Source organism: Antedon bifida, chromosome 3, assembly GCF_963402885.1.
Source record: "Antedon bifida chromosome 3, ecAntBifi1.1, whole genome shotgun sequence".
Taxonomy (NCBI): domain Eukaryota; kingdom Metazoa; phylum Echinodermata; class Crinoidea; order Comatulida; family Antedonidae; genus Antedon; species Antedon bifida.
Genome location: NC_136228.1, coordinates 6929421 through 6980890, shown reverse-complemented (window position 1 = coordinate 6980890; position 51470 = coordinate 6929421). Strand labels below are relative to the sequence as shown.

Below are 51470 nucleotides of genomic sequence, written 5' to 3'. Positions count from 1 at the left end.
GTGCTGTATTGAAATACTATAATTAAACTTAATTTCCACTCTAGGACGCAACGCGCGCAAGAAAGCAGACGCAACGTATCGACGCAGTGCCATGAGAACATTACCTTTGCGAGTCAGAGTTGGAATCCAATCCGGCGATTCAACTTGTCGTAAGAGGGGCATGTGAAATTGATAGAAGAGCATTTTTCTAACGTTGCGTTCGTCGGGTTATTGCGTTAGTACGTTATAATCCATCGCGTCGTGATTGGTCAAATCACTTGCGTTGCTCAAGATTACGTCATAAATACCTAGCGTCCTAGTGGGAACCAATAAAAACGTGAAAACCCACAATCATGTTTCACTTGATACATACACTAATGCACTTTTGAACTGTGTTGCACTCATACCTAGCCGATAAATAAGCAGAATGTTTAATTACAGGTATACATGATTTCCCATACCAATTACTGTTTTAACGCGATCCTCACAAATGTACAGTATAATGAAAGCATCGCCATGACTAAAAGAAATCAAGGGATAAAGAAAATGATACCACTGTTTAATTCCCCCGATTTACATTTTGCTGTATGTAATGTTTAGGCCTATACAATAATTGTAAACACTTCCCTCTCATCGTCCCGTTTCTCTTGTTTTTTGTCCCCTTTTCGGTAATTGAGGGGTTAGATGGGTAGAAAGCTGGAATAAAAATTAATTGTTTAGGTTATGGTAGAAATAGAATGACTAAGCAATGAATGTAATGTGTTGATACGTGGTGTTTTTAACTGTCAAAACGAATTAGTTTTAATTCTGACACGGATGTTGTATTACACCCATCACTAATGTATCGTATAAGTATCGTTTATCAGTGTAAAAAATAAGAGCAACCACTAAGGGGTTAAGCTAGGCCTCTGTTATCAAAGAAGGGAACTTGGCTGATTGATGTTGACACAGGCTATCGAGAACTTTATGTGGGCGCTTGCTTTTAGGCGTTCGTTCTTCGTTTAACTGTACTATTTAGAGGCCTAACCCAAATAGATTATTAGCAAAATTAACCTATTGGACAGAAACTCTGGATTTTATTTACACAAATTTAATAATTTAAATACGTCAACCTTGGATAGTGAGGTACGGTACGTTACTTTTAAATAGATTTAATATGTATTTTCTTCAGTAGGCATTTTTGATTATTATAGATATAGCTAGCTAAAACATAATAATTAATCATGTATGATAATTAACTATTAGTAGAAATCAAATACTGTATTAATATTACTCTGTTGTATTGGTAATTTCTACACCTTTTATATCGTACGTCCCAAAGGCAAAGTCACAAATTAGTAACATAAGTCGGCAACTAAACGGAATTGCGCTGCTGTAAAAGTGTTGTTGTAGATTGTAGTAGGCCTACATCAGGCCTAATCTTGGAGGGGGAAACCGATTAGGGGGGAAAACATCGCTTCCGGGGAAACAATACTCCTGGGACACAAAAAAGATCAAAGCGTATTTTGCCCCGATAACACATTACGTCTGTTTTATTTAAATCCAGTAACGGTTAATAGCTTGAATATTTCCGCCAATATGCTAATAGTGATTACATTATTTTGATTGATTTTTAATCGACGATTCCATTTTTGCGGTAGTGTATTTCCTTGTAAGCTTATATTAATCACCCCTATTTTGTAAATAGACTACACCGTGCGTGACACACAAACCTCTGAAATGGTTAGAACATTTTGATGACACGCCTTCGTTTTGTCATCCCTAATTTGTTAATCGACGATTCCGTTGTAAAAAGTTCTTTCAGCTCAGCTGATAGCTTCATTAGACTTTCGGCGAAGAGAGAGACAGACAGACAGACATTACAGTGGTAGGCTGCATATCAATAAAATAAACGTGCATGTCCAATTCTTTATTGCTGTTTGTTGAACAATTCATCTGCAGTTTTTACTTGCTTTAATGCGGTATAATTCAAAGGAACTTGCGTCGAGGATATTCTGCCGGTTGGAAATGATGTACATTTAGCCGCCAATCAAGTTTACCGTCTGTTTTTCATAAGGAACCGGTAAAGCCACTGATAAGGTCACGATGGTGAATTACGCTAGAGATACAGTTTACCTTGTTGGACTATTGAGTCTTTTCGTCGTCGGCTCAGAATGCTACCTTCATCATGCTGGGTAAGTGCAACTATTTTTTTCTTTGATAATTTAAGGTTATTGCTTATATAAATGCTGACGTTTTAATGTCTTTCCTTTCTTTGAGAATAGGTAGTAGGCCTATTAGTAACTATTAGGAAATCGTTCGCGTGCAGTGGACCTTGTCGCGTGTAGTCTATCGAAACAAGATGTAACGTAATGACGTCATCACAACATGATTAAACTCGTATAATGTAACCATGGACCTATAAATAGGTCCATGATGTAACTTCCATGAAGTGAATACAAATTAACCGAGATACGCACAATAATTTTTTTATTGACTTTTAAATAGCAAACATTTTAGTAAATGTGTTTTTAATCAATATTTTTGTTTAGATTAGTTTGTTTGATTTTTCGCAAATCTGTACCGAAATTCAAAGAATTCCATGGGAATGTTATCCCCTTATGCAAACAAGTCTGTGTGAATATCTAGACACTTCACATGTTTGTCATACAGAGAATCGAAGAAGGCCCTTGTCATTGTCACTTAAATGTCATTTTAAATTGTCGCCGTGTCAGAGATCAAGCTGTGGTGATCTTCGCCAACTAGGCGGGTTGTTAAATCGACAAGAAACTCATTCCAATCACATTCAGTCTGTGACATTGCGAAGAGACACAGAATATGACAATGACATGTCCATTATTGTCACATATAGTGTTCGCGCGAGCCAAATGCGTATATTCTGGTGTCATTGGCAATTAATTTTTGTAAACTTTCAAGGTTTTTTTGTTCAGAAAAAAAACATATTACTGGTGATTGCGAAATGAATAAAGTTAAATTATCATCCGTTTTAAATAGACGTTTGAACAATGTAGGCCTATATAAATGTGGGTTGTCACCAACCACCCTTGACATGACAGTATATTCGGAGGTTTTAGACCCCGGAAGCTTACAGTGGTTATAAGACTTATTTTACTTGTTCAATGAACTATCAACAGTGCTGGTTATGTTGGTTAACAGTGCTGTTTATATTGTTTAACAGTGTTGGTTATGTTGGTTAACAGTGTTGGTTATGTTGGTTAACAGTGTTGGTTAACAGTGTTGATTATGTGGGTTAACAGTGTTGGTTATGGGGGTTAACAGTATTAGTTTATATTGGTTAACAGTATTGGTTGTTGGTTAACAGTGTTGGTTATGCTGGCTAACAGTGTTGGTTATGTTGGTAATAACAATGTTGATTATGTGGGTTAACAGTGTTGGTTATCAGTGTTGGTTATGAGGGTTAACAGTATTGGTTATATTGGTTAACAGTATTGGTTATGTTGGTTAACAGTGTTGGTTATGTTGGTTAACAGTGTTGGTTATGTTAGTTATCAATGTTGGTTAACAGTGTTGGTTATGTTCGGACTGTAATGTTCGGGAGGTTAAAAAGTTTCTGAAATTGTGGTCAACTCGCCAATATTATGTTCTTATACTATACTATTTTTATTTACTATTCTGCACTTTTGTTTTAGATAAGTTATTATCTAATTAAATTTCAACGACTCTTAAGTAATTTAATGTTTTATGAGTCCTAATTCAGGTGGGAATAGAAAGAGAAAGTTACGTCGTGTCAAAAACTTTTTTTGTTTACGATATTTTGACAGCGTGGCATTAACACGGTGGTTGAGGCAACCTGATATCGACGTACAAGTTGAACATTTGAAGAACATTATGTTTGACACATCAGCAGGTGTTTTTATTTACTCTCTTCATGAGTGAAAATACACTTCAGAGTGAATTGTCACTCTTTTGAGGATTGTGTTTAAGGACCACTCTTAATAGAGTGGAAGTCACTCTAGTTAACGATTTTCACTCCTCAGAGAGTGAACTACTGTACTTCAATATATTACACCCACCCATGCTTTTTGGCATATATCTTGCCTTTCTTAATACAACGACGTCGTGCCCTTTACCAATTATAGTTATCGTGCCCTTTCATGGAGGAAAATTAATACGGAAAATATAGAGGTGAAAAGATAGGAGGAAACCCATCATACGTTGATTGTATAGCACTTCTAATGATGTTAGAATAAGATAACCATTGCCTTTGCGGCTGTTATTACATTTATCATTATTAATTATAGTCTCTTTAATGAAAATATACCTATGACATTTCTATGTACTTTGGTATGTGGGAGTTATTTATATAGGCCTATGGTATACAGAGGTGACGTATGTAGGTTTTCATATACCGTACGTCATTTCGTATTGTAATTTGTACGTCGTTCGTTTTATTATCTGTTTATACATTTGTATATGTTGGACAAGGGAGCTATTACCATTCATATAAATGCATGTAAAATAGTTTGTGCATATCCGATTGTAGTCCCGAGAGGCGGATGATACGTTACACATACTGCGCCGTCATCGTATAGGCCAATCAACATACACGTTTCCCTTCGGATATCAATAGATTCTGCCTCCCTCAGATATCATGACGAGTTGTTTGATCATATTTCATTGTGCAGTACCATACATGTTATAATGTTATGACAGTACTTCGAAGTTTATTCCGAATAAAGGGTATCTTAGTATAGCTATCAGGCCTACGTTTTTTCTTCGACTAGTACCTTTAATTGTTCCACCTGTATCACACTCCCAATCACTCTATCACTAGGGGGACAATATGCCTACCTTATGTCACAACATTACGTGGTAATATCCACAAAAAAAATAAAAATCGGACAAGATAAGAACAGGTTGTTACTCGCGTGATCATAAAAAAAAGAAACTTCATTGGCGGATCCAAGATCTTCGCCCATTTACGGACATGATGATGTCATATTACTACCATATTTGGGCATATCACTACCATATTCGGGCACATCACACATGTTTTTGTCAAACTAGTTTGATAGTGTAGACAGAGCGTAACACAATACACATCCTGGTCCCAAGTCTCTGCACGTTGCCCAAAGTACACATAAGATTAAAGGAATTGCACATAGACATGTAGAATAATCAGGACATCAAGTAGTTTTCTTCTTATAATTATAAATAAATGGTGTATTTATTGTCTTCATTAAATGTCAGTAGTATGTATTACATATGTATGTATGCACGAATTGAATTAGGTCAAACTATATAATTATAGGCCTTCAGAACGTACAGTTGTTGAAGTGATCGTAAATGAGTACACAAACCGCATTTAGTTTGTATCCCGAAACAGCTATTTATATTTTAACCGTAATTGACTAATTGGATCGATTATCATATCACAGAGGAATTAAATATTGGTTTAAATCCTAATATTAGATACGATGATATACTGATAGGCCTCCTATATACAAAAATGAACGACTAAAACAACCTGCGATGTATCGTCAGTTTTGTGTTGGGTTTTCCAGTGCCAGGTTGTTACTTCGGATTAAAAAGCAATATTTATATTTTATTGTGGAGCTGTAGCTTGGTGGTTAACGTGCTTGCCTTCCAATCCAAAAGTCCAGGGTTTAATCCTCATCTGATGCCAGGGTGTAACTCACGACTCTTTCAACTCCACTCCCTAATGAGCACGATAAATTATAAAATAGTTTATCCACAAAAATATTATGACAAGTACACTGTTAATACCATATTAAAAACCATTTTACAACCCAGTTCCCCAGTCAGATATTAAACCAACAAAAGATTTGTTATAACGCTCGTCTACCCGCTTTTCCGTTCAGGGGAAAATGTGTACATTTTATTTCGGATGGTTGCCGAAACAATGATAATAATGTTTTGATTTGTAACCACATTTTTATTTTTATTGCACGTTATGTTTCAGTTTCTTCATACGGGCTATCATCTTGATTTGGATTTCAACTTTGATTGGCGTTCGATTGATACGGGGCGCCGCTTCCTACATAAATGTTTCCTCAATTTGGAATTCCACTTTGATTGGTGTTCGATTGATATGGGGCGCCGCTGAATGCATGAGGGTTTCCTTAATTCAGCATTCTAAAACATACTCTTCTCTCATTGGAAATTGATTTACGAGACGCCGTTTCATTATTTACATTGTTAAAATTAGTAGAACAAGATAAACGAATATTTTATGGTTATTGGCACGTGTGAGAATTCCGTGTAAATAAGCATTCGATTTTGAACTCTGTCTGACCGGATTTTGCAAGTTTCGGACACTCCGTTATAATGTAATGTTATGTTTTAGTAGCAGTGTATACTGTTTATCCAACAGCTACATTTATCAGCATTCCTTGGTAAAATTCATAAGACATCCGATCAATTGAATTATTCCACTGATAATTCAATTCTGTCTGTAGTTATTGTATTTCAATGTTAGTCGATTTTTGTCTGAAAATACTAGTAGTTTACACTCCGTCTAGAACACTACAACTTACCCAACGCGGCCCAGCAACCCATGGCTGTTCTTCCCAAGGGCCTTATCCAAGCTAACCAGAGACAGTACCCAGCATAATAGTACCGTCACAGTATAATGTTGCAGGAGCCTAAGTCTGTAATACTATCTTTACAATTGTCAATTTGAATAAATAATGTTCGTCATAGCATTGTTATTGTTTTCAAATGTTTGCCCAGAAATTTTTTCTAAAACTATTTATTGCATGGATGATTTCCCCCCATGTTTATAGTAAGTTAGTGTACAATCGGAACTGATCGAAAGTAGTAAATTAAGACTTTATACAACTTGTTTAAGAAAACAGGAATCAACAAGTGAAATAAAAGCCAATGAGGCGTCTCTATGCCTGTCGAAAAGTTTCGTTTTTACTATAAAACATAACTTATTTTGCGATTGTAGATTAATGTCCTGGGCGTTGGTTCATATTATGTTTCAAGATTTATGTGAAATCGGATTTCATTCACCGTATCACTCTTGAACTTTAAGCTAATTATTTCTGTTCTCCTTAATCGTGTAGCCATGATCTATTATAAAACGTGTTAATTAAACAAAATTGAAACTCTTTTTCGAGACTTTCAATGACAATTTTTTGAGCATTCTAAATCGTTGATGGCTCGCTATTTACCCAAACCCTAGATATCCATTTACTAGACCCTAGATGGCTATTTACTAGACCTTGGATGGCCATTTACTAGACTTTGGTATCAATTACTAGACCCTGGATATCCGTTTACTAGACCCTGGATATCCATTTACTAGACCCTGGATGGTCATTTGCTTGACCCTGGATATCAATTTACTAGACCCTGGATAGTCATTTACTTGACCCTGGATCTGGATGGCCATTTACTAGACTATAGATACATTGTATGCCCTGCTGCCATCCCTGGATATTGGATAAACATTTCCTTTACTCGTTAGCATTCTCAAACATTACTAAAACCCCTTCCTTTTCCTTATATGCAGTACCGTATAATATATCTAGGGCTGAGCATTACACATGCTTCTTAACAGGTGAAGCCGCTTCTCTGGCTTACAGGTGTCAGGGATCATTCCCTCGGGGTAAACTTTTGTCAGCTGCTTCGTATATTCGGCCTAGCTTAACAAATGATATCCGATGAGTGGGAATTCCGATTTTATTGTTGTTCATCTAGGTAATTTGAAATTGGATTTTAATAAATTTACAATCAAGAGGAATCTTCTTAAAGTGCCGACATAACGTTTAGACCAAAATTAATTGAACCAAATGACCCTCTCCATGGGTACTCCTCGCAGATGGGATACAGTAACAAGTTATGATTTAATGTAATTAAGACGAAATGCTTTCCTATCGTTGTACATGCTGGGGTTTAAGAAGTGATTTTCCGGGCGGTTAATGGTAGGCTCAGGTCTAATTGAATCTTTACTAATTGATATTAATGTATAATGATGGTTTGGAAATAAGGGACAATAAACTACGCCTCAGGACGTATACTATATGAATACCATTATCAGTGGTATGCATTTCATCCTCTTGTGGCCTACATCGATTTTTTGTTTTGCAAACAGTGAAGACAGTGGTTAAATCTTCCGAATAAAAAGTGGTTTTTATTTATATAGTTTGTTTTTAGTTTCTTCCACCTCCCAGGATTGCATGGTCCACTTCCACCAGAACGATAGTCATAGGAAAGAAGGAAAGGACCATAAACTAGGAAGGTGTATATAAACAGTAGTTTTGATGCCAATTAATTGCTTTAAATGTACTTATTATTTGCAATATTATTTTAGAGATTTTCTCGTTGTGTCTCCGTACCCCGTCACCATCACTATTATTATGATTCTTAGCCTGCTTTTCTTGTAACATGCCGCAATTTTCTCTTTTCTAATGATTTTGCGGTAAAAGACCATGTTTAGCTTTTGTTTTACCAGACCACGTCTAATCTCCTGATTGTCATGTCTTATTAGGCATACGTCAATGAGCGGTGGTCAAGCTGCGATATAAGTTCATACCAAATTGACCGCTTGGTGTTTAAAAAGCTGCATATACCAACTCCATGCAGTTTTGTTAGATAAGCTAGCACATAAAACAATTTAATCAAAAAAATTGGAGCCAGAGAATAAGGTTATGATAATAATAAATTTAGCCTGGAATAACAATACTTAGTCGATTACAATAATATTAGAATAACAGCGATTAAAGAAAACAATACTGGACCAGTATCAATATTATGATGGGTTAAATAGGGACGTTAATCGGTTATGGTGTAACAATCATGAATAGAATAATGATAAATGTGGATAATTAGGTCATGTTTAGACCAACAATATTTGGTATGTTAAGTAACAATCAGAATATTTAGTCGGTAATACCCATAGGCCTCGTTATCACTGGGATAATACTAAAGCTCTGTCTACACTATCAAACTAGTGTGATATGCCCAAATATGGTAGCGATATGCCTAAATATGGTAGTGATATGACATCATCATGTCTACATATGGGATGACATCACATACTTTTGTCACATAAAGTTTGATAATGTAGACAGAGCATTACTTTTCTGACTCACCGCGCGTACACACCCCCGCCCCCGCCCCTCCAAGGTTTCCATTTGTTAATTCATTTTATATTGTCTTTCTTGTATGTCGATTGTGGAAAACAAAACAGATTAATATAGTTTACCGCGTGTGTTTGTCCAAGTTTTCTATGACTCAATTTTAAACTAATAAAGTTTGAGTATCTCCTAGTCCTTGAAAATCGAACGTTTTAAAAATATGTGATGTTTTATTGCTTTCAAGTGCGTTATCGGACTGTTTATTCTAATAGCAAGTTAATCAGTTTCTGGCAATTGTAACTTTTTCTAGTATAGCTCTATCTGCACTATCAAACTTTATGTGACAAAAAAATGTGATGTGCCCATATATGGGCTGGCGTCATATCACTACCATATTTGGGCATATCACTACCATATTTGGTCATATCGACAGAGTGTTCGGTACAATTCCCAATACAGTGGCCCTACTTGTGACTCAAGTCTCCGAGTGATTCTTGCGTTCTCTGGTTCCACTTTAGTAAATTCAATGTCATTTTGTTTCTTGGAATTCCATAATTGTTCTGGAACCAAGAGATATTGTTATGATAACTGTATATGATTAGAGTAATCATCTAGGAATGTAAAAGGTATAATGTCCACCACGTTTTATAAAGTACAATAGACCTAATTCTCTCGAAAAGGCCTAGGCCTAATAGTAATACCAAGTGTCGCATAGAGCTGTAACCCCGCGCGCTCTGAGCTTAATGTACCATGCTATCCAGTATTAGTCGACTTCAAAATGTTCATATCATGGCATTAGATAGAATACCCACTGTTTGATAAACTATTTATAATTTTCAACATCTGTTGAGACCCGAGATGATTTGTATCCGAAATTCCTACCTCACTATCAGTCCATGGTCTCCTCATTTTTCTAATTTCATTGCATTGCATTTTTATCCATTACATAAACACAACATGATAACCTTTTATCATAACTGTTTACCCGTATATATCCCACCTTCTAAATGTTAATAACTATTACTGGCCTTGTCAACACAGCTTCATCCTCTGCAGGAATATGCTTCCATCTGTGACCAGGTGTTGCCATGGATGCCATCTTTCCCAGATAAGCATGTTGCACTGAATGACTGAAAGTTGTATCTTTTTAAACTAACCTCCTAAAGCTCGGTTCCCACTTGCACGCAGCACAACAACGCAGGCGCGCCCCGCAAGAAATTTGACCTATCATGAACTGTCGCTTGTGATTGACCAACTTGTCGTTGCGTTACGTCCGAGTGAGAACCAAACTTTAGACAGGGATGGTACAAACTGGGGTCCAAAATAAAACTTGCATGGTAGGCCTATAGTCATATGTTCCTATTCTCGAAGGAGATGGAACGTGTTTTGGAAACGTTGTTCTGACCATGGGAAACTTCTCCTTGTACTGACTAATAATATTAATATGCATAATCCACTTGTACAATCATAACACGAGCATCTAATTTTCAGAATATCCTAAACTTGGCTAGTCCCAACTTTTTTTTCACGTGTGTGGAGTTTTTCCAAACCACCTTGGAAACTTGCCAGTCCAATTCATGGACACTAGTTTATATTTCTTCCGATACGTGTTCATATTATTAAAAGTATTGGTGATCAACAACCAATAGCCATCCCGACAGATATTTAACCAGCTCTCTGAATTCATTTCCTCTGTTTTTTTAACGCGATTTAACGATTGTACAAGACAGTTGATTGTGAAATGTGTCATTTATCTTGTATAATAATTGATAGGTCTATTCTAATATCCGTAGTCGGTATAGGAGCTCATAATTTGATTTTGGTAGGGAAATAGTATAATTGGAATAGAACAAAAGAATGTATTACACTTTTTAACCAGTAAATGTACCCAGGCTCAGTTAATTTGAGTTTTGTCTGGTCACCAACAACGTATTTTTTTGCCCTCTTATTTTATTGCAATAGACGTTAGTCTAGATTTCTTCTGAGATAACTTGTCACAGTAGCTAGGACAATACATTAAGGAACCATTTACTACTCAACGTATACATAACTATTCGTAACAATAAAGTATTTTCTTGTGTCTCGTTTAATCGGTTTTTATAAACATTCTAAATAAATGTATTCCAAATCTCAATGTTATTCAGAAGGTATGCCTATAACATAAATGTACGAAAAGAAAGTTATGTCCAGGTGTGGGAGTTATTTTATATTTATCTGAGTTTTTTTTTTATCGTATTAGGCCTATTTTTAGTATTTGCCATCTTTAAGAATTTATTTCTATTATTATTTTATTATGATAATGGACAAATAAAGCATTTCAACATTCAGTATTTTCAATTCAATTCATCTATTTCCCAGAAAGGCATAATACAAAATATACAATTAAGGATGTTACTAACACCAGTCCAGTTTGTCTTCTTCTCCAGCATCAATCATCCATCAAATGTCATCCATCATCCATCATTCTCATCATCATGTTGTCATGTTTGTTTTTCCTGTTACATTCTTCATTTATAAAGTGTCTATTTCCATGTAGGAATCACTCACCCCACATAATCATACCGATAAGATCTAACGAATCATATCATAATCCGCACACATCCCAGAGGATACATCATGCGGTAACATGACAGGTGCTAAACAAGTCATCAAGAACCCAAGTGACTTACTTCCATGTTTAATAGTATAGGCGATGGGGTCATATATGACTTTTTGGCTACCCGTTGTTGAGCAACTAGAACTGTCCCAGAGTGTATCAACTCCTGACGGGTACCCTAGTGACAGGTATCACCGGCCTAGCAGGATTTTGTAAACACTGCATGTCAAGTGTGTGTCTAAATTCACGAAACTCTGATCATTTCCAGATCAGATGACATAACATGGTGTTTTTTATTGGTATTGTTTTCATATCCCTTGACGAGTATTTACAAATGGATCGAAAAGTTGTGACATTACATCTAAGGTTTAGCCGCAGTATCAGTGTATTTGAGAGAAACTCTATCCATCTCAACGTGCCTTTTACGTTTGTCGATGTTTATATACGGCGGTTTCGAATTTATACCCCTTTGAACAATATTGGAAATGATATATATTGTGTTTCAATTTTAATTTTCTAGTTTTAAATTACTATGCGCTACAGTAGATGCGCAGAGGAACCAGTGTTCCATTTTGTGTCCAGTTTGAGCCTCAAAAAGTTTGAGCCTCTAAAAGTTTGAGCCTCAACAAGTTTGAGCCTCTAAAAGTATGAGCCTCATTCAACATATCGTTTCTGCTGTTATTTTCGTATAATGTTGGATAAGCTGCAGTATGGTTACACAAACTTTTCAAGGCTAAACTATCTATAGTTAACCAATACAAATTTGTATTTTAATGTTTGCTTTTTACTATAATACTATACTGTGGTTGTTCGTTTATGAAATGTCTATAAAAATGTTCTCTTTCTCAATTTCTCAAGTTTCAAGACTGTAGATAATTGGGCATTGTGTTGTGTTTGGTTACAGTAGTCTCATAATACTAGTGTAGGCCTATTAAGATGAATGTTTGACAGCGTATAGGAAGCGGTGTCCTTTGATGTATAATTGAACATGAAATGGTTTAGTCAAAGTCAAGGTCGTATATGAGAAAGCAATTCATAGAACAGGGAGTTGTTATTTCTTTGCGGAGTTCTAAACATGGAGACTTTTGGCCGCCCATGTTTCTAATAAAACCTTGCTTCATGTTTCCAAAGAAACGTGATTGCACAATATATTACAAGTAAAATAAAAATTGAAGAATATAATAGGTAAGAGACAGACAACAATGCCCTTCCTTAATGCATAGAACCAAGTGTTATACGAGGTAGGCTTTCTAGCGGTACTGAACAAAAATTATAAAGTGGCTCTTTCACTTTAGTCGGTCATAGGAAACCATTAAAGTGCTTTTGAAGTATTGGGGTGTAACATCACACCCCTTTGTTGCTTATAAGAAGTGTTCTTTTTGGAGCCACTGCTTGATTTGATCGTTGCTTTTGCCGAGTGAATTCCAAGGAGGGAGATTCAATCATTGATACGAGATTAATACAACATGATCGAGTTACGAAGCGCCCCCAGTGGTTGGGTGATTGATGCTACTGTTCACCAGAATACTCCGAAATTGTCAAAGTTCTTTCTTTCGAAATGGTTTAAATTCCACATGGAGCTTTTTGTACAGCCATAGCATCTTCTTTTCATTATCCTGTTAACAATGTTTCACTTTTTTACCTTGAAATCCCAAAAGAATTACTCAACAACGAGAATAGAAAAGAAGAAAAAAACATTATTACAGCAATCATGATTCATGTGCCAGGCCATGTTTCCCAGTTGGTTTACTTAACTAGGCGGAACGGTTACGATTATCGCCCAGAAATATCGATTTGTCAGTGGGGCAAACCTTAGAGGATCGTAGCCTGTTATGAGACTCCCGTTTTAACTACTGTTGATCCAATCAATTTGATAAAACTTAAAAATGGCCCATTTGTTGTTTTCTCTGATGTAGGCTACAGTAGTATATATAAACGTATACTTAGCGCTACGATTGATATTTTTGTGGGTGATTGATTTGTTTAAGGGTGAAATTTGTTTAATTTAGGACTTAATGAGAAATAAACATTATGGAAATTTCTAATTTTAATAATTTCCTTTCAGATCACGTTTGAAACCTTTAACTTTTTTAAGGCATCTTATTAATCAACCGCCACCAAGGTCAACAATGCAACATTTCTCAAAAAAAGAGCATATTTATTTTGCTTCTCACTTTAATTAGAAAAAAAATATAAGGGCCTATTCAGACTTAATTATTTACCTGGGTAAGTTGATGACCTATACCCACCAACTTACCCGTGTAAATGAACTAATCCGTTTATATCTGGCACTGTCGGGGTTAACGTTCGTAAGAACGCAACCCCATACCACCTCAAACGTTACTGATACTATTTCGATACTATTTTGAGGTTGAACTAATTGATGTTATCAGGATTATCATCTCTGAGAGTAGGCCTAAGCGCCTCTGGGCACTATTTACAAAAGCGTCACTTTGTTCGTAATATTGAAAATAATTCTCTGTTCTCAAACACCAATAATAATAATTAATTGCACCCTGTGGTATATATAGAAATATAATATTTAGCAACTATTTTTGTAGTGTTAAATTGTATCATAGTGTCAATTTTTATAATCAAACATACCGACCATACCGCGGCTCATAATATACAAACCAGGGGTATTAATATTTATCATAACTGTAACCTCTATTCTCCAATTATTAATTACACCCTGTGGTATACATGATACACTATTCATAAATAATCAGCCGACATTAGGGACTCATAACATACCATACAAATCGTTGGTATATTAACACTGTAGTGCCACCCATGTATTTGTTTTAAAGTAGACATAATATACTAGCTTGGTTCCCGTGCACTGGTGGACACAACGTAATGACAGCGTAAAGCTTGGTTCCCACTAGCGACGCAACCTACGCAAGGTACGGAAATACCCTTAATTGTGTTTTCCCCGCCTGCGTGAAATCAAACCTGCGATGTTTGCAGCACTGTTGCGTCGTCGGTTCCCACTTGTGATTACGCAATAAAGCACTTTGCGTCAATACGTCGCTGGGTTGCGTTCTAGTGGGAACCACGCTTTAGCCTGGTAGGACGCAACGCAAAGACCTACGCGGACAACGCAATTGACTTGACCAATCACATGCGTATTCGAATTACTGTCGCTTGTCATTTTGCCTCTCTCTGCGTTGCGTCATAGAGCGTGGGAACAAAACTTTAATAATTCAACGCAACGTAATTGTTTAATTTTACGTTGCGCCCAAAAGAGTTCTCCGTGAACAATGAAACCGTTTCATCTGTGGTCCTGCAGTTTCAATCCAGTCCTAGACCTACTGGTTTGCCTCTTTTTGGCGGCGTGTTAAATGTTAGCTTTGCTTTGATCCTGGTTAATCCTTTACAAGATAGTGGCCCAAGTTGGATTAATTTTGCGACACCAGGGCGCGTTGATTTATTGCGCATAACTAGGCCTATTCATTAAAACAATACAAACATAGACCGAATTATTGACCATGTCTGTGGGCTAGGCCATAGGAATTGAATCTTGTTTACTTCAAAGTGTTGTATCCATAATTTAGATGGTCAGATAAGCCACTCTGTCGGAAACTACTAAGAAATGATGTCGCTGGTCAAATGAAGATAAAAATACATGTAATAAGTTAAGCTGTTTTCACACCTAACTTGCTATAAGAATTCCCCCGCGGACACATTGTTGTTTTAAGCAATGAGGACAGTGGATTGGTGTACATATCGGTGGATTCTGCCAGAATATAGTCGCATAAATACAAACGGACTGGCTGTACGCAGCTGTGAGGACGTATGTTACGTCGCACTTTGCGTAAAAAACGTATATAGCGACAGAAACAAAATTACGGATTTTGATTGCCTATAATAGGACCCCTATTTAGGGGACACCATCAGACCCAACAGATTTCCCCATTAATACACTGATAGTAGTGTCACATGAATAGGGGTTGGTCGTAGCGTTAAATGTTCCCTGAATAGGAGGGTTTCTTAAAGACTATTTCTTAAAGACGGTTTCTTATACTGAAATACCGTCCGTGTAAAGATATGGCATAACATTCATAGCAATAAAAGGGAACAGTTTCTACATGCAGTACACATCAATTCATATCATGGATACGTATTTTATCCATGTTCATATTAATTCAGTTTCGATCATATCTCTTTAACAGAAAGTTCTACTGAAATTGTTCACAATGGAATATCTGTGCATCTATAAATACAAATACTTCTGTTAGTGTCGCTTTATTGGTTTAACCGCCTTTAGTAGGCCTAAGTATTTGTGTCTTGCGCGTTAGTGGATAAATTACGATGCTCTTTGTCGGCATATCATGCGTAGGCCATACATTGTATAGAATAGCATATAGCATTTCATATAGGCCTGTAAAATGAAATCAATTTTTAAATTTCTTTAATATTTCACAAATTTCAAACGTGACGCAGTGACGGATCGAGAAGGGGGTTTGACGAAGTCGTCTGAAAACTGAATGACTCATCATTTTAGTCTCTCCTAATATTCGACATAATATTCGTTCGCGGCTACTACAGTATATACTAAATTTAGTATTGCACCGTTTTTATTGACACTTATTTTGAGAACTACATTGACTTGTGTACAGACTTGCACCTTTGCTCATCTGTTTAATCTTCTTAACTGTTTGTTATGGTTAAAGCAGACGAGAATTTTAATGTATAAACAAAGAAATTTGTGTCTAGTTTAAGGTTTAGTTTAAGTTGACAATATTTCTAGGGAATAAACATCATGTATATATTTATACGCCTACCGATAGTTAAATTGGGTTTCGAGCGATAACATGCTACTGCTTTCGGCACATTGGAGGTTGACATCACTGGGGATGGCCTAGGAGGCCTACACCAACCCTACTCTAATCATAAAGTTTCCAACATTTATGAAAGTGACGCCTTTAAATACGTTATAATAAAAAAAAAATGAGTAGGCCTAAATAATATTCGTTAGTGGTTGGAAATATTTTATAATAAACAGTAAAAATGTTAAGATCAGACTGGAAGAAACCAGTAAAAGAGATTTACGGAGCAGCCCAAGCGGAAATGTCGGCAGACTTTTCAGCGGAAAGGCAGTAATATATATATATAATGTTAAGCCCGGACGTCTCATTTAAGAGTATGTTTTATCAAAATACAGTGACTGCTTTATTGGGGTAGGTGGCCTATTGGAAAATGACTGATGTAAATTTCGTTTGATCTTGTTTGTAGGCGACATGTATGTAGTAACGCAGATGAACACCAAAAACCTAGAATGATCATCGAATCGTATTACCAACCAGTATTCAAGCCGTATCTCTCAATATGCAGTGACGGATATTCAAGGTGTACACGTTACAGGTAAAAGGGTAGTTCCTTCTTATTCAGAAAAATATATTGTTCTATTCAACATTAATGATTAATGTGCCGTGCCTCCCAATGACGCGCTCGTGTATGTATCCCAGTATAAAACTTATTGGAAAAGTAAGTACAGCGGCAGAGTTAAAGTTCTGCAATCATCGTTAGGGTTTAGCGTAGGTGGGTAACACGTTAAATCTAGGATTAAAATGTATAGCGTTTCTAAGAACATTGTAGGATGTGAAAAATAATGATTGGCCGTAAAGTTCAAGTGACTCAATAGCATCATTCATAATAGTTTTATTGCAAGTTTGACATACGTCGGTACGCCGCGTCGCGTTTAATGTCACGAACGCGATGCTTGTCAATTTCATGCTCATTTGATTGTTATTTACTATATAGCAGCAGTCTCTGTCTGCTTCGGATCATCGTTGACTTGTGCCAAATATTTTAATGTCGATTGTATTCTTCTAAAGCGAGATAGCCACTGCGTACACACAGATGAATTAGCCGATTGTCGGTACTCAATTTGGATGTGACCAGGGTCAGGCACATTCCGTGATGTTCATCAAGAAGTGACGCCTGTAGGCCTATATCGGAGACCCCAAATTAACGGGCTATGTTTCTCCTTTCACACTGGACAAATTGTCAAATGTGAAGATACTAGGCCTACAGAGCACTCCTAATCGATCGGATGCCACAAATCACAGATTTTGCAGAAACTAACATACACCACCTCCCAAGGACATTCTATATCCACCCTAAAAATTCTTCTGTAGAGCTCAATTCAGAGAGGTCAATAAATAATAATAATTTCTGTATGAAATTTCTCTTAGAACTTAGTCATTGCCCTCGGGTTGAAACAAAGACTAATTACCGGAATCTAAATTGGATGATCACATAATGTTCTGATTCACTCATGATGATGACAATTGTTTGAGGTCAATAACGATGATGTGCTGACCTTATTCAGGTTCAAAATTATATTCTAATCTTCAACATGCATTCCTGCAAAACCAAACATTTTCAAAAATCCGGAGAGGTTGGTTTAACCGCGGAGGACGAATTTCCAACGTAGGCCTAATATTTGTGAGGGCGCAATTTCTTAATTTACTATCTGGCATATAATTTTTCAAAATTTTGAATAGACCTATGAGGATGTAGTCCGGTTCCAGACAGCGAATCGACTTAATTATTGGTATAAAGATCAATATTTTGACAAACTTTGCGTTTCATACGTAATACTTCAGCTTGGATCTAGTTTACAGACGAGACGAAATCAAAACGGCGGACTGGTGAACAACAGCATAAACAAGACATAGAGATTTGAGCAAGTCTAAATAGGATAAAATCATGAATATATCTATAGGTTCATGATGGAACTGGTTCTTCATAATGCCATTTTATAAAACAATATGTATTATTTACTATATTCTAGGAATATTAAATCATTTTCTACCGTTTATTTTTGTTTTGTAAATAACATAGACACTATCCCAATAAATCAGTACATTATTTGTAACCCATTATAATATATCTAATTGGATGACAGTTGGTTTGTATGTATTATACTGTCAGTACAGGTCAATCGACACGTGTTACAAATTTACTTATTGAGAAACGTGAATCAAAACAAATGCTCTCGTAAATGTTTCAAGAGCGCTGAATTGAAATATAGATGTGATAACAAAAGCTAGCGATGTGTGGTATTTTCACAACCCTGGGTCTGAGGTTCACACAAAAAAGTGCATATCAAGTAGTAGGCTAGGTAGACCCTATAATAAATAAAAGTGTAATCACAGAACAATATCTTTATCTGTACCGTTTAATCTGATTTAGGCCTAAGAGTATTTATTTATTAAACATTTGGCAAATAGCCCAAGAGAAGACATGGGCCAATGGCCCATCACAGAGGTGGGTGCCTCTTGAAACAATATGTTATAAATATTTTATTTAAATATTAAAATATATACAAAAACAAAATAAACTGGACATTAAAATTAACAAGAAACAAGGCCATATAAATGGCTGCAGTCGCGTGCTCAAATTTGACCGACCGACCGCCGACCATTAAGGTGTTAATGTTTGTCTTCCAGGTATCTATTGGCCCGATATATTACCATTATGGGTTTTCCTAGCTATTGGACCCAGTTGGAATTTTTTTTTCTCCAAAACTTGTATGTGTTTCCATGCTATTTAACCCAGTTGGAAAAGTTTTTTTTTCTAAAACTTTTAATGGTTTTCATTTGCTGTTTGTTGTCTTTTGTACTCTTTGCAAAATAAAAGAAGGAAATATCATTTGTGAAAGAATTTGACAGTCGTACGTATTAAAAATCAGTCAGTCTGTCAGTATTAAACTGATAGATATATGTAGGTCACAGTGAGTATTTGTAATTGGAAAGCGCTAATTAAAATTTCTGCAGGCCTAAATAATCTGAATAAAATAAACAGCACGATCATTATCCCAGCGTAAATACTTGAAAGTATTAAATCCTGCCTTGTTGATCTTTTTGACCCGTATCAATACAAGAAGATGTTAAGATTGATAAGGCGTCTACCGCCAAGTAGTTAGAATCACCTCAGGCGTAGTGACTATTGTGTTCAATTATCAATTAAGTTAAACCACGTGCTGGGTTCAAGTTCGGGACCAAAGTACTGTGATACCGCAGATTAAATAAGAATCAAATTCTATATATTTTTTAATCATGAATCATTGAATTGTATATAGGCGCTAATTATAGCACGTATTAGAAAATAAAGTTGGTTGACTTTTAAAACGTAAATTCCAAATGACCTCAGATGACACAGAGTCTATTCTGACGGTAACGTCACCACAACTACGCGCCATTGTTAACGTCTGTCGTCACCAGTTGTATTCGTTAATTACGCTGTTATTGGTCATCGGTTGATGACAAGTTGCTGAGTGATATGATTTGTTAAAAACACTGTTTACATCAATTACGATGTCAATTTTAATCCATTTCAGTGTTTAACAAACGTCGTGTTTCCATCAATCGTTATAGCAGCGGCCTCTAGAGCATAAAGCTTTGTTCCCACTAGAAAATAACGTAATGACGTAGTATTAGCGCAACGCAAGTCAAATCGCTTACGTTGCGCATACGTAATTGCGTTTGCGTCCTATTGAGAAACAAGTTTAATGCTTGGTTCCCACTACAGACGCAACACAAGGACGTAACGCAGCGTAAGTGCTTTGACCAATCACAAACGATGGGTTATCCGAAAACTCACTTTCCATTGGCAATCGCTTTACGTTTCACTTGCGTCATTGCGTTTGCGTCCTAGTGGAAAACAAGTTTAAGCCTACAAAAAAATATACTGTAAAATCCTGCCACGGGTTATTATTGACCTGATTATTTCCACGAATGTTGAATAAAATATAATTGTAGGTCTACTAATAAAATTGTTTGGTTTTATTCTTCTGTACCGATGTCTAGGGCTGTATATCATGTAGCCTATCGAACACGTTACTCAAAACCTACACAAACAAAGAAAATAATGTGCTGCCCTGGATGGAAATTAGCACACAAATATGCTACGTCATGCACAGATCGTAAGTTTTGATGACGTTTATGTCAATCTATTTGTCAGAATCTTAATGATATAATTATAGACAAACGATGAACTAAAGCTCTGTCTACACTATCAAATTTGTTTGATGATAACAACAAGTTTGATGTGCCCATATTTGGTAGTGATATGCCCAAACATGACATTATCATGTTTATATATGGGCACATCACATTTTTGTCACATGAAGTATGATAGTGTAGACAGAGCTTTACACTCTTCAAATTCACGTGTCATCCATCACCAAATTTTTTAGTTGCATGATTTTTTTAAAAGAAATTGTCATATTGTCATATTCTGTAAAAACAAAATATTGAATCTTATTAAATCCCAATCGTTAAAATTATCGTCATTTTTTAGTTTGTCAATACTAAACCAAACGTACCAAAACATGATCATTATTTTCAGTTCATGGATAAAATAAACTAATATTCAATACTATTATTAAGCCACAATAAGCTAAATATAAAATTCCGGACGTTTAGATGACGTTTGTTTCAAATCCACTGTCAGAAATTATAAGTACATGTAATGATATAATGACAGACAAAATTAAAGATGACTTTTGAAAAGTGTGTTCTTATGCAGTACAAAGCACTTTGAATAGGCCGATGTGTCACAGGAAATATAAGGTAAACGACTTTAACGTGTCCCCCTAAGGTGTCCCCCTAAGGTGTAGGCCTAAGGTGTAGGCCTACCCGTGTGCTGTACCGTATTCAGATGTTTTAATTTGTTGAACAAGCGATCCACTAAACGACTCTCAAATGCTTTCTGTCAAATTTAGGCCAACAAACACGAAATGCATTTGTTAGAAAAAGAAACTATTCCAATGTATTATTACTAATCCAGACTGTCTCAGTCTGGCTTTTGTAGATATGCACGTGATAACGAAAGTTTATTTTATTTGTCTTTTAGCTGTCTGTTCGTCAAAATGTATTAATGGCGGGAAATGTGTCTCACCCGGAACATGTGGTTGCCAGTCGGGTTGGACAGGAGAGTTTTGTGAAAAAGGTTTGTAGTTATGAGCATATGTAATAGTAGGGGTAAATTCAATAAATCGCATTTTATAAAAACATGAAATAAATCCCTAAACAACTAGGAGCAAATAAGAATAAATCAAGTCTATGATACAAATATTTAGAAAGAACTTTGAACAAAACCTTCAACAATACAATGTGAGTAACGGTATTTTGACGTTTATTTCTACCTTTTATTTTGAAACCTCGGGTCATCAGATTTTCAGATATATCCCCGAAAACGAACAATTTTCTGAGCACTGTAAAATGCAGAACATCTCCTAATAGACGAATTCCATGTTTTAATTAAATGTATATTTTTACTCTAGAAAACTAGGAATTAAGTGTTCAGATATCCCTGAATATTATCAAGGTAATTTTAATAAAAGATAAATCTAATTTCAACACTGATGCTGCATGAATGCAGTTGATGGCAAACAGATGCAAAACATCTCCTAATTTAGACAAATTCCATGTTTCAATTAAATGGTTCGGGGATTTCAAAACCATCCCGAGTAACAGTGAATTTCTCAATCCATTAACTTAATGTATTATGTCTGTTGTAAGTTATCTTGAGGGCATTTACCCCAAAACAGTAGGTAACATGTAGTCCTTTGTGAATTCCATTCTTATTGTTTTCGTCTAATTATTCATGACATCCTAATCTACGTTAAATATTCTCTGTAATAAAGTCGATCTTTGCTAATTGTTATTGACATAACGATTGGGCGTGACGACGTCATCAGTAGGCCTCGTCGGTATGATAAGCTGAATAATTTCATCCTTGTTCCATAGGGGCATAACGTTTTGCCTACCAGTTTCTTCTTCCTCTCCCAACATTTCTATATGTAGGCCTAGATACACTCTAGAGACACTACTTCTAGTACGACAATGCATAATGTTAACCAAAATGTTTCGGGAATAGTGAGAGCTCCCTTGACTAAAATCTAGCATATTCGAATATCTGTTCATAGGTATATAGGCATACTTAAGTTCTCAAATCCACTGTAAAAATGAAGTTTTGTAAAATATGTAACATAGAGGGCGTTGACATCAGCAAAAATGTTTACACTGAAACCAGATGGTAGTGGAACGTTTCACACTTTCCTGCTGAAGAAACCATTCAATATTATTCCATTTTCACATCTTCGCATATTTATTTATATTTCCAGATATCAACGAATGCAACACAAATTACCATGGCTGCAGTCAACTGTGTAAGAACACCAACGGAAGTTATTCTTGCGGCTGTAATCAAGGTTATAAACTTTCCACAGACGGCAAAAGTTGTGAAGGTAGGCCTATTAGTGACGTTTTCATCTTTATAAAAATGTTATTTCATTATTTAACATTAAATAATAGAACACCTCAACAGATCCGAAACACTTTTGTTGTTTAAATTAGCACAATCTTTCTCCTTTTTTCCAGTTTGTTTGATGTGTCATCCCGAATTTGAGTTTTTGATGGTCAGGGTCGAACTTCTTGAAACGGTAAAACTTATTTTATTTAGGACCTACAGGCTATAATATACCCTTTCCAAACCACATGCAAATATAAATGTTAGGCCTATTTAGGAGCGTTGTATTGCTACCGTACTGTACACCAGAGCCACCAGATATTTTTCCCTAGTAGTAAACGGTAGATAATAAAGTTTAACATAAGGAGTATTTGATTAATTAATTTGTTTATTTTATGAATTTCAGGAGGTTAAAGAATTAAGGACATTTCTAAAAAACAAGACACTTTTTGAAACAACAACGAAATCGTCATCAGAGCCACCGAAGAATGTATTCCCAGTTAATCAGATTATTAATGATGGTCATATATCACAGATTGAAATCATTCCATCATTGAGTGAACAAGTGTCACTTTTAGAGGAAAAACTAGCATATTGTAAGTTCCATTTGTATGAATCGCCTGCATGGTTCTGGTGGTAGAACAAGTCTTCTCGGATAAAGACTATAAACCATAGGTACAGTGTACACATCTAGCTCATGCAAACTTTAAAAAACCTAGTACATCTTTCGAGGCGAGTAGGGAGTTACCCCGGTGTACTAGTTCATACACTGAGCCACTGTCGTGGACAGACGTAATAGTGCATACTGCCGGTGACCCGATAGTTAGGGGAGAAGAATGTTGTTGTTGAAAAGGTGAAACATCTAAGTCCACAGCACTCTGATCTTCGTGAAATAGAGCGCTATATAAATGTAGCATTACATATTTAATATGTGAACAAGATAGACAAACGTTTGCCTACTCGAGCTGGGATGTTAGACAAAATCGAAAGGCTGACGACTTGAATATTCACAACATAAAAAGACAATGACTTTGGGATGATAACGGTGTTTTGGCCTACAGTAAATCGTCTCTTATGTGCTTAAAAACCACAACCATGTAGGCCTAGGCGGCCTACATAGGTAAAACAACTAAAGGAAATGAGAGACTGTGAATTAAAACAAAGATATACTATTTTTAAAATTTTAAAAGTTTGTGAAATCTCTAAAATACAGACTTTCACAGTTAAAAATATGTCTATCGAGTTTGTTACGACGAATCCTGTAGCCATCTTAGACATAACTAAACTCGTCGAAAGTGACGAGTTCAAGTCTTCTAAATATAAATTATATATTCTAAATATTGTTGTATTTACTATCCTTGTTATCTTTATATACAGGTGACTGTAGACCTCCGCCAATTCACAAGCGTAGGCGATACAACTAAAAAACATTCCGCCAAGTTTGATAGCCTCAAATTCCAGACTTCAATGCTATTCTGGTTGCCTCTCAAATTCCAGACTTTAATGCTATTCAGGTATCCAAATAACGGATTGATCGGGAACACTGAAATATAAACATCAGGGAATGAATATTGATGGTGATGGAACGAATTAGTTGTTGGGAATATTGAAACTTTTACTTTTGATTGTCGGTATACCGTCCGATAAGTTGCATATGAACAGTGTTTGCTGTGTGCAAAATAGTCTCGAAACAACCATCCGCGGTCGATCCTGAAAGTGACAATTGGAATCATCACCATTGGTTTGAAACAGCATGGATCATGTAGCCTACGAGGCATAAAACGTCATGCCTTAAAAGCAACCAAATGTCGATTTATTATTTGCTTGCATTGACAAAATGTGTTTGCCTTAACTGTGATCGCTGCGATCTAAGATGTCGTGTATCAAGAAATAAAGATCTGACGACAAGAGTTCCATGTGACAGAGAGGCACGAACGGTCTGAAATTCTCTGTCGAATCGATCACAGTGAATTACAATGCGTATTGACGAAAATAGAGATTTTATCTTCCCCTTTCGAAAATACATACTTATATTTGTGAAGTCTTCCCGTCAAGCGCCTTGGAATATAGTTCATGAATTTATAGAACAATGAATTGAACTAAGTAATAATGAATAAATAAAATAAAAATACAATTCATAATTTAAGATTTTTGTATAATGCATGTCATGAATTCATTGGAGCATAGGTCTGAGCATATTAATATCAGCGCTAAAAATTGATTAATATGGTATGACATAGACACATATAATTAAAGTATTACCTTTTTAGAAGACGAAATTTAAAGGAAATCACGAAATAGATATATTTTTACATCTGATTAATACACGTACTTAAAATAATGTTAGGTTTCAAATGCTGAATGTTCTATACGAGTCAGAATAGACTTTTGTTATTCAATTTCATAATTCTTATTTATTAGTATGAATAATTCATGTATATTCGTAGGTCGACGTAATTAAAGCTTGGTTCCCACTTGGTCACAACGACGTAGACGCAACGTAAGTGGGTTGGCCAATCACAAGCGAGGACAGTTTTAATGAGCCACCGCGTCACCGTGATTGGTCAGATCACTTGCGTTGCACTTACGTAGTCCTTGAATTGCGTCATAGTGGGACATAGTGAGAACCGAGGTAAATCTGGGTTCCCACTATAGACGCAATGCAAGAAAGTAGACGCAACACAAGCGACAGTTCATATCTAAAGCTTGGTTCCCACTAGCGACGCAACGTAACGCAATATACGCAACGTAACAAAATGCCCTTCCAAACATTGTGTTTGCCCCCGCCTGCGTGAAATCAAACCTACGATGTTTGCAGCACTATTGCGTCGTCGGTTCCCACTTGTGATTACGCAATACAGCACTTTGCGTTGATACGTCGCTGCGTTACGTTCTAGTGAGAACCACCTTTATGATTGGTCAAATCACTTATGCATGGTTCCCACTAGAGACGCAACACAGCGACGTAACGCAACGTAAGGGATTTGACCAATCACAAGCGATGAATTATTCGAACTGTTGGTTGTCATTGGTCAACTGCGTCTACGTCCTTGCGTTGCGTCCTAGTGAGAACCAAGCTTAAAGCGTGGTTCCCACTAGCGACGCAACGCAAGGACGTAACGCAACGCAAGTGAATTGACCAATCACAAGCGATGGCTTATTCGCTTGTGATTGCTAACTGTCTATAACTTCGCTTGTCATTGGTTAAAACGCTTGCGTTGCGTTTACGTCCTTGCGTTACGTTCTAGTGGGAACCAAGCTTTAGGTTGCGTTACGTCCTACGTTGCGTTGTATACGTCCTTATGTTGCGTTGTATACATCCTTATGTTGCGTTACGTCCTTGTGTTGCGTTACGCCCTTTTGTTATGTTACGCCCTTGTATTGCGTTACGTCTTTGTGTTGCGTTACGCCCTTGTGTTGCATCACGTCCTTGTATTGCGTCACGTTCTTGTGTTGCGTTACGTTCTTGTGTTGCGTTACGTCTTTGTGTTGCGTTACGTCCTTTTATTGCGTTACGTTCTTATGTTGCGTTACGTCCTTGTGTTGCGTTACGTCCTTGTGTTATGTATTTAGTGGGAACCAAGCACGAATAGACTGGTGATATCGTGGGCTGCTACGCACCTTCTTTAGACAACTTCCAGTAATTAATAAATATTACAGTCAATATGTATAATGTTTGAAACAGTAGGGACAAGCCATATTTTATTTCCAACAAATAAAATACAGTATAATCAAAGATCTTATAACTATAGTATATAAGATCTTTGGTATAATATATACCGTAGAAGGTGGCTCCTATAATAAATTTGTAATGTCAAGATTGCCACAAAGTACCACCTACAATATTTTGTTTTTCTTTCGTTTGTAATTATTGTACAAATTACCAATAAAATAAAAAAACTGAAAATATTACTAAAGTTGTTATTAATTACAATGTTTATATCGACATAAAAAAAATTATACGATACGTTAGGGTAGCATATGGGAATTAGTGCTGTAAATCAATTATGAGACTCAACGCAAGCGGATTGACCAATCAGAGGCGATATTTGAACTTGCGTTGCGTCGTCGTCTTCTCTAGTAGAATACAAACATGCAGCAGCAAGTGATATGCGTGCACGCAGAACACAAGAAACCTCTCCTTACTTTAACACCATCATAATAAATAATTTATCCATGTTTCCAGGCATTTATCACACATTTACGGCATAATCAGCTTCGGCTGCTGGATGGACCACCCTCGTAAAATATTTTTGAAGTAAAATAAATCAATTTTTCCTATCTATAAAGTATTTATCAGTAATCGGAATAGAAAGCTGTTGCTGAAGGCAGTGATGGCGCTCCATATTAAAAGAATTAGGATGTGACGTCACAAGGTTGTTGAACTCAATTGAACTTGATCGCTTAAGAAATGGAAGAATCCACACACTTCATGTGGCAGGTTAAGTACAAATATTGGCTGCGTATATATAACTATCTATAAATGCATCTAGATAAGTATTGCAATTAATTACGATAGAGTTTAATGTTTTTAAAAGGACTTTGTATGATACATAATGATTATTGAATAATTCAGAAAATATATCTTGCATTTTAATCCCTATATATGAAAGTAGTTGTTTCCAGTTGGATTTACCCGACCTGACCTTAAAATGGTAAGGGCGCGAAAAGTGAGCCAAAGTGTGTTTTGTGTTTGATCGTGATTTCTTTATTCGTGTTGTTGTGAAAGCTGTTTGTATTCTTCTAAAAGAAATGCCAACTAAAGTTGAAAATGAGTTTCACGTTACGAGTCAAGTTAAAGATACGTAAGTTGCTATATTTCATTGCTGAAGCAGCCTCCAATATTTTAAGATATCTTCTGCTGTTTTAGCTTTCATTTATCATGACATGTTTTGATCTCTCTAGCCTGGCTTAGAGGCTAGGCCTATATAGGCTAGCTAGCAAAGCTTGGTAGGACGTCTAGCCCACTGGGCTCTGGCTAGCTAGGTAGCATACTATAATAGACTTAGGCCAAGACCCACTAGGTTCACATTTAAAGTGAATTTTACTCTTTTGTTTGCAGCCTGTTTGAGTTGGAAAATGACTTCCAAGTTGGAAACATGACTGAAAAGGCAAGTGTTTAAAGAACCTTTAATATTTTTATTTTTACTTGTAATTTAGGCCTGTGCCTAGATGTGACCTTTAATATTCAATCAGCAAAACCTTTAAAGTGTCTTTTTAAATATGTTATACTAATGCTAATTATAACACAGCCATTTAATCATTTTTCAGGGTTTTGTGATGAAGAAAAGCAAGCTTTTGTATGATCATCTACCAGAGATAATCCAAACCAGGTGGCCAAATATTTTGCACATTTGTTTAGCAATTGTATACTGTACTGTAGTTATGCCTATCTATTTCTATTGTAATGTTGAGCAATTGCATAAAAACAATACAGGACTCTCTGAAAACCGGAAACTCTCCCAATACCTACCAGACGTATCTCATGTTCATACGGTCCCACATTCATTTTTCATTAAAAACACATTCCCAATACCAGACTTTCCAAAAAGCTAGACATATTTGGCCAGCCCAAGGGTGTCCAGTATTGGGAGAGTTTACTGTTTATGTAATGTATTTGTTTTCATTTTTTGTAATTAAAATGTTTGTTTTAATGTAGACTGAAAAATCTTGATGCTGATTTTAAACAAGAGGAACTAACTGAGGTAAAGTATAATAAGGCATAATAATAAACAAACTGTTATAGCTTGCCAGCCCATCATTGCAGATGCTTCTTTAGTCATATATTATTCAGTAATTACATTTGGTTTATTTTACATAATAACAGAAAGGTTATTACGCAAAGATTAATGATGTCCTGGAGGCATACACATCAAAAGTAGCAGAGACTACCAACGGCACAAATGGTACGAAATCAATTGACCAATCAGGTGATGGCATGGAGGTTGAATGTAAGATGAATGGAAAAACTAAAAATCACACTGATGAAACTGATGTGACAGACACGAATAGCAAACAAATGGAGGTTGATGGAGAGTTGAGTGATGAGAAAAAAGAATCGGTACCAAGTAGCAAGAAAGCCAAACAAAATAACAATGGAAGACGGGTGGTTCAAGGAGAGGTTGTGGAGAAAGAGGAGAGTTTGAGTAAGACACCAAAAGAGAAGAAGTCCAAACAACCTGATCCTAAGCAACCCAGTATAGCAGCAATGTTTGCTAAGATGTAAGCAAATTACATAAACACCATTTTTCCAGCCTATATTTAGTATCGAACGCACTTATCTGACTTAAAATGGGCTAATACAAGATTTGGCCATAGAGGGTGATGGGTTTGAGAATGTTGACCAATTCAGCTTTTTGGAAATATGGACCGAAATTTGCAAATTCTAAATAAAGCATTTTTTAGAATATACTCCATAGATTTTAAAAGTTATAGCCAAAAAACTACAAATTGTCCATTGGAGGGATAGGAATATATTCGCAAAGTGACGTCACCCGCAAATTTTTGGGATTTTCATACACCTTCTAGTAACACCAAATAGCCCCAAAAAATCATTCAATCCATTCAAAGTCCATTTTAAGCCAATTCCAAGTAAAAAGTAGAGTACTATGAATGAGTCATTTTCAATTTTTTTTTACCCCTGAAAAATCCCTCCACCCCCTAAAAGACGGCCTATTATAATTATTATTTTTTCTAGACATTAACATTGTATGTTACTACTACAGGCCTAATAAGAGAAAGAATGTTGATATTGATGTAAAAGAGGAACAAAACGGCAGTCAAAAGAGAAATGGAAATGCAGAAAAAAAGATAAAAATTGAGGAGGATGATGGGTCAGCTTCAGATAATGGAACCAACACGTAAGGAGAAAACATTCTTGTTGCATGATTATTAAATTAAAAAATCTTACAAGTTCTTGCTGTACTTTAACAGTAAAGCCATGTTCGCTCTGGACTTGAAAAATGGTAAATTTAACCACTTTAGCTTTACCCAATGTCATCGGAAGATTTGACCATTGTTCGCACTTGAATATTTTCATGCAGTTACTTTTACCATAATTTTACCAAAATTTAACTGTGATGTTAAAAACGACTGACTCGCATTTGTTAACATGAGTCGTACGTTCGGATTTTACTTTTTAGCCGCATGGTTAGTTTTACCGAGACCATGGTAACTTTTACTGGGAAAGCAGCGGTTGGTAAAAGTAACTACTGGACTTGGTTACTTTAACCCTGTGGGAATTGTAGCCAGTGTTTGGATTTGACTTTTCTTGGTCAATTCAGCCGGCGACTCTGTTTCTTCTCTCTTTCTTCAGCCCATATTGTCCCACTGCTGGGCAAAGGCCTCTCCCAATTGATGACAGTTGTGCCTGTCCTTTCCAAATCTTGGCCATTGCTTAATTTGACCAAATTTAAATCCAGTGCGATCAATGCTTATGATGCAAAATGAAATTGCGATTCAGGAGATGCACAAAAATGTACCAGAAAGATAGATAAAGAAAGATCTAAAACCCACAATACCCCATTTTCTATCATCTCTAGCTTAGCAGTATCCTTTCAGTAAATGTTTCCCGTTTGAATGTTTATTTGTTGCAAAGAATAAACAAATAAACTTATGTACTTTGTTGTGTTCTTTCAGTCGTAATCTACGCACAAAAACTGATGATGCTAAACCTTCAATGAAATCAATGACTACTGAAGAGAACGTGAGTAATTTTTGTGGAAGCAAGATTGTTTTTTGGTTTCTTGTCTACAGCTCTGTTTACACTATCAAACTAGTTTGACAAAAAAAGTGTGATGTGCCCAAATATGGTAGTGATATGTCCAAATATGGTAGTGATATGACATCATGTCCATATCACATTTTGTTGTCACATAAAGTTTGATAGTGTAGACAGAGCTTAAAAATCTTGCAATCCATGGATATTTCAAGGTTGATAATGTCCATTCGCATGGTGCCATTCTAACGATTATCGTGCAGTGGACTTTTAACACTTTTCAACTACATTCTTTCAATTCTTCTGCCAATTTAGGGACTCTCTCTTGCTCATGATTCAGTTAGTGAATGATGTTAACTTTCTATATAACTTTCTTCACAAAAAAGACCATATTCCAAAGTTGTAATTTGATGTTTTTATTATTTACCCTTTCCAGCACTGCCCTAATTCTCCAAAAATTCAGTAGCATGGATGAGGAGAATTTTAAAACGGAACCTGCAGCTATTTTCTTAATTTTACTGTTTTGCTATTATTTGTTTTTAGCTCCCACCTTCTCGTTGCCGTGAATGTCGACAACTTCTTGATGACCGTGAACTTAAAATGTTTCCTGGTGACCCTGAAGATGCAGTAAGTTCAAAGTTGACAATAGTTCATGTATTTTAAGTAGGTTATAAAGTTTTTCCCTAAATAGGGGTGTCCTCATGGAGAGGTTTCATTGTAATTTTATTATATTAACAGGTGGATGAGTTTATTGCTTTAACGGATCCTCGATTGTCGCTTTTTACTGGAGAAGAAGCAGAAATAGTCAGTGCTGACGAACGCCCTCAACATAAGATCACAAATTTCAGGTGAGTAAAGATTTTGTTTGATAATTTATGCCTAGGTAAACAACACATATGTTTTAGTAGCAGGCTAATGTTAGGAATAGGTTCGTATAATTTTACATTTTCTTTTTTAGTGTTTATGACAAGAACACCCACATGTGCCCATTTGATACTGGTATGATTGAGAAAAACAAGGAGCTGTTCTTTAGTGGTCATGTCAAGCCAATATATGATGAAAATCCTGCTATGGAAGGTTAGATAAATGCTTTATTTTAACTTATTTAACAAAAATCTATGATGTAAAGAATAAAAAATGTACCATACTATACAGATTCCTTTCTCTTTTATATATTCTGTCATGTGCAATACAAAAATATAAAGAACTGAAATAAATAAACAACTACAAAATAAAGAACCAACAAATATAAAAGTATTTCCTCTAACAGTCACATTTTATATGTTACATTTACTGTTTTAGGTGGCATTGCTACTAAGGCTCTAGGCCCAATAAATGAATGGTGGACTGCAGGCTTTGATGGTGGAGAGAAGTGTTTAATTGGCTTTGGTACAGGTATGTAGGGTATGTTTCGGAGGGAAAATAACACTTTAATAATTCATTAAAAGTATGTTCACTAGAAAGTCCAGTAAGGTTTAGTTAGACTGTGATTATTTTACTTTTGGTAAATCTATTTAAGGTTTAATTTTACCTTATTAGGCTGTGTGTATAGCTGCTTACCAAGGTCATGCATTATACTGTCAGACCCTTAAGCTCTGTCTACACTATCAAACTAGTTTGATAAAAATTGTGTGATGTACCCAAATATGGTAGTGATATGACCAAATATGGCAGTGATATGACATCATCATGTCCATATATGGGCATAAAGTTTGTGTAGACAGAGCTTTAGGCTTTGCCTGACTGGAATATGTGTAATTAGTCAAATGTCTAGCTCGCCTATAATAGTCTTTAAAACCATCTTTATTAAATACGGATTACTAGAGACACTACAATATCTACCTATTTTATTTATTTTCAGCCTATGCTGAATATGTTCTGATGTCACCTAGTGAAGCCTATAAACCCATCTACCAGGCAATGCAAGAGAAAATTTTCATCAGCAAAATTGTCATAGAATTTTTACAGAAAAATGTTGATCTTGATTCTGACTATGAGGACCTTGTCAATAAAATTCAAGTAAGAAAAAGTGATGAAATGTGTGATAAAGATGAGAAAATATGATGAAATGTGATAACATAAAGTGCCTTGAGGATAAAAGTCTGTGATGGTGATGAAAGTGTCAAACATGGAAGAATGAGTGTAAACTGTAAGCAATGAATATTTTGAATATGCTGGTTTGACATTGATATTTTAACTCTAAATCTGTCTACACTATCAAACTAGTTTGACAAAAAAGTGTGATGTGCCCAAATATGGTAGTGATATGACATCATCATGTCCATATGTGGGCACATCTCATTTTTTTTGTCACATAAAGTTTAATAGTGTAGACAGAGGTTAAGGTGAAAAATGAGTTTCTGGGTGTCTGATTGTTATACTATAACAAGATGATGTGTTGAGAAGACACTGATGGCGTGGCTCAGCCTCTTGACAAGAGCCTTACTCTTTCTAGCATCATTACAATCTTCTTAATGTAAATGTACCAAATATCAAGTATTATTATTATATAAATTAGAAAACAGCTTGTATTTATTCATTCTTAATTTAGACTACTGTACCTCCTGATGGTTGCAGCAGTTTCACAGAGGACTCCCTTCTTCGCCATGCACAGTTTGTTGTAGAACAGGTATATCAGCTTTTTATATTCATAATAAACGGATCAAAAATCAATCAAATAAATTTTTATTCCATAAAACTTAAACATTATGTATAGAAGAAATGTCAAATGTTATGAAAAAGGGAACAGATAGATGGCTGAAAAAAATATGGACAAAAATGATACAGGATGACTTGAAAACAGTCTTAAATTAATTATTATATATTAAATTACAACGGGCCTACTTGTAGTAGAACAGGTTATGTCTAAAGCTCTATCTACACTATCAAATTTGAAAAATGTGATTTGCCCATATATGGACATGATGATGTCATAGCACTACAATATTTGGGCACATCACAGTTTTTTTGACAAACTGATTTCATAAGTGTAGACAGAGCTTTACAACCATGAAGCGTATTGATGAATAAACAAATAGATATTTTCAGTCTATGGTGAATGTTAATATATTGGGCTAGTGATTATTTGGTCTCATCTAGACTCACTTAAATCTTCATTTTATAACTTATTAATGTTTTATCCTATCATAGGTTGAAAGCTTTGATGAAGCGGCAGATGAAGATGAAACCCTACTGATTACCACGCTGTGTATGAGAGACCTGATCAAATTGGCTGGTGTCACTCTAGGCAAAAGGTAATTTATTTCAAATGTTTTGCCGATGAAAGACAAAAACCGACTGGTCACGGCAACAGTGTAAAAAAAAAATATAATATGGCAGTTGCTTATTATATGCTATGTCCCCGACATCGACATTAAATGAATAACAATTCAAATATAGAGTATCATGGTGTGCACCACAACGATAGAGGGCGCTGCATGGTTGCTAGCCAACCAAAAAATGCGTTCAACGCTACTATGTTGATAAACTGTAAAGATCTGTATTTCTATCAAATTATGTATCTTGGCTTGATTTTTTTAAACTTAAACTGTAGTTGAAGAAGAAAATGATTTAGTGATCTTTTGAAATTTTAGTTTGTTTTTATTGAAAAGGTTTAGTTTTAAAATGAATACTTCAATAAGCCTATTCCAAACCATTGGTAACCTTGGAGTCACTCAGGCAGGTTGAACGCATTTTTGATTGCGCTAGCAACCACGCAGCGCCACCTACCGTCGTGACGTCAGCACCGTGATACTCTATAGCGATTGGATGGCTTTTTATTCTCACTTCTGTATCTACTACACATTATTCCCCTAGTGCTCCCTCCATGATCTCTCTTATCTTATACTGCCCACTATCGGATGTTATGTCTTGCATTATATTGGAGGGTTACAATAGTATTATAATCTTCAACATCATTGTTTTACTCCTAAAAAATGTTATCAGAAACTGTGCCTCTCTGCTTGGCAGATTAATTCCATCTTTCAATCATTATATATTAAAAACACATTATTATTACAAATCAAAGGTACTGTTACTAACACTGTGAGGTTATGAGGTAGATTTAAACCAAAGTAGTGTTTTTAGTGTTTAACTAGGACACTGTGAGACATAGTTACAATGGTTCCTCACAAAGAATATAGTCCTTATGTGATAGAATGCCCCTGATGGAATTCAAACCTGTGCCCTCTCGCTGACAAGACCAGCAACATAACCATTAGACTACAGAGACTTAATTTTTGAAAACCTGTTATTGCCTTTCTTGAATTTTGCATTTTGTTGTCTTGTTCAACAGGCGTGCTGCCCGAGGTGTATCACTAAAGAAACGAAAGGAGAAACAGGAACCTGTTCGGGCTACAGTCACGCCTCTTGTATGCAACATATTTGATATGTTGTTCCCGGATGAGATGTTAATGGAGAAAGGATCGGCAGCAGCCCGTAGACAACGATGTGGAATGTGTGATGTAAGTATTTATTTATATAAATCCAAAAGCATATTACTGAAAAAATGAGAATGATGTGGTATCAGTGACTGGATCTCAATGGAGATACAACTAAAATAAGCACTGAAAAAATGACAATGCTGTGGGTATCAGTGGCTGGATCTCAATGGGGATACAAAATAAAATAAGCACTGAAAAAATGACAATGCTGTAGGTATCAGTGGCTGGATCTCAATGGAGATGCAAATAAAATAAGCACTGAAAAAATGACAATGCTGTAGGTATCAGTGGCTGGATCTCAATGGAGATACAAATAAAATAAGCACTGAAAAAATGACAATGTTGTGGGTATCAGTGCCTGGATCTCAATGGGGATACAAAATAAAATAAGCACTGGAAAAATGACAATGTTGTGGGTATCAGTGGCTGGATCTCAATGAAGATAGAAATAAAATAAGCACTGAAAAAATGACAATGTAGTGGGTATCAGTGGCTGGATCTCAATGAAGATACAAATAAAATAAACAATAAAAAAATCAAAATGATGTAAAACAATGAAAGTACTTGCAGAGAAATTAGAAATATTTATTAAGAATAAGAATATTTATTTTATGTTTTAGTAAACAAAGGCTTAACACACTGTCCAGATTCACATACAGATAATTAGGAAACTGCGTTCTCCAAACATTTATCATTATTATGTTATTTTGTAGAAATGTCAACTGCCAGATTGTGGTAAGTGTACAGCATGTAGAGATAAAGTGAAGTTTGGAGGTTCAGGAAGGGCTAAGCAAGCATGTATTCACAGAAGGTAACTTAACAATTATTACACAATTCAATATACATTGCTGTTTTAAATCAATTGAAAGAGGCTGAAGCGAGGAGGGAGTTGGGTGGAGGGAATAAAGTAGTAAAGCGCAACGCAAGTAATTTGGCCAATAATAACGCAATGAATCATCCACTGTCACTTGTGATTTTGATTACTTATTTTTTTGTATTTTGTATTTCTTATTTTCAAAATATGCACCTTTGTATAAGTGTGCCACTGATTTAAAAGTTTAAATCAAATTAATAATAACAAAAAATATTTTTCAAATGAACAAAAGAAACATTTCATACACTTTAAGTCACTCTGCATATTTATTTAATAAATTTCTTCGCATCCATAACTTTTTTTATATAAATGTAGATGCCCAAATATGGCAGTGCAAGAAGCGGAAGACAATGATGATGTTGAGGAGAATGTTGACTTGGAAGCACAAAAAAAAAAGAAATGGAAACTTGGATCACCACTTAAGAAAAGAAAGGTATCATTTGAATTATATCAACGATACATTGTCTGAACGATATTAACAAATTAAGCTAAGCTCTGTCTACACTATCAAAATGTTTGCGACAACAAAATGTGATGTGCCCATATATGGACCTGATGATGTCATGTCACTACCATATTTGGGCATATCACTACCATATTTGGGCGAATCACACTTTTTTTGTCAAACTAGTTTGATAGTGTAGACAGACCTTTATAAAAATGTTAAATTGAATTATTTTTATTGAACAATTTTCTACAAAAACCAGATTAATTTACGGACACTTTAATATGCAAATTCTAAAATGTTGGTTTTTTTTTTCAGACCAAGGTGATGTGGAAAGATGAACCAGTATCAGCTGAAGATGATCGTACATATTACTCATCAGTCTTAATTAATGATGAACAGGTGATTATACTATACAGCCATTGCCTGCTTGGAGGTGCATTATTACATTTTGAGATCCTCCGAGGGAATTAAAGTCCCATAGCAAAAAAAATTAGTAGATTTAAGTAGGCTTAAGTAGAAATAGCTCTATTTTTAGTAGCCCTAATAATGGAATGACTACTTCCCAGCTAGCTATATATGCCATTTTAATTTCACATTATAGTTATCCACTTTGACCAAAAATTGGATCTAAACAAAATTTATTTACCTGAAAAAATGTAATTTAAAGCAAAAAATGGTAAAATTGGCTGGCAGCCAATGGTTTTTTTTAATTTAACCATTTATTATTTTATTTTATAATGAAAATGAATAACTTTATTAAAACTACAAAATAACCTATTCACAGTCTGATTTAATTAATCTTCATTTTTTCATGGGGGTTACTATTAGAGTAACAAAAACTATTGACAAAATGACATTATGAAGACAGTCGTATTTTGAAAATAAGGAGATAATGCATGTTGATCTCGGGAGTGGGGGAAGGATTGAGTGTTTTTGAGTTTAGAAAATAAAGTTCAAACAAATTTGTTTATTCGTACGGTACTGTTTTATTATTTTTATTTTTTGATTGTTTTTAAGGGTGGGTTACTATTTTCAGGTGCCTAATTTAAGATTAGTAATAGTAACCCACTACTAAACCGCCCACTACTCTAATAGTAACCCACCCTAAAAAACAATCAAAGAATAATAACCCAGGGTTACAATTAGAAGATTTATGTATTTTGTTATTAACTTGGTTTTGTTATATTATCTTGCTAGGTGGATGTTGGTGACTGCGTACGTGTAAATCCTGACGATCCAAGCAAGCCGTTGTTTTTAGCGCGTGTGATGTCAATGTGGCAGGAGGCAGAAAACGATGAACCTATGTTTCATGCTCAGTGGTTTCTGTAAGTTAGTTTATTTATGTATTTATCTTTACACTTGGTGTACTATTACTGCTCTCCAAAAGTCCAATACAACCCACAAAGCAATAAGAATAATAAGAAATATTTCTTACAAAAAACGCCGCTCGACATTTTAAAATTAATCGTTAAAAATCGTTTAAAATTACATCCCATGACCCGGCTCACATAGTCTAGTATAAAGCTTCTTATTGATTATGTCAATGTTATTGTTATCTCTGGGGTTTTAGCTGGCTAAAACCACACATCACATGTATCTATTGTAATTATTCCAAAGCTCTGTTTACACTATCAAACTATTTTGACGAAAAAAGTCTGATGTGCCCAAATATGGTAGTGGTATACCCAAATATAGTAGTGGTATGCCCAAATATGGTAGTGATATGACATCATTATGTCCATATATGGGCACATCACATTTTTTTGTTGCATAAAGTTTGATAGTGTAGACAGAGCCTTAAACCCTTTGGAAAACCTTTACAGATATGGATCTGAGACCGTGCTTGGGGAGACATCGGACAATCTGGAAGTCTTTGTTGTTGACGAGTGTCAAGACACGTATCTAGGCTCAGTCAATTCCAAATGCCAGGTATGTGCTATTATAATTATGTTTTCCTAAAACAAACAACCGTAGTAATGCACAAAGCCTCGGGTCAACCAGCTCGGCTACAGTGATTAAGTTCACTTAGGTTGAACCTGGTCTCCTCAATTTCATTTTTTTTTTTATGTATATAGTGAAATAGACCAAATAAATAATGAAATGAAATAATTGTTTTGACTGTGTTGTTAGGTTCAATGATCCTTATACCCTGTGGTAATTTGAAGTCCTGTATTATTCTACAGGGGTAGAATTTCCTCAAAAGGCACCATCAGCAAATAGTTGCTGTGGGCCATGGCTTTACTACAGCAATTTATTTTTCTTCTACAGCAGAAATTTCATTTTTTTTTTCGGTATCAATTTTCGGACCTTGATTTAAAAAAATACCCCAAGGTTTCAAAACATGTTTTCCATCGGTGATTGAACAAAATTGTTTATTTTAAAATTAAGCCAAGAAAAATCATATCAGGGATATGTATACAATAACTAAAGCCAGATCTAGAAATGGTTAATTCATACTTGTGCATTTACTGTACTGTATGCATCAGCTATTTAGATAGCTTTGCTAGGCTGTTTAGTTAGGTAGGCCTAGCCAGTTAGTAGTACTAGCTAGGCTTAGTTACTGTAGGCCCCTAGTGTAGTAGTAGGCCTAGACAAAATTGGACAGAAAACTTGAAATTATTTACCTTTATATTATGAGCTAGGCTGAAGGGAAGGATGATATAAGCATCATGTTTTGACAAAGAGGGAGAGTCAAGGGACCAAACTGGTAGAAATTTTAGAAGATAAAGTGCAAGAAAGAATTGAAGCAACTTGACACTCTCAATAATGAAATTATAACGTAGGCTACCTTACTTAGACCTATTATATATTTTTCCATTAACTATATTTTATATAATTTAATTGCTGCACTTAATAAAAGAAATCAGTTGTTCAATCATGTTAGCTATAATCAGGGAGGCATCTCTCGGACACCGCACTGGATACCCTATTAAGAACTATAGTAAATTCGCGCTTGAGAGCAAGTAGGGGAATTCCTCTTTTGGCGACTCCTGGACATTTTTTTTATATATTAAGTTTTTTGCCTATTAAACCGTTCAAATAGATACAATAATTGTTAATGTATATAGTTTTTTTTAGTATTTTGTAATAAACATGCCACGGCCACCCTTGCAGCATCACGGAGGCTGACCAAGAACACTATGTGTGTGTGTGTACACCGCATCACGGTGATAAAAAAAACCATGTGCTTGCTAACGTGACGTCATATCGCCCAAAGTTTCCTCCTCTGTTTTTCCACACACTGTACTCCCGAGGTAGTAAGAGTAATGATTTATTTACGTAATAAAACACAATACCTTTACAAATATTTAGTCATTGTTTAAATATTGTGATGACTATACATAGGCCTAGGCTGCCACGAAATGGTAAAATGTTAGTAAATAGCAACATTTAAATACAGTAAAGATGTATGTTAGCGCTAGATAGATGGCGACCGGTTTCATTATTGTTTTGTCCATGGCATCATCCATGTAAGGAACAGGCTATAGATGATACGGCAGTTGGAGTTTTATCTGTGTTTACAATGTTGACATTTTTAACGGTACAAAAAAAGAAATTGACGTCAAGCATTGCTAAAACAAAATGAGTATATTGTAGGAATGTTCTATAATTTGAAAATGTTCAACAAAAATTGGGGAATTGTAGGTGCTGATAATTTAATATTTGGTAGGTTTTAACAGCAATTACCACAGCAGTTCAAGGCCCTTTCTACAGCAATTACCATCGGTGCTGTCGAGAGAGTCGATCCATTATATTTACTAAACATTTTAGATCTATTTATATATTTTTATATTAAATTCCTTCCTAGAATATAGTTAATATATACAAAAGATCATCTAATTTAAATGATGGCAATCAGTACCTTGTTTTTGAACAGAGTATATCTAGACCATGAAATTTACAAAACAACATAATTCCACATCCGAAAATAAATATGACTAAGATGATAACGATCGACGATAAATAGACAAAATATGCGAAAAAAGTCTGATGTGCCCAAATATGGTAGTGGTATACCCAAATATGGTAGTGGTATACCCAAATATGCTAGTGGTATACCCAAATATGCTAGTGGTATACCCAAATATGGTAGTGATATGACATCATTATGTCCATATTTGGGAATGTCACATTTTTTTGTCACATAAAATTTGATAGTGTAGACAGAGCTTTAGAAATAATAGTCACTTTTGGCATATTTATTGTATTATGTCTAGTGGAGCATAACAGTTTGATTAAACTTTATAACAATAGTTCATTTTTGCTCATAATAAAATTCCATTTCAAGCAATATTTCAAAATTAAAGTATTTGTACTTTATTCCTTCTGATATAACTTGTAATTTGATGTATCTCAATCTCATTTCTATGTAATCACTTAGCCTAAGTCTGTGTTTCTTTTTCTTATCACGTATTCCTTCATCATAACATTTATGCTGAAAATCTGTGTTTCTTTTTTGTTATCTCGTTATGCTGCCCAACTTTTGAACAAATGCTGCCTTTTGATCAAAACAAGTTCTATTCTATTCATAAAATGTATACTGTACTAGTTTTAAAGAAGTATAACAAATTATAAATATTTCTGTGGGTGCTCAAATTGCAGATAACGCCTATTTTTATTTCTTATTGAAATGGGTGGTTATTTGTTTGCTTTTTTAAGTCAAAATTGATCAAAATATTCAGATATATTTAGTAACTTTAGTTAAATTGAATTTAAAATGTATTATGACTTTGTATAATTTTGAAGTGAGTTTGCTATAAATAATTCTTATGCTTAGAAAGTAAATTTCTTGACTTTATTTGTTTTGGTGTTTGGTGCTCCATTTATAAGCAATTTCATATTTATAAAGGCAAATTACTGAAAATAATGACAATGTTGTAGGTATCAGTGGCTGGATCTCAATGGAGATACAAAATAAAATAAGCACTGAAAAAATGACAATGCTGTGTGTATCAGTGACTGGATCTCAATGGAGATACAAAATAAAATAAGCACTGAAAAAATGACAATGCTGTGCGTATCAGTGGCTGGATCTCAATGGAGATACAAAATAAAATAAGCACTGAAAAAATGACAATGCTGTGCGTATGAGTGGCTTGATCTCAATGGAGATACAAAATAAAATAAGCACTGAAAAAATGACAATGCTGTGCGTATCAGTGACTGGATCTCAATGGAGATACAAAATAAAATAAGCACTGAAAAAATGACAATGCTGGGTGTATCAGTGACTGGATCTCAATGGAGATACAAAATAAAATAAGCACTGAAAAAATGACAATGCTGTGTGTATCAGTGACTTGATCTCAATGGAGATACAAAATAAAATAAGCCAAAAAGCTTAATCAAAACGATAAAGTAAAACCAACATAAGAATGTCATATTTATAGATGTTTTTAAACTAACTGGTCAATTCAGGTGATTTCATCCCTAACTGTAAAATATTACATCAAAATTATTTAAACAAAAAATATGTATGGGTAAGTCACAAAATATAATAGTTCAGGTTTGGTTTTGTTTTCCTTTGGCCACAGAGTGGCAGATATTTTTGGTCTGAGCTCTGACAGTATTCATTTTGTTTTATTTTTTATTATGCTTTAAATCTTGCAGATTATCTACAAAGAGCCCAAGCCAGATTGGTTTATGATAGGCGGAATTGAAGACTTTAACTCTGACCGTGTTATTGAGAAAGACGACGGCAAGACTTTCTTCTATCAGAAGCTTTACGAGCCTACCACTGCACGTTTTGTTGACGTCCCCAAAACTAAGAATACGTCAGGAGTGCCTGATTTCCGGTTCTGCCCATGTTGTATAAGACTTAAACAACAAGAAAAGGTTAACAAATATTTGTTACAATCAACTCCGCTCTCCTTTGGTTGAGTCCAGAAAGTTTTCCAGAAATGTTAACTTTCCAAATAATTACAGACCTAATCCAATTAGGCAGAAAAATCTATTTTTCAATGAATTCAACAGTATTTTGGTTATCTAATAGTATATAAATCAAATTATTGTGAAAAGAAAAGCTTTTGTAAGAGTGGTCTTTAGTTATCGTTATTCTGAAAAGAAAAACCTTTGTATTGACTAATCCTTTATTCTTTAGGAAAACACGCCAAAGGCATTTGAGGAAGTGAACGTTGAAGATGGTGGCAATAACAAAACTTATTATGGGTGCGTTTACCACAAGTATTGTTATGTATTCATGAGCCAGTAATTTAATATTAAAATAATAGTGTTAAACTATATGCACTATTTTATTACATACAATAGTTCAAACAGAGTTCACTAACCTGTCATACTTACATATAACTTAAATATGAGTTAATGTGAACTGCCTGTATGTACTGTATGTACAATAGTACAGACAGCATTCACCCAGTTTTAATACTTGCATAAAGAGTGATTTGCGACGAACGACTTGGGAACAATGTCATTGATACACATGCTGGGAAGTCGTGCTTTCTCATAAAATCTTTATACTGTTTTGGTGTTTTGTCTAGGTCCAGGCCACTACCGACCACATATAAATAGGTCATAGTTTATTTTGTTGTTTCAAATCGAAATCTTAAAGTCAACTGCTTTATTTAATATGATAATAGTATAGATGTTGTATTCAAAAAGTTGTAACTGAAAATTTCTATTGTAGGTTTGGGGAAAATTATATATAAAGAATACATGTGTTACAGTATTGTTGCTTTTTTTCAGATGTTGTATGTTTGAAGGAGTTGAGTACAAGATATCTGACTCGGTTTACCTGAATCCGGATGCATTTACGTTTTCAATCAAGCCAAAAGCGCCACCAACGAAAAAATATATGAAGAAAGAAGTGGTATGATAATAGGTTAATTATCAATATGTAAGAACAGTTTTGTAGTGGAGCTGTAGCTTGGTGGTTAACGTGCTTGCCTTCCAATCCCAAGGTTTAGGGTTCAATCCCGACCTAGTGCCTAGTGTAACTCTTTCAACTCCACTCCCTAACCCTCAAATAAGTCTTAGTTTATAAGCATAAATTATTAAATAGTTTATCCATCTTGTAATTGGCGAGTTACTTGATGTTGGATGCGTATGAAATTAAAAAAATATAAAAAAATAATTTTTACATAAAACCCACATATTCCGGATTACCATACATTTTGTCTATACAAAGGTTTGCTGGGATTGGCTTAATGAAAGTTTTAAACACATACAGTATCTATAACAGAAAGCAAGATAAGAATGTTAAATGTGGACTAAATGAGTTACATTTTGAATCTATTAAATTTTAGCCCAGGAGAATTACGATATATATTGTCATATAATCAATGTAGACTTATTAATAATTATGTTTAAAATATACACAATTATTAGGTAAATTTGATGCCTAAATTGGTTATATGATAATTTCTAAGCTCTGTCTGCACTATCAAACTTTGTGAAGAAAAAAAATGTGATGTACCCATATATGGACATGATGATGTCATATCACTACCGTATTTAAGCACTTTGTGTACATCAGACTTTTTTGTCACATAAAATTTGATCATTTAGATAGAGCTTTATACAATTTTTAATTAATAATTTCTTGTTTAATTAAAAAATTTTACTAGGATGAAGACTTGTACCCTGAATATTACCGAAAAACATCAGATTACGTTAAAGGTAGCAACCTTGAATGCCCCCCTCCATTCCGTATTGGTCGTATTAAACATATCTACACAAAGAAAGGCAACGACACTATTCGGTTGCGAGTCAATAAGTTTTACCGTGCACAGGATACGCATAAAGGCGTGACGGCTGGTTATCATGTAGACCGCAATTTACTATATTGGAGTGATGAAGGTAATTTAATTCAATCTTTTATTTTTTAATCTCTGGTTCATAGAAAGTATAAAACATAATAATTTAGTGAGTGAGTTGCCGAGTGGTTAAGACAGTGGAACCGTAATTACATAGTCTTACGAGTCTTCTCGGATAAATACAATAATCCTTGTGTCCAGTGTACACACATTGCTTGTGTACTTTAAAGAACCTTGTACATCTTTCGAGATGAATAGAGTGTTGCCCCGGTGTACAAGTTCACACACTGAAACACAATATCTAGTTCATGAATATAAGAAGAATACATACTGTACAGTTGATTATTTCTATAACTTTGTTTGATTTTCATTTGTTTGTAGAAGCAACAATTGACTTAACATGGGTTCAAGGTAAATGTATGGTAGTGTACGGTGAAGATCTTTCAGAGACCGTTCAGGAATATTCAACTGCTGGGGAAAATAGGTTCTATTTTCTTGAGGTAAAACTCTTTTTTAATACGTATTACTTCTCATTATTGCATACAAAATAAGTTGGAAAAAATGGATTTCAGAATCGTCCATCGTCTTTCAATTTTCACTTTTATAGAAAGGGCAATTAAGGTAAAAAAAATTTATTAACTTTTTTTTTTTTTTCAAATTCTTTATTCATCCCGCGAATATGACAATTTAAACCTAACTTAATAATTCTTCTTTCTAACATTTTAGGCATACGACAGTGAAAATAAGCAATTTGAAGACCCACCATGTCATGCTAGGGGTGCCATTAACAGAGGCAAGGTAAGCATTGCTATTCAGGGATATAATAGCTATGAGCTAAGAAACATTTGAAAGTTGTGTATACTTGACAATTTAAAAAAAGTAACTGAATACTGAATACTGAAAAGCTTTATTTGTTTATTATCATAGAATAATAATAGAAATTCTTTTCAAGTTGAACACAATTAAACATGGTGAAACATGATACTTGTAATCATTATTGACAAACGTCAACTTCAAAGAAACATTTGAAAGTTGTGTATACTTGACAATTTAAAAAAAGTAACTGAATACTGAATACTGAAAAGCTTTATTTGTTTATTATCATAGAATAATAATAGAAATTCTTTTCAAGTTGAACACAATTAAACATGGTGAAACATGATACTTGTAATCATTATTGACAAACGTCAACTTCAAATCTGAAATTTAATTTTGTTATTAGGGCAAGGGAAAGGGCAAAGGAAAAGGAAAGGGCAAGTCATCTGTATCCTCGCCTAAGAAGACTGAAGTGCCCCCTAAACATCACAAACTAAAGTGTCTGGATGTGTTTGCTGGATGCGGAGGTAAGCTTCTAGATATAGTGTTTAGGTGGTTGGGATCGGTAAGCCTAATTTAGAAGTTAGTTTGTTTTAAATTTGGAATGCTTTATTGACCACAAATATTCATATTTCCTTGCATCTCTTCTCAGTAATAGTTTTCCTGTCTTTTATTTCCTAGGCCTATCAGAGGGATTCCATGCTGCAGGCATTGCTGAGAGTCATTGGGCCATTGAGAAGGAAGAGCCAGCTGCCCAAGCATTTAGACTGAACAACCCAGGCTGTACTGTTTTCACTGATGACTGCAATGTTTTATTGAAACTAGCTATTGAGGTAAGCATGTTATCTTATATTACAAAGCCACCTTCTTAATCCTTCTAAAACACCTTTAAATGCAATATATCTTATTCTGATTTTAAAACCAAGTTAAAATTATATTTAAAAAATAAGCAATATTTGGTACCAATATCCTTTTGTATGAACTTTAAAGTTTTATATTTTAATGAAATTTAATGAATTTTAACCGTTAATCTGTATATTTTTGTATTTTAAGAGGGCCTCTTCCAGTCAGCTGTACTGCTGTAGTACAGCTGTTAGAGCTACCCTTGTTTAATAAGTAAATAAATAAATATATTTAGTACTGACATTTTTATATTGAATTATAACTATATTGAAGTAGATCTATCTATCATAATTTTAAATAATGTTATTTTTCTATAGGGTAAGAAAACTAACCATACAGGTCAGAGGTTACCACAGAAAGGAGAAGTAGAGCTGTTGTGCGGAGGACCACCATGTCAGGGGTTCAGTGGTATGAATCGGTTCAACTCCAGAGAATACTCCAAGTTTAAAGTAGGTATTACTGTAAAGTTCAAACTGGCCCGTTCCCCCATCTTTTAATTAATGCACAATTTGTTCATTTTATCACATTCTAATATAATTGTTGTGTTTCATTGTCCAGCCTTTTATTTTTATTTATATTTTAACTGCTCTACAATATTTGTGTTGAGTACTTTTACACACAGAATTTTAATATGAAAGAGAGTAATAGAATTATAATATAGATGAATATTTATAATAACATAATTATATTTTTTAAAGAGATAAACATTAAGTAAGTAAGTAAATTTATTGTCATTTCTAAATATATAAAAAACACTACATTGAAATGAAATGAATGGTTTCAGCTAACAACAAATAAATAGAACTTAAACGTTTACTGTAAAACCAGAAACTTTCGTAAAATGATCGGCCATTTTCACGACATAAAACTGTAACAATATCGTGTACCTTTGTGTTATAAAGACGCTAATACATAAGCTATTGTATGCAGCAGAAGGCCTACAGTACGTTCTGAAAATTATTTGTGGCATGAATCTTTTGCGAATTTCATTCACTCTCGAAAGTTTAATGCGCTCGAAAGTTTCTGGTTTTACAGCATTTACTGTTTTTTTTTTCAGAATTCATTGATATCAACTTATCTTAGTTATTGTGATTATTATCGCCCTCGTTATTTCCTACTGGAGAATGTTCGTAATTTTGTTTCGTACAAACGTAACATGGTGTTGAAACTGACGTTGAGGTGTTTGATACGCATGGGTTACCAGGTTAGTTGCATATATGTTATATATTGTTATTTTAAAGCTCAGGTACAGGCATGAATTTTAAATATAATATCTGGTTAATTGTACATAAATCAAATATTTGTAACAGAAATCTAGACGAAAAAACATGAATTTCCCCATATATGGTCAAATACAAAATTTGGCAATATTCTGCCATAAAAACCAGGAAGACTTTTTTTCAGTAGTTAGGTAGTTAACTTAATGTAATAACATGTCTGGTGACTCCCTAGAAGGTGAAAAAAGACGGTGGATATACGGTGGATAATTTTTGCTATAGCATGAAAATAAAAATCTGAAGTTGAATAAAAATACCAGAAATGTAAAATTCAAGTTATATTACCTATATTTAGTCATCTGAAAACATTTTTTACCACACCGTTTATTTTTCATAGTTTTTTTAAATGCCTCTCTATTTACAAAATTTGTGTACAAAAGAATAGAGATTTTACTGTGTAATTTGAACTATCCCCCCACTGATAAGAAAGTGCTTATTTTCAACAAGCTCGTGTAACACAAATAAAATCCCAAAAATTATGAAACATAGGGGAAACTATAGATCGATAATTATTGGAATGTATGATCAATAGACATTTTTTGCCCGCACCTGGCCTTTAAAGGATGCACCTTTGTACTATAACTGTGCCACCGATTTAAAGGTGTAAATCAAAATAAATAAATACAACGTTATTTTCAGTTATTTTAGTTCAAAAAAACAAAAATCATATATTTTAGTTTATTATGTATTAGTGACGACAGATAAAAATGTATGAATTTGTCATGTAGAACTGTGATGTAGTGGCTTGGTTTGCAATTATAAGGAAAAATGTTTTAAAAGACGCTGGGCCAATGAAAAGCCATTTTTTTATATTTCAGTGCACGTTTGGTATCCTGCAGGCGGGCCAATATGGCGTCCCTCAAACTAGACGGCGTGCAATCATTCTTGCTGCCGCTCCTGGTGAGAAACTCCCGTTCTACCCAGAACCAACCCATGTATTCGCCCCCCGTGCTTGTCAACTTTCGGTTGCGATTGACGACCGTAGATATGAGAGTACCACTAAATGGACTTCGGCTCCATATCGCACGATCACTGTACGTGATGCAATGTCCGATTTACCTGAGGTTACAAACGGACACAACAAACAAGAAATGTCCTATGGTGGAGATCCCCAGTCACATTTTCAAAGAAAGGTAAAGTTTTTTACCTATCGATACTATTTTCAATTAAAAACAACTACCCATCTGAGGGGCAGGAGCCAGGATTTTCTAAACGAGGGAGCAGTAGCAGTGCCAGTATGATGTTTATTAAACATGGCATCCCTTTTAATGATTATATGCGAAAATCTATCTATAGTTTCATTCAATGTATGTTGAATAGTTGTAATATTCTTGTTGCTTGTGTTTGCAAACATATGCTCCATTAATGTAGCTCTATGTAACCTTGATTTTTTCAATCTTTGAATAGCTGTTGAAATGAAAACATTATTTTTCTCGATTCTTGAAATAGATACGTGGTAACCAATACCAGCCAATCCTTTGTGATCATATCTGTAAAGAAATGAGCCCTCTTGTTGCTATGAGAATGCGGCATATACCGCTTGCTCCGGGGTCAGACTGGCGTGACCTTCCTAATATTGTTATTACCCTACCTGATGGAACAGTATGTCAGAAGCTGTAAGTTTTTTTAATACTTATTTTTTAGGTCCTTATACTGAATTAACATCAGTTTCTAATGAGGTCATTGTACATGAATTTTTTATGACTACTGTATTGCGTTTTTTTTCTTTAAAGACGGTACACGCACAAAGACAATAAGAATGGTAAATCGTCGACAGGCGCATTGCGAGGTGTTTGCCAATGCATGGAAGCTAAACACCAAGGTTGTGAGTCTGTATACCGGCAGTTCAATACACTTATTCCGTGGTGCCTACCTCACACCGGTAACCGACACAACCACTGGGCTGGTCTTTATGGTCGCCTTGAGTGGGATGGGTTCTTCAGTACAACTGTTACTAACCCAGAACCTATGGGAAAACAGGTATTATTATTATTTTTCTTTCATCATACAGACCATATATCTTTCAGTCACAAGTTTTCAATAATTTTACATACAAAATATACAATTTTATTTAAATATCCCAGTATTTTTTTTCAACAAATTGCCAAATACAGTAATTCTAGTGATACAGATTGAGAAGTGAAAATGCTTTATGTTTCATGGAAAAAACTATTTTCAATTTTAAAGGGTCGTGTACTGCACCCAGAGCAGCACCGTGTGGTCAGTGTGAGAGAGTGTGCCAGGTCACAAGGCTTTCCAGACACCTACAGATTCTATGGAACTATACTTGATAAACACAGACAGGTGTGTATTATATATTTTTTAACTTGAACAACTTACTTTCACTGTCTGAATCTAATAACTTTAAATTAAAATTACTTTTTAAAACAAAATAGAAATGTATTTGAGTTCGACTTTCTTTCCCCCATTTTATTAGCCTCTGGTTAATTTCTTTTTCTATCACAGATTGGAAATGCCGTACCTCCTCCAATGGCTGAGGCTATCGGCAAACAAATCAAGAAATGTCTCATTGCCGTTGAATCGCTGGAGCGTGCCGAAAAAGCAGTAAAGATTGAGAAAGAGGAAAAGACCAAACAAGAAATGAATAAATGATAGATTTGCTATCACGAAAATGAATGGAACAAAAATGCTTTATTGTTGATTTCTATGGATTCTTCAATCTATTGTTTGCTATGAATACAGTGCATATTTCTCATGTATTGTATAACAAAAAACCTGTTTTCCAATGGTTAGTAACCATATTAAGATAACAATACTACAGGTAAAGTAGTAAGTGCATCAATGCATTGTAGGAGTGCATCGCTACCATAAAATATGTATTACCATAAAAGACTTGCTAAGTAATTGTATTAAATAGGTCAACATGTAATTACTGCAGTAGAATCGTAACATTACTGCAGTAACTCGAGTAACTGCAGTAGAATCATTTTAACATGATCGCTAATTCTTTTATTTTTATGTTGGTAAAACTTAATATCTAAAAACAAAAGTTTACAAAAGAATATAATTTAGTGGTATAGAATAATAGGATTTAACAATATCTAAATGCTGTACAATAACAATTCCAAAAAATACTTGAACAATATGTTGCATTTATATATGCTCCAGTTGCTTTCATATATTTGATGACGACTAATGATAAGTGAGTTGTGAGCATGTGCAGTTAATCTTAACGCTCCTTCATAGTCTTCTACATAACAAATATTAGACTGTAGTAAATGTATAGTTTTTATGATCGTTATTCAAAAATTAAATTTAAAAATGTTGTAAAAAAAATGTCTTGTAGGACTTAAAATGTCAATGTTCCCATTTTTGTATATCTTAAAATTGTATTAATAAAAAATGATAAAATTCAATATTTTCCCTAAAATTTAGTGATTTAGTATTTTTGATAAAATAATTGTGATTAAATTTTTGTATTTGAATTTAGCTCAATAAATTTATATTTGTCAGAAAAGAAATATGTGTTTAGTGTTTTATATGAAATTATTGTACCAGATTATCTCTACTGTAGTCTTTGTCCAGTATCATAGGCACATTCTGTATACAATATCACATGTGTATCATATGTGATACTGTATTACAGAATTGTGTATGTTACTGAGCAAATTATAGATACTGATACACAATATATATAAGATCCTGAAACTAAAAAGTCAAAGGGCCAGAAGAGGACACAGCAAACAGTTAATAGTTCCACAAACTTCATCCACAGTCTACCAGCAATCTTTTTTTCCGAGAACTATTAGAACATGTAATACCCTATCGCAGTCTATTGTTAACGTAAATAAACATGCAAACTTTAAAGAAGATTTTAGCAAGCACCTTGTCCAAACCAATTAAACAGCACCACCACTTCACTGAGACATCCTAGTTAATTTCCCTCGTGGAAGATGTGGAAGATTCAGGAGGAAACAAACCAAGTAAGTAAGTACTGTATATATATTGCGTGTCTACATTATTAATAATAATATATTTTAAGTGTTTATGAAAAAAACTCCTAAAACTCAGTGAGTGAAAGTTGTATATGTATTTTTTTTTTTAACTGTTTGAAAATGCTATGCTAGAAAAGAATATATAATATTGGACATTTTTAATTTTTTAAATCATGCTAGCTAATATAAATTTGATATTAAACGACTTAACATTGTAACTACAGTATACTCTCACTCAGTAAATAGTTTAACTTGTTCAAGATAGAGGGCGTAATTTGTATGAAGAGAGCGCGCGAAGCGGCATGTATTTCGCGGGAGAAGACTGTCCATTTAAATTTAAATTGTTTAACTACGGCA

General features: G+C 34.7%; 2 protein-coding genes across 3 annotated transcripts; both read left to right on the top strand.

Annotated features, from left to right (window-relative positions):
• Nucleotides 1-1218: 1218 nt before the first annotated feature.
• LOC144838807 (epidermal growth factor-like protein 7) lies at nt 1219-26798 on the top strand. 2 transcript variants are annotated; one of them, XM_078694301.1, is made up of 10 exons: nt 1221-2153; nt 16882-17010; nt 20463-20578; nt 21511-21606; nt 22784-22906; nt 23040-23101; nt 23315-23504; nt 24286-24386; nt 24423-25948; nt 25986-26797. In XM_078694301.1, exons 1-8 carry the CDS (start codon nt 2065-2067, stop codon nt 24330-24332), a joined length of 852 nt encoding a protein of 283 aa, XP_078550427.1. In that variant the 5' UTR covers nt 1221-2064; the 3' UTR covers nt 24333-24386; nt 24423-25948; nt 25986-26797. The 2 variants fall into 2 exon arrangements, with proteins under 2 accessions (XP_078550428.1, XP_078550427.1); XM_078694302.1 differs by having other exon boundaries at nt 1219-2153; nt 24286-25948; nt 25986-26798.
• Nucleotides 26799-27606: 808 nt separating this feature from the next.
• Nucleotides 27607-50633, top strand: LOC144838797 (DNA (cytosine-5)-methyltransferase PliMCI-like). The gene is made up of 35 exons (XM_078694286.1): nt 27607-27713; nt 27971-28019; nt 28180-28241; nt 28568-28613; nt 28736-29130; nt 29634-29768; nt 30547-30613; nt 31169-31252; nt 31364-31473; nt 31584-31702; nt 31928-32020; nt 32487-32644; nt 33177-33254; nt 33776-33879; nt 34920-35088; nt 35781-35878; nt 36257-36374; nt 36705-36788; nt 37587-37714; nt 38213-38318; nt 42000-42224; nt 42490-42557; nt 43092-43215; nt 43973-44204; nt 44543-44661; nt 44888-44959; nt 45384-45504; nt 45659-45810; nt 46198-46329; nt 46938-47084; nt 47976-48290; nt 48607-48773; nt 48891-49137; nt 49345-49461; nt 49624-50633. The coding sequence occupies exons 1-35, from the start codon at nt 27661-27663 to the stop codon at nt 49768-49770; spliced, it is 4641 nt and encodes a 1546-aa protein (XP_078550412.1). The 5' UTR covers nt 27607-27660; the 3' UTR covers nt 49771-50633.
• Nucleotides 50634-51470: the final 837 nt, after the last annotated feature.

Coding starts and splice junctions, on each gene's coding strand:
- LOC144838797 (XM_078694286.1), top strand. CDS start 27,661: ATGCCAACTAAAGTTGAAAATGAGTTTCACGTTACGAGTCAAGTTAAA. Junction 29,131..29,633: donor GCAGCAATGTTTGCTAAGAT/GTAAGCAAATTA, acceptor TTACTACTACAG/GCCTAATAAGAGAAAGAATG. Junction 49,138..49,344: donor CAGAACCTATGGGAAAACAG/GTATTATTATTA, acceptor TCAATTTTAAAG/GGTCGTGTACTGCACCCAGA.
- LOC144838807 (XM_078694302.1), top strand. CDS start 2,065: ATGGTGAATTACGCTAGAGATACAGTTTACCTTGTTGGACTATTGAGT. Junction 17,011..20,462: donor TCAAGGTGTACACGTTACAG/GTAAAAGGGTAG, acceptor ACCGATGTCTAG/GGCTGTATATCATGTAGCCT. Junction 21,607..22,783: donor AGGAGAGTTTTGTGAAAAAG/GTTTGTAGTTAT, acceptor TTATATTTCCAG/ATATCAACGAATGCAACACA.